The 68960-nt window shown below is 40.3% G+C and overlaps 1 protein-coding gene across 3 annotated transcripts; it reads right to left on the bottom strand.

Moving 5' to 3' along the window:
• Positions 1-9784: 9784 nt before the first annotated feature.
• Positions 9785-47799, bottom strand: DNAJC27 (DnaJ heat shock protein family (Hsp40) member C27). Of its 3 annotated transcripts, XM_059891416.1 has the most exons (8): positions 47499-47797; positions 38628-38710; positions 34814-34883; positions 25473-25637; positions 24740-24862; positions 16140-16300; positions 13530-13682; positions 9785-10127 (listed from the first exon to the last, which is right to left on the bottom strand). In XM_059891416.1, exons 1-7 carry the CDS (start codon positions 47583-47585, stop codon positions 13550-13552), a joined length of 822 nt encoding a protein of 273 aa, XP_059747399.1. In that variant the 5' UTR covers positions 47586-47797; the 3' UTR covers positions 9785-10127; positions 13530-13549.
• Between the last annotated feature and the right edge of the window lie 21161 nt (positions 47800-68960).

Below are 68960 nucleotides of genomic sequence, written 5' to 3'. Positions count from 1 at the left end.
ACAAGAGAAGCCTGCAGACTTGCAAAAACACAACAGATGGGAGGAACTTGGGGAGCAGAGGGAACTTGAAGAGACTCACTAATAAGGCAACAGAAGCTTGGAGAAGAAAGACGGGTGCCCAGGGTCCCTGAGCTTTGAATGACAGACCCAGATTCTGAACCCAGGACCTCCTTCTCTCTACAAGACATGCGTTCTTTCCTACCACTTTGGTCAATTTAAGCAGGAGAGATTTAGTGAAGGGATGTCAGGGGACAATATACGCTATGCTCTTTCAGAGCAGTCTGTCCTATATCAGTGGCTCTCAAACATTACACACCAGAATCCTCTTGTGGGCTTATCTAGATAAGCTGGGCTTATCTGGGCCCCCAAGAATCCAGTACATAGGTCTGGGATGGGGCTCAAGAATTACCGGCATTTCTAACAAATTCTTGGGTGATGCTCAGGCTGCTGGGCCCAGCTCCCACTTTGGGAATCATTGTCCTACACAGTTTCTCAGTTCCTGAAGCATGCACCATGCTCTGCAAACAGCAGGTGTTCAATCCGTCCTTGCTTCAATGAATCATACACTTTGGATTTAAAAGATTATCAAAGACTTAATACCCACTGATGATGTTGACCAGAAGCTGCTAGTGAGTTAAGCCAATCTTCCTACCTAGTAATTTACATTATGATATACACTAGTTTAATTTCAACCAACCCCACTAAAATGCATTTTACAGAACTCCAAGCCTTGCTGTATTAAAATTCCCCAACAATGTGGTGGGTATACACTCTAGTGCAGGAATAAATATCTTTGGGGCATTGGATTAATTTTATCTGGTCTGTAGGGAAAATCACATGAAGTGAGTCACTTTTAGGGCTCTATTAGGGAAAATGGAGTGAAGTTTTCAAAATCTTTAACAGCAATATTGTTAAAGACTATAATCAGTCAACAGAATTAATGAGTGCCTCCTACAAGTCACTGTGACAAGTGCTGTAAGAAATGAGGCTGAATCTTAAGCCCTGCCCCAAAGGGTTAACCATCTGGTTGAAGGGATGAGATAAAGAGGATCTTCTTTTTGTCCCCCCAAATTTTAAACCTTTTGTTTTGGGGGTATAGCTGATTAACAATGTGTGGTAGTTTAAGGGGAAAAGTGAAGGGACTCAGCCAAACATATACATGTATCCATTCTCCCACAAACCCCCTTCCCATCCAGGCTGGCACACAACATCGAGCAGAGTTCCATGTGCTACACAATAGGTCCTTGTCAGTTATCCATTTTGAATATAGCAGTGTGTACATGACCTTCCCAAACTCCCTAACTATATACCATCCCCCAGCAACAATAAGTTTGTTTTCTAAGTCTGAGCCTCTTTCTGTCTTGTAAGTCCATTTGTATCATTTAAAAGGAGAGGTTCTCGAGGGGTGTGAGGAGAGCTTAGACACTGGAGGATGCACAAAACCCTGCCTTCTCCACTTTCTGCGGGTAAACCCAGAGCTAAGCTGGAGTTTGCTGCTATCACAGTTCATGAAAGTTTACTGGTGCATCTATTCCCAACTTGGAATCAACCACAAAGAGTGTTTATGCCATGAAAACTGGGCAAAACCTACAAACTGGGGCTCTCACCCGCCTCCTAGAGTCAGTTTACCAGCACACCATAAACTCCCCAGCCTGATAAAGAAGTTCAAGGTGGTTTCCAAGGTGTAGTCTGGGAGCATTGCAATTTACCAGGGAAACTCGGCATAAAGTGGCGATGACTGAAAGAGGGGCTGTTGAGCCTCATTGCTGGGCTGAGGGAAAGTGGTCCATGTTACTGACGGCCCAGGTGAGCAGGGCGTAGAGGTGCTTAGAGGACCAGGCAGCAGAAGAGCCTGGGCTCCGCATGGACACCTAGGAGGATGAGTGCTGGGACCTTCAATCTGGAAGCCCTGGTGGGAACATGATGACATCAGCAGATGGCAGGCCAGACGGGACCATCTAGAGCCAGTGAGGCCACTGGGATGAAAGATGCCAAGAAGGTCAAAAGATGAGAGGTAAGGCAGCCCTGTCCCAACTCTAGATCTCCCCTGGGAAGAGGCGGGTAGTGGAAGTATGAGGAGGCGGTGGGGACCTTGCATTTACTGGGTTTTAATCTCAAGTTGATCATGTTTAAAACCAGAAATGAGTAACTTACCTTAGAAGGCAAATTTTAAGTTTATCTGTCCTTGATGAAAATGGTGAGCTTGGGAGCCAGGATAACTCCCATTTCACAAGAATAAAGATTATCTTTGAACATCCGAGTCTTATTGCTTTATTACTAAAAATTTCAGACCTGTGACATTTGCCTTTGTAAAATGAGATGCCATATCATATTTTCAAGTAGCAATAATTTTAGGGTTTCTTTATCAAAAGAAATGAGAGGGTTCAACAATGCCTATTGTTAACTTTAGGAAAAACTTAATTCACTAACTTTTTTCTAAATTAGTTTTTCTTTTCCTTCCTCTTCTTTTTTTGGGGGCTAGGAGTGTTGCACTAGAATTATGTACAAGAGATATGGAGGCCTAGTATTTATTGCTTTTGTAAAATCTCAAAACATAATGATTTTTAGAAAGGACCACACGTGTGTGTAGTGAGTCGCTTCAGTCGTGTCCAACTCTGTGACCCCATGGACTGTAGCCTGCCAGGCTCCTCTGTCCATGGGATTCTCCAGGCAAGAAGACTGGAGTGGGTCGCCATTTCCTTCTCTGGGGGTTCTTCTCGACCTATAAATTGAACCCATGTTTCTTGTGTCTTGTTGGCAGACAGGTTCTTTACCACTAGTGCTACCTGGGAAGACCAGAAAGGGCCACAGGTGTAATGTAACCAACAACATCATCTAATAATGGAGGAATTGAACCTCAGAAGGGGGCCCCTCACACAACACTATTAACATATAAGCCTCTGTCTCAGGCCTTCTGACTTCAATTCCACTGCTTCTGTGTTACCTGAGAAAGTGTCTTTGAGGATATGTAACTACAGTAAGTGAATCTGAAATTCCAGCCAGAGAGCACTGATGCCATTAGCTTTTAAAAAACTTCTAAATTACTAAAAGCATTTTTTCTGTTTTAGTCTGAAGTTTCTACTAATGTAAAGAAGATTTAATTATAGCCCAGAGCGTCCATACTGTAGAGTCCCCACACAAGCTTCAGAGTGAATCTCTTTTTTAATCGGGTGCTATATTTAGTCTCTGGTTTCATATAACATCTTAGATGATTAAAGTAGTTGACATTCATTGGGAGAACTCAAATAACATAGATAAGCATAAGGCAGAAAGTCAAACCATTGGGATTAGCAGATGCAAACTATTATATATGGAATGGGTAAACGAAAGGTGGGCTTCCCAGGTGGTGCTAGTGGTAAAGAACCCTCGTGTCAGTGCAGCAGACAGAAAAGACTCGGGTTCAATCCCTGGGTCAGGAAGATCCCCTGGAGGAGGGCATAGCAACCCACCCCAGTATTCTTGCCTGGAGAATCCCCATGGACAGAGGAGCCTGGTGGGCTGCAGTCCACAGGGTGGCAAACAGTCGAACACAACTGAAGCGACTGGGCACAAACAACGAGGTCCTACCATACAGCACAGGGAACTATGTTCAACATCCTGCGATAAGCCATAATGGAAAAGAACATGAAAAAGCATGCGTATTTAAGTATGTATAACCGAGTCACTGTGCTATATAGCAGAAATTAACAACCCTGTAACTCAACTGTACTCCAGTAAAATATATTTTAAAAAGAAAGTCACGCCTACCTGACCCCATCCCCTAAAACCCACGCCCCAGTCGGTCACTCTATACAGTATGGTGAATATGAAGCAGCTTTTCCTCCTGCAATGCTAGTGATTCTAGTGCGAAATGCTAAGCTTTGGGGTGGAACGAGAGAGGGAAACAGCCCTTTAATAGCTTCTCAGTTCTAAAGATGACAAAAGAATAAGTTAGGGATGTGAAAATCACCCAGAAACAAAATCATAAGGCTGACAGGTGCTATAAAGGAATGTCTCTGCCTACCAGTTATTTCTTAAGGTTCTCAGGGTGGATATCCCCTAAGACACAATTTTCAGGTTGTTCTGGAGGCATCAGAGGGTTCTACCACAGTTTGTTCAAAATTTCACTTAAATAGCCCTGTTAATAAATACCAGATGTATCACATTCCATATTTTTATTTGCTGTTAACTTAAGTTGTCAAGTTAACTCCCTCTTGGCTTGGGCACACTCAGACAGAGGTTTTTTTCATTCCTAAGGACAAAAATTTGAACTTGGGCCATTAATAAGGAAAATTGTACCTTTGTGGTCTTTTTAAAAATGCAGGGCTATTCACATGAAATTATATTCAATATCTTATAATAACCTATAATGGAAAAAAATCTGAAATAAATAACTGAATCACTTTGCTGTATACCTGAAGCAAACACAATGTTTGTAACTATACTTCAATTTTTCAGTCAGTTCAGTCACTGTCATGTCCTACTCTTTGCAACCCCATGGACTGCAGCATGCCAGGCTTCACCAACTTCTAGAGCTTACTCAAACTCATGTCCATCGTGTTGGTGATGCCATCCGACCATCTCATCCTCCGTCACCCCCTTCTCTTCCTGCCTTCAATTTTTTCCAGCATCAGGGTCTTTTCCAATGAGTCAGTTCTGCCCAACAGGTGGCCAAAATACTGGAGTTTCAGCTTCAGCATCAGTCCTTCCAATAAATATTCAGGACTAATTTCCTGTAGGATAGACTAGTTGGATCTCCTTGCTGTCCAAGTGACTCTCAAGAGTCTTCTCCAACACCACAGTTCAAAAGCATCAATTCTTTGGTGCTCAGCTTTCTTTATGGTCCAACTTTCATACCCATACATGACTACTGAAAAACTATAGCTTTGACTATACAGACCTTTGCTGGTAAAGTAATGTCTCTGCTTTTTAATAAGCTGTCTAGGTTGGTTATAGCTTTTCTTCCAAGGAGCAAGTGTCTTAATTTCATGGCTGCAATCACCATCTGCAGTGATTTTGGAGCCCAAGAAAATAAAGTCTGTCACTGTTTCCACTGTTTCCCCATCTATTTGCCATCAAGTGATAGGACCAGATGCCATGATCTCAGTTTTTTGAATATTGAGTTTTAAGCCTTCCATTGACTATTCAGTTCAATTTTTTAAAAGGGTTAATTAAAAAACCCTGCTAGTTCATAAAAACATACAAACATGCATAAAATTGCAGCATTATTTGTAGTGACAAAAAGCTGGAAACAAAGTCATGTGGCTGAATTATTTACAACATACCAACATAATTATTATTATTCAGCCACTAAAAAGACTGAATTAAATCTAAACCAACTGACTTAAGATTTTTATGAGGTACTATTGAATGAGAAGAGAAAGACAAATAAAAGTATATATAATATGACCTCACTTTTGATGAGATCCAGAACCAAAAAAAAAAAAAAGCAACCCCACCAAAAAGGCAGGCCTATTTATATCTATGTAAGTAACATGGTAAAGCAGTTACAACATTACTTACGAATATGAAGCAGAGTACTTTAAAATTTGGAGCGTGAGGCTGATAGTGTACACTGAGAGCCTGGGTTCTAAAGTTGGATAAGCTTGGGTTTGAACAGCTTTCTGTTTGACTTAGAGCAAGTCACTTACCCTCTCTGAGCCTCAGTTTTCTTATCTGTAAAATGTGGCCAGCATTACTAAAGCCATGCATGTTCTGAAAAGTCCTTTGATTGTTTCCGTCACTGGGAACTTCTCACTGGCTCTCTTTCTAGGATTATCTAATAATTTTTAATATCTAAGATCTTTCTAATAATCCTTCTTTGTACCCCAGCTTTCAGCTCCTGCTCATCCAAGTTTTCTTCCTTTCCCTTTAGGTAGCCCCAACCCCTGAAGTTTTGTTCATTTCTCATGAAGAGCAGCTTGGCTCTGTGCCTCACCACACAAAGCCATACTGATTTTCCTTATATCTAAAATTTCACTAGGACGCTTCACTAAAGAGTCCTTGTCCAGCATGCCAGCAGTCCTTTCTTGAAACTGATCACTTTCGTGGGCCAGGTGCTCTCCCCACCAGCACTGTGAGCAGGAGGGAACAGCGTGGGGATTTAGCATCCTCTCATATAAATGCTGACATCTCCCCTGTGGTGGTTAAGTTGCTAAGTTGTGTCCAACTCTTGTGACTCTATGGACTGTAGCCCACCAGGCTCCTCTGCCCACAGGATTCTCCAGGCAAGAATACTGGAGAGGGTTGCCATTTCCTTCTCCAGGGGATCTTCTCAACCCAAGGATCAAACCCGCATCTGTTCTGTCTGCCTGCATGGCAGGTGGGTTCTTTACCACCAGCGCCACCTGGGAAGACTGACATCTCCCCTAGGAGGCAGTAACTGCCTGGTAGGTCGCTTTTATATGTAGTGATGTTAAAAGAGTAAACTTAAATACATTTATCCTAATACGATGCCTCTCTCTTTAGCATTTATTGCATGAACCTTTTTGTTTTCTCTCTTATTCTGAAACCAGCAGAATGTTCACATCCTGGTATCTGAGGCATGCAGCACCTCCATTTTTCTCAGTCATAGACTTTTACTTTCTCTTCCCTAGTATAAGTGCTTATGGGCTACATCTGCTGATTCTATAATTACCACTAACACGTAACTGTTTAGGATGCACAGAGAAATAATTTTCCTAAAGTCCAAGCATCCTTTAGAACAGGCTGCTAATTAGAATTTTAACTGGGTGAGATTAGAGGTAAACACCACTAAACTAAAACAACAACTGAGAGTCTAGGTATTTTCCCCTCAGAACGAACACAACCTTATCAACTGCTATGGGAGAAGATATTGATATTTTAATTATTTAATATAAAACATATATAAAGAAACCCCTAAAGTTAAGTACTGTGTCCTCCAGGTCAACGGGAAAAACCACTTTGGATAATGATAGTGGTCAAGTTCTCAAGAAAAAAACTAATACAGCATTTTAACAACCTACATGGTCTTCCATATGTAGCAGCAGAGTATTAATTGCAAAATTGCATATCTTGAAGAGCAGTCCAAAAATGCAAATTCGCCTCTTCAGAAATAAACCTATAAGGAAAAATGAAGCTTTCTTCAAAATTCCACAAATGCAAAAGAACAGCAAGAAGAATGTAAGCTCCACAGGGCAGGGATTTTTGTTGATTCTGTGCTCTGTTATATCCTCAGTGCCTAGAACAGAGCCTGGCATACAGTAGGTGCTCAATAAATGCATGGTGAATGACTGTTTTAACAATAAAGTTTGATTAGAAATTTACCATATTAGAAGTACCCTTGACAGGCAATGGATCAAAAGGAAACAAAAAAGCTAGATAAAATTGTGCATCTCAAATTGATCCTGAAACAAAATGAGTAAACCTAATTCTTCTCAGTTTACACTTGGTTATTATTGTTTTAAAACAGAAACACCAAGTATCTGGATATATTTAGTTGCCGGGAGCCGGCATATTGCATATTGAGTGCATATTGCATATTGAGTGCAACACTTTCCACAGCATCATCTTTCAGGATCTGGAATAGTTCAACTGGAATTCTATCACTGCCAGGAGCCAGCGTGAGGAACTCCGCCCGTGGCAAAGGTCATGAGGAAGGAGGCTCGGCATACGCAAAGGCGGGATCGAGCCTCAGGAGTCCCCCTGGAAATTCTCGAGCATCTACCCCCAAAACCAGAGTCTGCCTACTTTCTGCTTTGTGCTTTCACCTACACCTCTGACTTTACGGGGGTCTGTCCCCCACTACCTCTCTCTGAAAAAAGAGTTAGCTTACAGCTCCAGTTAATAATTCCTGGGTGTGACAGTGTTTCAACCTACAAACTCCTTTGGAAATCCTTTAGCCTGCCTGAATAGGTTTTTCCGGCCTCATGTGATTGTTCAGAGCCTCCCAACTGTGAGAGGAAGGAGATGTTCTAAACTGTCTAAACACAGATTCCTTTGAGTAGTTAAAAGATTGATTAGAAATTGTATTGGTGAAGGGTTTTTCACTTGTTGGGCCAATGTTTGCTGCCAAGTCTCCATACCCCTTACCTACTGTGTCCTTGGCAGTGTATTGATTAATATAATTGATGTAAGTAGTAGCTTTAATGTTTGTAACCTTGGACCCTTGAGTTAATTCTTTTTTGTTGTAGCCCACCACACCTTTGCCCTATAGGAATGCAACTTTATCCAATGCTTTTTTGGAGGCTGGCGCCTGACTTTAGAATAATCACCTTTAGAGAAAAATAAGTTTCTTAAAATGTTAACAGGCCTCCTGGCCAGATGATGATGTAAATCATCTAAACTTTTGCATATGATATGTTTGAAAGCCTGGCTTCGATTAGGATCAGGAACTGCTGTCCTTGCATGACTCTACCCCTTCCCCCATTATCCTCTATGCATAACTTAAGGTATAAAAACTACTTTGGAAAATAAAGTGCGGGCCTTGTTCACTGAAACTTGGTCTCCCCATGTCGTTCTTTCTCTCACCTTCTGGCTGAATTATTTCAGCCTCTTATCTCCACTGAATTTCCTCACTGAGCTATCCTTATTTCAGCCGCCTTTCTCCACTGAGTTTCCTCACTGAGCTATCCTCATTCTATTACTCTTTATATCCTTAATTAATGTTTAATTAAGCAGTTGTTTCCTGATCCTCGCCAACGTCGTCCCCACTTCAAATTCCCTGGATCAACCAGGGCTGGACCCCAGCACTTAGTATCTAAAATGTCACACTTTACTTATCAAGTACTGTACCAGTCTACAGACCATAGCTTTCTCATTCCTGCTTATGACCCTTAATGTCTATTATTTTCTAATATCCTTTTGGTTGCAAGTAACAGAAAGCAAACTCCAACAAACTTAAGCAGAAAACCAGGGAGTGGAGATTGATTGGGAGGATTCTGGGGTAGCTGATGGGCTTGTAGAGCAGCCAGTTCAGGGGACCCTGGGGACTGCAAGGAACATCTTTGCCATACCAATACAGTCTCTGAATGTCTGTTTCATTCGCTCTGATTTTTTCCATGAGGTTGAAATCACGGTTGTCAGCATCAGCAGGAGGACTCCTCCTATCTGTCTCTCCTGAGAGAAAGTCTGTCTTCCTAGATTCCAACTAGAAAGATCTCAGGTGGTGGTGGTGCTGGTTTAGTCACTAAGTCGTGTCCAACTCTTTCGACCCCATGGACTTGCCAGGCTCCTTTGTCCATGGGATTCCATGGAGTGGGCTGCCATTTCCTTCTCCAGAGCTTGGGTGACATTCCCATCTCTCGGGCCAAGCTCTGTGACCAAGGAGCAAGGGGGAGGTCATAGGAGGATTTGGCAGCTCTGCTTCAGAACATGTCAGCAGTATGGAGAGGGTAGAGCGGTTCCCCAGGAGTGAGCGCATTCTCAGGTGATAGGGAACGTCACTCACAATGAAAATTAGAGCTCTGGTTTGAAGCCTTCTGTGGGCTGGGCCTACAAGGCTTTTACTTTCAAATTCGCATTCACCATAGTCTGTTACTTAAGGATTCCTGTTGTCCAGGGACTAATTAGCTGAATTAGACCTGCATTATTAAAATGAGATAACAATAGTTTCATTTGAATTAAAAAGGCAAACATAATATTAGTATCTTTCTTTAAGAGAGCAGAGACTTTCATCACAACTTAATTAAGGTTAGAACAGCCTGAGGGACCACTGAATACCATTTCCTTCATTTTACCCACTGGCAACTAAAGCAAGATGTCTTATCTATGATCTCAGTCGGTAACGGCCAGCTTCTGCTTCAAAGACCAGTGTCTCAACAAATGAGTGCAGCCCACAGACCAGTATTTGGCATTTGGCTTTACTTTATAAAAATACACAACTTAAATACATATGACACTCTCTATACAAGACATAGACAGCTGTTAGCTTTAACATTTTCCATTATTTCAACAGAAAGCAAATACATAAATTACCTCGTAAGAGCAAAGGGTTTCTTTGCATTCCTGGGCCAAGGGCAGACCATCCTGCGGGCAATTGCTGCAGGAAGCTAACCCGAACTGTCCAGCTTTCCAGTGCTTCATTTCACAACACAGCCTTTATTGCACAGCTTCATATTGCACTGCTTGTCAGACACGATCTAACTCATCCACACCACAAGTTTAAGCTTTCGTCTCCTCTAGAAATGCTTAATGGAAACACCAACATATAAACATTAGTAACTGTCTCTTACAATTGTGCTAGGTACCTATCATGAGAAATATGAACCCCTCTTCCCTTTGCAAAACTTGCAATGGAAGGAGGTTAGCTCCATTTTGCGGCTTAATTTCTCTGCAAAAGTTTCACAAAAATGTAGTCAGACTCAGAGTGAGCTAGACAGAGTGTAGTAGAGAAGGGAGTGACATTCTAGGGCCCACTGAAATTGCTTAGGGGACAGATACTGACACCCTGTCAAAGGCAATGTGCACAACCCCCCCCCTTTCTAACATGAGACCGAAATACCTCCTTCCCCTTGAGATTCTGTCATTGCTCTTTGAGAAATAGGGACCTTATTACTGATTCACAGCAATCAAGGGCTGCCTATTTTTTCTTTCTTTCAGAAATTTAGCTGCCTTATCTATGGCTCACTTAGTGAACAGTAAATTAGGTACTAGTTTACCAGTATAAAGAAATAATTACCATTTGAGAATTCAATGCAAAAAAACCCAAAACAAAACAAAACATACTAAAGTGAGTTTCCTGAGGTAAATGTGAGCCTTAAAGCACAGAGTGCAATCTACAGAATCAGAGCAATTTATCTTGGGAAGCAGCACAACATCTCCAAGTCCAGACTTTACCAAGCACACATTCATGCAAAGAAATAAACGACATTGCTGAAGTAAGAGACACGTTGACAGTTGAGAATATTGATTCAAAAGGAGCCATGAAAGAGGAAGGGAGGAACAAAAGGATGGTATATTTTTAAGTTCTTAGGTAGGTTGGCGATTAATTTCAAAAACCTCCAGGGATTTCTAACAAGTTTTTAAAGTGTTCATTCTTGGTGACTCAGATGCCCAAGAAATGGCTTTTCTTGAATAACAGCTGTTCAAACTTCTTGTTCTTTTTTGAAAAAACAAGATTCTGTATAAAATTTTTTTTAGCCATTGAAATTATTCTGCTAGTTGTTACTCTCACTGATGTATTGTGCAATCCTAACTGGCTGAAGAATTTTAATAAGGTTGAACTAAAAAATATACATTTGTACCAAGAATTTAAATTAATGCACAGAGGTCTGTAAAATTTTATATGAAGTTACTTTTCATTGCAGATCAGGCTTCATTTCATTACTTCTTGACATTCTACTCAGGATTATGGAAATCAGAAAAATTCTAGGACCCTGAACCTTTATCTTTCTTTTCTTTCTTTTCCATAAATGAAGTAGTACATGGCCATCCTTAACATTAGTAATCAAGGTGCTGGGAACTGAGCAAGACCTAAGAATCAAGACCAGGCTAAATGTCAACAAGTCACTCATTACATAAGGATGTGAATGGAAGAACTAGAGAACTCTATCTGCTATAACTGCTCATCTGCACAATGTAGCTGAATGAGGTGACCCATCTAGTGTTTAATGACAGTGATGAAAACTGGCACCAGTTTTTACACAGGGCCACATACACAAGTGAGCTGTCATGTCAATGTGGGCTGACACCACCATGCACAGTTCCTCACTCATGTGACTCTTAAGTTCTGCCACAAGAACAGATCTATGTTTGTTACTTTGGCCATGATGAAGGCCAACAGCAAAATTAAAACCCTGAAGAACTTTGGCCTGAGTTTTACAGGCCCAGAAGCTAGTTAAAATTAAAAGGCAAGAGGAAAATCCCACAAAAAATCATATCTCATATCTCAATTTTACTAAGAAAAAAAAGCATTTTTAATATCAAAATGAAAACTCTTACTAGAAAACAATGCTCTGGTTTCCTGACAACCAGCTCAGTGCTGCCCAAGAGTAGCCACACAAAGCGAAGCTGCTCTGGAGAAGGGAAGGGTTCAGTAAGCTGCAGTGGGTTTGAATTAAATGAAAGTGGTTTTTCTTCTCAGGTAGGGTAAGGCGAATGCTACTTGGCAATCAATATGGGATAGCTGCTTAAAATTCACTGATGGCAAAGCTTCATATACTTTAAAGCCCCAATTAGTGCAGCTTGGTCACAGCTAACAATCTGAGTAACGTGAGAGTGATGGTGTAACACGCCACGTGGTGACTCTATTCTGTGAGCTCTGGAAGGAAGGCCGGTCCTGACACTTGATCTTCATCCATCTCTTGGATACTGAGAGACAGACGATAGCAAGAGAATGGATTTCTCTATGTGAAATTAATTTTCATAATCTGCAGCTTAAAAGTATTACTGATCAGAAATTTGGAACCTAAACAAAAGTAACAAATTCTTCCCACACAGGCCTTAAGATCTCTCCATCCACCACCCCAAGGATCTATACTTGTCTCTGGTCTACCAGGCCCCAGCAAAGGCTGCACAGGACAGAGGAGGCAATAGCCGGAAGGTGGGGATTCGAGAAGAGAGACGTGGTGGCAGATGCGGTGCCTTGAGAGACAAGGCAGGAACAGAAGAGGGAAGGGGAGCTCACACTGACGAGGAAGCGAAGGGAGGCCCCCTGTTGAGACGCAACCCTGCATTTCCCACCTGTCTTGGCAAATGATGCTGCAACAAGGAAAGGCATAAGCCTCCTATGGGGGCTCTCCTAGGGCATCAGACACGCCCGAACCAGGCGGGTCAGGCCCTCTGGGAATGTGTACACAATCCAGTTTGACCTGCAGGCATTTGTGTCTTGGGATCTGACTCCAGACTCCTAGGTGAAGATGCCCCTACAGCTACCAGCACTCCCACGGCCAGGGAAAGGCCTCAGACCCAGGGGCAGGTCTAGCAGCAGCCAGTCTACCAGAACCTGCGGCTACCGCCACCTCTACTCTCAGGACTGGCTGGTCTCTCCCCCGGTGATGGAGAAGGGGCACAGACCGAACGTCAAAAAAGGGCCACTCAGCTCAGGATAGCATCACCTTGTTTCACTTCCGAAGGGCTGCCAAGAGTTCATTCATTAATTAAGCAGACTGATGCTTAAAATATCACCTTAGAAACTCATTGTAAAGGGGCAACTTGCTTGTAAAGTCACCACACTTTCAGGGGTTCTACTATGTCTGCTTCCATTTTTGTTTTTTTTTCCTCTGATGATGAATGTTTTTTTAATAAAGAAAAAGCAAAAGGATCCTCCTATCCTTCTTCCAGAAACTTTGTGGACTTTCCTGAGCAAAGTGCCCAAGTGATGCTATACCGACAGCTTACCAACTCATGAGAAAAAAAAAAAAATCTATCATCATTCAGAAATAGAAAATGAACGACAGTGTATAAGTGGCACTCGGTTCTCTTCATTTTGTCTCTCTGCAAAATGTCTGTGACATGGAAACAGGCAGCCAAATTACTGATTCACAAATGACAGCACGTGAGTGAAAAGGGCTGTAAGAATTTTGTGGAGGAAAAACCCATGTTGGCTATTTTACTTCCAGAGAAAGTCTGTTTGGACTCGAGGCCTACACCTGTCTTTTTTTCCTATTTTCTACTTGATGTTTTTCAGGAGGGCTGTTCGGGCATTCACAACGGCTTTGAAGGCATCTTCACTACCAGGTGCTACACATTTGTCAGGGTGAAGCAGCACAGCAAGCTTCCGATATGCTTTATTGACTTCATCCCTGCAAAGAAAAAGCAGAGCTCTATGTCAGTAGGGAGGTCAGCCCCACCCTCTGTCCACTGCATTTCAGCTGCCTGGATAACAGAACACCTCTTGCAGTAAGCATATCTGAAATTATCGTGACCCTTTCTCAAAGGTTAGACTAAAGGACTGGGAAACAAACAATGGACAAATAATATGTAACATTCAAGTAGAAAAACAGACAATACAAAGTGAGTATACAAACATAATCAACTGAAAATTAGTGGTTAGCGCCTCACAGGCATTTGGCACTCAGCAAATAATTGCTGATGGAAGCGATGAGGACAAGAGGCCATCAGGGCAAGGCCCCCCTGGAGGAGGACTCTGCAAGAAGATGGGTTTCAGGAATTGATCCGGTGATGGGAAACACAGAGCCGCAGGGAAAGAAATGGCAGAGGCCAGAGAGGGAACAGAGACACGGCATGTAGTTCCAGAAGCAAACAGCGGACAAAGTCAGCCAGGGAGCAGGGTCCATAAGGGAAAGGACAAAACAACAAAAAAGCTGAATTTGATATACAATAGTAAAAGTAATATTAGTTGCTCAGTTGTGCCCGACTCTTTGCAACCCTATGGCCTGTAGCCCACCAGGCTCCTCTGTCCATGGAATTCTCCAGGCAAGAATACTGGAGTGGGTGGCCATTCCCTTCTTCAGAGGATCTTCCCCACCCAGGGATCGAACCCAAGTCTCTTGCATCTCTTGCATGGGCAGGCAGATTCTTTACCACTGTGCCACCTGGGAAGCCCCAAAAGCCACCAATTAACTTTACGCTACAAGGTCATCTGAATTTCGTCAGGTGTTTAAAGCATCCTCAGTAACGCTTGTCAAATCAAGGGTGACCAATAACTGTCTCCCTCTTCCCATCCCTAGTGGCTCAGAGGTTAAAGTGTCTGCCTGGAATGCGGGAGACCTGGGTTCGATCCCTGGGTCAGGAAGATCCTCTGGAGAAGGAAATGGCAACCCACTCTGGTACTCTTGCCTGGAGAATCCCATGGAGCAAGGAACCTAGTAGGCTACAGTCCATGGGGTTGCAAAGAGTCGGACATGACTGAGCAACTTCACTTTCTTCCCATCCCCTCTTCTCTTCTTAACCTGAAGACATGCTGCTGCTGCTGCTGCTAAGTCGCTTCAGTCGTGTCCGACTCCGTGCAACCCCAGAGACGGCAGCCCACCAGGCTCCCCCATCTCTGGGATTCTCCAGGCAAGAACACTGGAGTGGGTTGCCATTTCTTTCTCCAATGCATGAAAGTGAAAAGTGAAAGTGAAGTCGCTCAGTCATGTCCGACTCCTAACGATCCCATGGACTGCAGCCTACCAGGCTCCTCCATCCATTGGACTTTCCAGGCAAGAGTACTGGAGTGGGGTGCCATTGCCTTCTCCGGAAGACATGCTAGGAGACCAAAATGTAGAAGAGATACTTAATGTTGTTGATGCTGATAAGGCAAAGTTTTGAGATGTACTTTTTTCTTTTCTGGGAATCAAGGTGAAAAAGTAGAAAGGGAGAAGCATAGGGAGGAAAGCTATGGTGCAAAATAAAAAGATCTGAGAACTCCAATAATATGCATAGTAAAAGTATTATTATAGAGTTAAAAGTGAGATAACAATTGAGAGTTCTTAGGAGAGTAGATTCCAAAAGTTCTAATCACAAGGAAAAAACATTTTTTTTATTTATCTCTATGAGATGATGAATGTTCACTAAACTCATTTCAGTAATTGTTTCACAACGTATGTAAGTTAAATCATGTTATTCACCTTAACCTTATACAGTGTTGTATGTCAATTATATTTCAATAAGACTGGGGGAAAAGTTACATAGTCATACTAGGTAATGATTTATTTCTTTCATGAAGAGTAGTGATTGTATTTCTTTTTCTCCAAAATAATTATTTTGGCTAAAATAAAATAATTTAATACAAATACACACAGATGAGGAACCACAATGATTTTTGAGAGACACAGAGTCAGAGACCGGAAGACACACTGGGTTCGGGGTCAATCCTACCTCTAACTCCTGGAGTCCCTGACTGCGTTTAGTTTCCCTGAGTCCAGTTTTCCCACTTATGAAATGAAGTGTTTCAACAAGTTGATTGCTAACATTCTTTCTTTTTCAAAAATTCTATGCTTTAAGAATTCTCTTTTGTGATTATATGTGTATATATTGAGGTGACATTTGTTTCTAGACTCTTGGTCAACAAAAGCAGAGCATACCATTTCAAAAGGTACTCACACAACAGACACACGACAGTTCCCACACCAGGCAACTGTGCCCTCTATTTCCCTTCTTTGGTACTCACTGAATTCGGTGAAGGAGTAGTGTTAAGTAGTCTGTTTCCACACATCTTCATATGTCTAGCCCATTACAAGAAGATGTCACACTGTACTCTGATGACTGAATCTTCATAACAGAAGGCAGCACTAGTACCTGAGAGCACCGCTTACCTTGAGGCCCCAGGCTTGACTCCCAGCATGTCCCAACTGTCCTTACTACTTCGAATTCTGCGAATGGTGTCCGCTTGTTCTTTGGTGAAACTAGCACTGCTATTTGTGTTAGGACGTTTTCCGCCGTTTTCACATAAATCAACTATGGATAGATAAAAGGTCTGCAAAAACAAAACACATCCCAGAGGAGAAATGATTAGGGGAAAATAGGAATTCTTTCTAGGCATCAACTTAAAGAACTTTACTATAATCCAATAACTTAAAATTCACAATAAAGCAAACATACATTTTCTCTTTTGTACTAATCATATACGTAGAACATATATGTATATTATATATATTTTAAGCACACAAAAAGTATAAGAATTTAAATGGCTTATGATCCTACTCTCAGATAGTCATACTTGAAATTAAAAACTAGTATACAAATATTATTAGAAAAATTCAAATAGTAGAAAAAGTGTAAAATGAAAACTGTCTCCTTGCCCCTCGAGTTCCTCTCCTTGGGGTAAACCATTGTTAATACATTTTTTCAGTATCCTTCCAGAATAATTTTCTCTCAGTACCAATACACGTATCCAAGCCCAAAGTATTTACATAAGAGAGAGCAGATTAAACACACTGCTGAGCACCTTGTAACTTTTTTCACATAATAATAAATCTTAGAATCTTTCTCTAGCTGCATATAGATGCTTTCTTCCTCCCTTCTAATGACTGTTCAGTACTCCACTGTGTGACTGACTGCACTCATAATTTAGTCAATCAACTCCCTATTCTTGGACAGGTCAATTGTTTCCAGTTTTGTGTCACACACTGTGTCACACAGTGCTTTAGGGAATATTTTTTTACGGGCACATATCTCTGCACACTTGTGGGGATACTGTTTCAGAATAAATTTCTGAAAGCAAAACTGCTGAATAAAAGTGTATGTGCATTTTACTTTCTGATTTTGACAACTGTCATACAAAAAGGCTATACCAGTTTATACTCCCATCACAGTGAATGGAAATGCCTACTTCCCCATACTCTTTTCAGGATTGGGCATTATCATACATCTTCATTTTTGCCAATCTGATGTTATCTCACAGTTTTTATTTCCATTTCTTTAATTATAAGGGAGGTTGCGTATCTTTTCATATGCTTATAGGTCTTTTCTTATTCTGTAAACTGTTATTATTTTTTCCTATTTTATCTTTTTCAAAGTGAAAATTATTTTGTGATCCTGCTCATATTTCACGCCTTGTGCACCATTGTTGTCACTGAATAACTTCACTAAAAATACTAATTTAATACATTACGGCTACTTTTAAATTGCTGACTGTATAAAGCTTCTCCATCTTTGGCTGCAAAGAATATAATCAATATGATTTCAGTATCAACCATCTGGTGATGTCCATGTGTAGAGTCTTCTCTTGTGTTGTTGGAAGAGAGTGTTTGCTATAACCAGTGTGTCCTCTTGGCAAAACTCTGTTAGCCTTTGACCTGCTTCGTTTTGTATTCCAAGGCCAAATTTGCCTGTTACTCCAGGTATCTCTTGACTTCCTACTTTTGCATTCCAGTCCCCTATAACGAAAAGGACATCTGTTTTGGGTGTTAGTTCTAAAAGGTCTTGTAGGTCTTCATAGAACCATTCAACTTCAGCTTCTTTAGCATAACTGGTCAGGGCATAGACTTGGATTACTGTGATATTGAATGGTTTGCCTTGGAAATGAACACATCATTCTGTCATTTTTGAGACTGCATTTAAGTACTGCATTTCAGATTCCTGTGGACTATGATGGCTACTCCCTTTCTTCTAAGGGATTCTTGCCCACAGTAGTAGATATAATGGCAATATGAGTTAAATTCACCCATTCCAGTCCATTTTAGTTCGCTGATTCCTAAAATGTCAACATTCACTCTTGCCATCTCCTGTCTGACCAGTTCCAATTTGCCTTGATTTATGACCTAACATTGCAAGTTCCTTTGCAATACTGTTCTTTACAGCATTGGACTTTACTTCCATCACCAGTCACATCCACAACTGGGTGTTGTTTTTGCTTTGGCTCCATCTCTTCATTCTTTCTGGAGTTATTTCTCCACTGATCTCCAGTAGCATACCGGGCACCTACTAACCTGAGGAATTCATCTTTCATTGTCCTATCTTTTTGCCCTTTCATATGGTTCATGGGGTTGTCAAGGCAAGAATACTGAAGTGGTTTGCCATTCCCTTCTCCAGTGGACCACATTCTGTCAGAACTCTCCACCATGACCCGTCCATCTTGGGTGGCCCTACACGGTATGGCTCATAATTTCATTGAGTTAGACAAGACTGTGGTCCATGTGACCAGATTGGTTAGTTTTCTGTGATTGTGGTTTTCATTCTGTCTGCCCAGATAGGATATGAGACTTATGAAGCTTCCTGATGGGAGAGACTGACTGAGGGGGAAACTGAGTCTTGTTCTGATGGGTGGGGCCATGCTCAGTGAATCTTTAATCCAACCTGTGCTCTATAGAGGGGGCTTCCCTGGTGGCTCAGACGGTAAAGCGTCTGCCTGCAATGTGGGAGACCCGGGTTCAATTCCTGGGTTGGGAAGGTCCCCTGGAGAAGGAAATGGCAATCCACTCCAGCACTCTTGCCTGGAAAATCCCATGGACGGAGGAGCCTGATAGGCTACAGTCCATGGGGTCGCAAAGAGTTGGACACTGAGCGACTGAGCGACTTCACTTTCACTTTCATGCTCTATAGAGTCAGCAAAAACAAGACCGGGAGCTGACTGTGGCTTAGATCATGAACTCATTATTGTCAAATTTAGAACTAAATTGAAGAAAGTAGGGAAAACCACTAGACCATTCAGGTATGACCTAAATCAAATCCCTTACGATGATACAGTAGAAGTGAGAAATAGATTCAAGGGATTAGATTGGATAGACAGAGTGCCTGGAGAACTATGGATAGAGGTTTGTGACACTGTACAGGAGGCAGTGATCAAGACCATCCCCAAGAAAAATAAATGGAAAAAGGCAAAATGGTTGTCCCAGGAGGCCTTATAAATAACTGAGAAAAGAAAAGATGCAAAAGGCAAAGGAGAAAAGGAAAGATATATCCATTTGAATGGAGAGTTCCAAAGAATAGCGAGGAGAGATAAGAAAGCCTGCCTCAGTGATCAGTGCAAAGAAATAGAGGAAAACAATAGAATGGAAAAGACTAGCAATATCGTCAAGAAAATTAGAGATACCGAGGGAACATTTCATGCAAAGATGGGCACAATAAAGGACAGAAATGGTATGGACCTAACAGGAGCAGAAGATATTAAGAAAAGGTGGCAAGAATACACAGAAGAATTATACAAAAAAGATCTTCATGACCCAGATAACCATGATGGTGTGATCATCCACCTAGAGCCAGATATCCTGGAATGCAAAGTCAGATGGGCCTTTGGAAGCATCACTACAAACAAAGCTAGTAGAGGTGATGGAATTCCAGTTGAGCTATTTTAAATCCTAAAAGAAAGTGTTGCACTCAATATGCCAGCACATTTGGAAAACTCGGCAGTGGCCACAGGCCTGGAAAAGGTCAGTTTTCTTTCCAATCCCAAAGAAAGGCAATGCCAAAGAATGTTCAAACTACTGCACAACTGCACTCATCTCACACACTAGTAAAGTAATGCTCAAAATTCTCCAAGCCAGGCTTCAACAGTATGTGAACCGTGAACTTGTAGATGTTCAAGCTGGATTTAGAAAAGGCAGAAGAACCAGAGATCAAATTGCCAACATCCGCTGGATCATGGAAAAAGCAAGAGAGTTCCAGAAAAACATCTACTTCTGCTTTATTGACTATCCCAAAGCCTTCTGCGGAAAATTCTTAAAGAGATGGGACTACCAGATCACCTGACCTGCCTTCTGAGCAATCTATATGCAGATCAGGAAGCAACAATTAGAACTGGGCATGGAACAACGATTAGTTCCTTATTGGGAAAGGAGTACATCAAGGTTGTATATTGTCACCCTGTTTATTTAACTTATATTCAGAGTACATCATGAGAAATGCCAGGCTGGATGAAGCACAAGCTGGAATCAAGACTGCCAGGAGAAATATCAATAACCTCAAATATGGAGATGACACCTCCTTTATGGCAGAAAGTGAAGAAGAACTAAAGAGCCTCTTGTTGAAAGTGAAAGAGGAGAGTGAAAAAGTTGGCTTAAAACTCAGTATTCAGAAAACTAAGATCATGGCATCTGGTCCTAACACTTCATGGCAAATAGATGGGGAAACAATGGAAACTGTGACAGACTTTCTTTTGGGGGGCTCCAAAATCACAGCAGATGCTAACTGCAGCTATGGAATCAAAAGATGCTTGCTCCTTGGAAGAAAAGTTATGACCAACCTAGACAGCATATTAAAAAGCAGAGACATTACTTTACCAACAAAGGTACGTCTAGTCAAAGCTATGGGTTTTCCAGTGCTCATGTATGGATGTGAGAGTTGTACTATAAAGAAAGCTGAGAGCTGAAGAATTCATGTTTTTGAATGTGGTGTTGGAGAAGACTCTTGATAGTCCCTTGGACAGCAAGGAGATCCAACCAGTCTATCCCAAAGGAAACATCAGTCCTGAATATTCATTGGAAGGACTGATGCTGAAGCTGAAGCTCCAATACTTTGGCCACCTGATGCAAAGAACTGACTCATTTGAAAAGACCCTGATGCTGGGAAAGATTGAAGGCGAGAAGAGAAGGGGATGACAGAGAATGAGGTGGCTGGATGGCATCACCAACTCAATGGACATGAGTTTGAGTAGGCTCTGGGAATTGGTGATGGACAGGGAAACCTGGTGTGCTGCAGTCCATGGGGTCACAAAGAGTCAGACATGACTGAGTGACTGAACTGACTTTTAAATTGACTTACTCCTCATCCCTCCATTTTTTAAAATCTCCCTTCCCCTTTTCTTGAATTTTTGGCTGCACCCCGAGGAATGTGGGACCTTATTTTCCTGACCAGGGATCAAACCTGTGACCCTTCCACTGGAAGGTGAAGTCTCAACCACTGGACCTCCAGGGAAGTCGTTTCTCCTTTTTTCTTCAGCTATTTCTATAGTTCCTATTATCATCTAAAATTTTTTCTCTTTGACTCCTCTTTCTTATCTCCAGTATCAGCTAATTGACTTGGCAACCTAAACAAGAAACCCTGACATGTGAAAAGGGGTGTCAAAGGAAAAGCTGCTAGATACCAAGACAAGAGAAGTGCTGACTTAGTTTTAGTCTATCTTAATATTACTCTGTGCTAACAGTGTTAAGATAAAACCAAGGTCCTTCCTGACACAAAGTGTCTATTAAGTAATAGGAAACAAAGAAAGTATTTATTTAACTGAACCAGCAGGAAAGTACTACTTCTAAGTACTTATAGAATTGCTTTATTATACTCTTTATTAGCCTTCAAAAAAAAAAAAAAAAAAGACTAATTATTCACTAATTCTACCCTGAAGTGAAGTAAAGTGAAGTTGCTCAGTCGTGTCCAACTCTTTGCAACCCCATGGACTGTAGCCCACCAGGCTCCTCCATTCATGAGATTCTCCAGGCAAGAATACTGGAGTGGGTTGCCATTTCCTTCTCCAGGGGATCTTCCCGACCCAGGGATCAAACCTGGGTCTCCTGCATTGTAGGCAGACGCTTTACCATCTGCCTACAGGGAAGCCCAATTCTGCCCAAGATTTATCTAAAAAATAAAAGCAGACTAATAGGGAACATAGTTTCCAGATGTTTGCCTGTGCTTATGTATCAGTAAAGTTTTCTACTAGTCTATAAGTTAACCTAAAATATAAACCCTCACAACTTTCTGAGGGATTTATTCATAACAAGTAATGTAATGAAGGCCAGCTGTGGTGTGATATACAGAATACTGGAATTGAAGTCAAAAGTCTCTTCAAACTCCTTGTCTGAGTGCCAGCCATGTTGGAATCATGGGAACATCCTGCCAAACAACTATAAAAGTAAATATATACGGCAACTCTTTTCAGGTAGTGGACAACAAGTGCAAGACTGCTCCTTTGTCTTCTGAGTCCATTTCCTACCATGTCACAGAGTGCTGGAGTCTAAGAAGAAACAAAGTCCCACTGAGCTAAGGAGGCAGAGGTCAGAGCTTGAGGATGCTGAAGTGGCTGGAATCTGCAGAGCAGGCCCTTGGATAGGAGGGAGCTGGGCCCCAAGAAGTCCATGTGGGGGTTCCCTACTAGTTTGCAGCTGACGGCTAGGCTCTATATGCACACAATGAAATCACCTGAGGCTTACCAGATAACTGTTGAGAGATTGAGAACAGAACTGACTAGGGGTGTGAGGAGAAGAGCCATCCTGGGGATACTAGAGTTTGGCTCTAGTGAGAGAGACTCCCTGGAGACAGACTCATGAGAGGGGGAAAGACTCAATAGTGAGACAGATTCATCAGAGTTAAGAGACCTCCTTAACACCTCATTAATAATACCCCTGGCATCCAGCTGAGATGCCACAAAAAGGATATGCCTTAGGAGTTAGACTCAGCCTAACAAAACCTAAAACCAAGAATCGACAAGATCTGCAACAGGGACAGAATTTGGAGGCTGAGTCCTGCTAAATTAGATTAGAAGAATTTTGAACACACTTTGGGCTTCCTTCTGAGCCTTACTATTAAAGCAAAAGAGTGAAGCCTACACAAATTCAGTGTAATTTGTCAATAACTGAACTGCCTGCTGAATCAAAAATCAAATTCCTCTGAGGAAAATAAACAAACTGAGTCTCTACAGTGTATTATCTACAATGTCTGGTGTTAAATAAAAAGTCACTACTCATACAAAGAAACAATAATGTGATCCATAGTCAGGAAAAAAAGTAGTCCATAGAAATTGAACCCAAGATGGTTCAGATATTGAACAAAAACTGTAAAGCAGCTATTATAAATTTCAAAGAGATAAAGAAAAATATGTTCAAAATGAGTAAAGAGAGAATCTCAGCAGAAAACTGGGAACTATACAAAAGAATCAAATGCAAATTCTAGAACTGGAAAGCCGTGAATTGAAAACTTCACTTGGTAGATTTAACAGATTGAAATCAGATCAATAGAGATTATGCAATCTAAAAGACAGAGGAAAAATGGAAAAAAAATAGTCTCAAGGACTACAGGAAAACTCAAATATCTTTAAAGTGCTGAAAGACATTTAAGAGTTAAGTGCTGAAAGACATTGAGACAGTTACTTATACCTCTTGGACAAATCACTACTATTCTTGGATGTCTCATATCTGAAATGAGAATGATACCTGCCACACACTATTAAGAGTCTCAAATGAGATGAACAGGTAAACTTCTCCAGAATTGTAAAGTACTATTCAAATGGTTAAGTATCATTACTGTACACATATTGGTACATACTCACATAGGTCTATGTACTCAAAGGACTAGAAAAGTGGCAAAACAGCATCAACCATGTTTGGTCTTGAAATAGAAGCTACTGATGCCAAATTCAGTCTGTCAGCCAAAGATGAAACCTGTCTTCTAGTAGGAGGGATGACATCTTGTGAGAAGGAGATTCAGTACAAATGATTAAATGAAATCCCACTCGGTAATTAAGAACAACTCTTTATAGTATAGCTACATTATTTGAAATGCTAAAAATTCCTAAAATATCAGATATATTCATAAGGAAAAATGCATTATTCATGCCACCACTTACTTCCAAATGAAACTAGAATTAAGAGTTGACTCTAATTTGTTGTTTAGGCTCCCCTTAAAATGATTCAAGATTATTAAGTTCTAAAAGTGAGTGAAAGTCACTCAGTCGTGTCTGACTCTTTGCGACCCCATGGACTATACAGTCCATGGAATTCTCTAGAACAGAATACTGGAGTGGGTAGCCTTTCCCTTCTCCAGGGGATCTTCCCAACCCAGGGATTGAACCCAGGTCTCCACATTATAGGCAGGTTCTTCACCAGCTGCGTCACAAGGGAAGCCCAAGTTCTAAAAAGTGCCCATCTATTCAGGTTGCATCCTTCTACTGCCTACTTGATTGGTGAGACAGAACTTTTACATATGACTCGCTGATCCTGCAATGATAGTCTCCTGGTCTCTAACTGCACCCACAGGGCTACAAAATAAGATTATATTAGCTATGGCAAGGCAATTTTGCCAAAGTAATACTTTCATTTGATTATGCATATAAATATAACCAAACATGGTTTTAAAGAAAATCTTTCTCCCATTTAAGTATATAATAAGTGTTATTAAACTTGATGATCAGAGCAATCACCTAGAGAGGTTTTTTAAAATCAAGATTCCTCAGCTCCAACAAAACATTAAGTTTCCAGTGGACCTGGAGCCCAGCAATTTGTATTTTGAAGAATTTCCCCAGTAATTCTGATAAGTAGATAATTCTGATCTAAAAGAGACAGGAGGCAAATCTCCCTCTTTCTCTCTCGTCTCTCTCACACACACACACTCATTCTCACCCTCTCTCTCCCATTCCCTCTTTCTTACCTGCTTCTGAAAAGAAACAGCTTATTCTAATAAGAAACTTCTATTACTTTCTGCTCCTCATCATTAAGCTAAAATTTGGTATGGTCAGACACAAAAACTCTAAAACAATAAAATGCCAGGTTACCTGGAACATCTCATTGATTCCTTCTCCAGTTTGAGCCGAAGTTTCAAAGTATAGGAACCCTTTGCTTTCAGCCCAAAGACGTCCTTCACTTTCATCAACACAGCGGTGCTTAGTACAGTCGATCTGAAATTGAGAGTTGGAGGCAGCGGAGAAGAGAATATTCCAACCTTGTCCCTCTAGAATAGGCCCAATGAGGTCTCTGTCAACCCTCTGCTGAGGCAAAAACTATTCTTAAGCTGAACCCCAGCACCAGTATATAAAATTACCAGGACCAAAAAATTACTAGCACTGAATATAGACTGATTTTCTGTGGCAAAACCACAAGTGCCTGCTACCAGCACTTTCTCCTGAGAAAGCTGCTGCTGCTCACCTCTGTGGAAGTTGGCTTCATCACGTTTGCCACACACGGTCTGCTTTTCCACTTTTCCACAGGCCATTTTCCTGACTTCTGCCCCCTCCTCCAATCAGGTCAGAGTCTGATTACTAGGCTCCACCTCTCCTGCTCCCTCACCAATATCCATTCCCAAACATGGCACCAGAAAAAAATGGATAACATGCCAGGTTTTGTTTTTCAATTGTTTTTGTTTTAGGAACATATGTTTTGAAAAGCTGCCGATTCTTAACATTACAGATTACATAATTTTTTTCTTCTTATTTATTCCCCAAAACTCAGAGCTGCACTCTTCCCATAATGAACCTAGAAAGTTGAGCATTTCATCTCCAAAACAGTTACCTTATTGGCACACACTGCAAATACAATATTTTCCATGTTTCCATGAGGTCCAAGATCTTGCTTCATTTCTGCCAGCCATGTATCAAGGGCATCGAAGGAATCTTTCTGCCCAACGTCATAGACCAGTATCACACCCTGTGTGTCCTTGTAAAACTCATTACGAACCTTCACATAAAAAAAACAGATGCACAACATGTAGATATTGTGATTTTATAAAAGTACATCTCGCAGTCATTAACTTAGCAAAGTGTGTTCTTGTGTGTATTCACAGTGTTTACTAATTGTACTACTGGTCTTTGGAGGGCTTTTAATAAAATCAGAATAACATGATTTTCTTTAAAAGGTCTATTCGAATAGAAGAACTTGTAATGGATCTAACAGCCTTCTACCCTGTCCCTCCTTACCTCCAGTTCTACTCCCCAGAGGCAATCAATCTTTAATTGTTATCAGTAGGCCTTAAGAAGAACACAAATTGAATGAAGTTCTTCTTAGGAAGAACTAGGAAGGTGAGTGAACAATTAAAAAGAACTTAAGGCAAAAATGACACCAGTCTCAGCAACAAGGTATAGCCATTTACATATCACATCCAAAAGCTGGCTTTTCCCAGGAGGCTGGCCAGAACCTCCCTAGGACTCCTGGGTCTCACCAGCAACTCTGGAACTCTGAACTCTGAGTGTCTGTGTAATATGCAGTGGAAAACAGCACAGGCCCTGGAATCAGATCCGGGTTCACACTTACTTACTAGTTGTGTGATCTTGGGCAAGTCCCTTAACCTCTCTGCGTCTCAGTTTCCTCATCTGTAAAATGGGGATAATACTACTTACTTCATAGGGTTATTATGAGGAGTAAATGAGATCAAGAAGGCAGAGCCCCTAAATGGTGCCTGGGAAACAACGTGTATCAGCACCTTCTCCCTTCCTTCCTTGCATTCATTCTCTGAGGTTCTTATCAGCCATGGCAACTCGCCTCTGGGGCGTATTTTCTGGGAAGAGGGAGCAGGAAGTGCAGGGTGTGAAGTGGGAGAGGCACTAACCTGACAGGTTAGGTGGATGAAGAGTCACACTGACAGACTACGGATTTCAGGCCAAAATCCCAGTAAGAATCTTGACAGAGGCCATGTATTATGTGTTCTTTTCAGAAAAATCTGGTAAGTACTGAGACCTATGCTGGATATGTGGTAAGAACAAAGACCTCTCTCACACATCTGGCATGAAGTATCTACGGGTTTCTGAGCATAGAGAGACACCTGTGCCAAGAATGTAAGTGCCTCTTAACTTACAGAAACACAGGAAGCTATCCCCTAAAATCCAACCCAACATAATCAGAGTGAATTTAACATGATGAAGACCAGGAAGGCGTCCTTTCCCCTCAGTACTCAGGGTCCTCAGCCCTCGAGCAGCAGCTACAGGGGGGCTTTCCCTTCTGTCCGGACTCCTGTTGCCTGACTCCCACATCACATTCTCCAGGTTCCTTAACTCATCCTTCTTCCACCGACTCCTCTTCCCTCCATTGCTCCCACTCCAGTCTGCTGCCACAGTTCCCCAAACCCTGTCCTGGGCCCTCGTCCTTTCTTTGTTATCCTTCTTCCCAACTCAGCAAAGTCAACCACTTGCACAGTTTCAACTGTGAGAACCTCCAAGACGAGTCCTTTCATCTGTGCTTTCTGCATTTCCAAGTAGCTCTAGACTCCCAGCTCAATGCCCTGTTGGAACCTCAGATTCAATCCGTATAACAGGAAACCCTCCACCTCATTCCTTCCTCCACTTTTCCTTCTCTTGAACATCTAGTGATGAAAGCAGCACACCCTTCTCTGAGTCACTTGGGTTGACAGCCTGGTGTTAGCCTCTGCTGCTCTCCTGTCCCTCTGCTCAGACAATTCTGCAGAAGCCGCCTCCACCATGCTTCCTGCACTATCACTTCCTTTCCATTTTCGTTGCCAATATTATCTCTTGATTGCATGACTGTTCAAGTCTTCTAAGCAATCTCCCTAGCAACACTATACACTGTGCATATGTATCTTTTTTAAAGCCCTGGCTCAAAAATTCTTTCCTGTTTCTCTAGTGCACACTCTCCAAAGTTCAAACCCTTATAATTGACATTAACAGTTTCTGAACAGTCCTCCACCCACTTTTCAGCCTTGTCCCCCAACCCATCTCCTGTACTTCAAACTGGATAATCTCATTCTCCAAACCTGCCCTGCTGCTGCTGCTGCTGCTAAGTCGCTTCAGTCGTGTCCGACTCTGTGCGACCCCATAGATGGCAGCCCACAAGGCTCCCCCATCCCTGGGATTCTCCAGGCAAGAACACTGGAGTGGGTTGCCATTTCCTTCTCCAATGGATGAAAGTGAAAAGTGAAAGTGAAGACGCTCAGTCGTATCCCAATCTTAGCAACGCCACGGACTGCAGCCTACCAGGCTCCTCCATCCATGGGATTTTCCAGGCAAGAGTACTGGAGTGGGTTGCCATTGCCTTCTCCTATGCCCTCCTAATTCCACCTGGAAATGGACACCTCTTCATCTTCCACTTTCCAAGGTCAAGCTATAATACTGTATCTTTCATGTAGCTTTTTCTTCTCCCTTCCTCACCATCTGGTCCCCTCCACCTGCAAAACAGAATGCAATCTCTATATCCCCTGGAATACCACAGCATTTTGTACTTCTAAGAGCACTCATGTCACTTCCTGTCTAGTTTCATAGTTGGTGGCATAGCTAGCTGTCTTCCCCACTAGACTATAAGTGGTGTGAAGGCACATATCACCTTTGTGTCAGTCCCTGGGCCTAGCAGGTATAAATGTTTGACACATATTTGTTTAATCAAATGGCTGAATGTGCTATAGTAAAGAACAGAAGTAGAGGCCAAAGAGGAAAAGAAAATTGCAAGGTGCAGATCATGCTGTCCAAAGTGAGATTTGTGTATAAAAAGAGAATTTAAAAAGCTCAATGGATTTCTCTTTCAAAGGACTCAAGTTCAATTCTGGGTTCAGCAACTATCTACCTATGTTACCTTGAGTGAGTGACTTTATTACCTCAAACCTGAGTATCCTTAGGCCCAAGTGGATGCCTCAGTGGTGCCTTAGAATCCTATTATTCTTATCTCCCCAAAGAGCAGTCTACTGTTAGTCCTGGCAGACTTAATCCACAGTTTAATTAAATAGGATGCTAAGAGAACTGGGACCATTGAACTTTAAAGCAGAGATGGCACACTTTTCAAGCTTGTAGGTTAGAAAAAGCTGTTAGTTTAATATCACTCAGGCCTCAAAAAGTTATTATAGACCCACTAACTCATTCCAATAAACCCCAGGATTCAGTTGTGTGTGCGAGGGGAAGCAAGACTCATGGCAAGACACAGGCCACCTTTCTCTTGGGCGGGAGTCCCCCCTCCGACACTTCCCTCTGAGATCACTTTACCTGACACGCTGAGGGACCATCTTTTCTCAGTAGGCCCTTTGGGTTAACCTGGTGGGTTGGACTGCTGACAGTGGAAGCTCCAACACAGAACAGGTGCTAAGGATCTGAGGAAGCCTGGGACCCCGAGGATGAACGTGGGTGCTTCACTAGGCATGTGCTGAGCAACAGGGTATGCTGGTCAGTTGAGGGCTTAGAAAGATGATGGTTTTGGCTTTGTCAAAAAGGAGGGTTTGAGCTATAGACAGCAAAAATTTGACAAAAAAGGAGAGATCAAGGCTATTTTGGAGAAAAGGTACTTCAGAAGTGATGATTTTAAGGCACTTCTGTTAATTATACTTCTATTTCTGTGAGCTGCTGAAAAAAAGCTATTGAAATTGTGAGCTGCGTTAGTAAGATGCTAGTGTCTAATGACAGAAAGTAACAGAAGACTCAGTCTTCTTCACTAGTCAGACAATATCTGGAAGGCTGTGCTCAGTTCTCAGCTCCCTGTCGGCTCACTAGAGGTTATCCAACAGAAGGCATTAGCGAGAATAAAAAATGTTTCACCTTGAAAGAAGCAAATTAACAAATATTAGGAGGTCTCTTGCAGAAGCACAGACTCAGTCTATGTTGCTTCAAAAACAAGACCAGAATCAGTGGCAAAAGTCAAAGGAAGGCAGCCTTCACAACAGAGAAGTCGTTAATATGGAGTTTTTAACTCTAAAGGATTAACTTGTGAAGGGGTGAGACCCCATCATTAAAGAAAAGCACTCTTCAAACTCTTACAGTCTGCACCACTCAAAACTGTCCCGTGAATTATACTGTCCCTGGATTCCCACCAACCTACATAACTCTTACTTCTCCATCAACACTCAGTTTAAATGCTGCTTCCTTCAACAGGATTTCCTGACTTTCCAGATAAGCTAGGTGTGGGTATTAAGTGCTCCCAAGCATTCTGTCCTTTGTTTAACATGTGTCTTCTCTGACATGTTTATGTGTTGTGAAAATAGGGGTTGTGTATTCCCAGTCTGCAGCATCAAAACTGGCATGCTGCTATCTGGTAAATGAATAATGGCCATCAATCAGGAATGCTACGGAAAGATATCCTACGATGACAGAAATCTGGACCACACTGATTCTCAGGCATCTCCTAACCCTCCACTTACATAACTTTGGTGTAACCTAAGATTAATGTTAGCATTTCTGGTAGTCAGAATCTATGTCAAACTTCTGGCCACTGAGAGCCTCCATGCCTTTTTCACTGACAATGTTCTATACTTGTGAAATTGAAATAACCATTATAAGGCTTCACAATCAAAAGGAATTCATTCATTTTACCTAAATATCTGGGTGTCACAAGATGGAAGATTAAATAGCCATTAAGTTACGTTTCCTCTGGGCAGATGAAGTAGATGTACTTTTCCCTATTATTTCCACTAAGCACAAGTAAAATTCCTGGATACTATATATAAATACATATAACATACATAAGAAGACTCTGGAAAGTGGAGAGAAGAAGGCAGACAAGCAAGGGACCTTGGGACCTGAGGAATGACACAGCGGTGAGTTTCCCAGGTTTTCTTTTCCTCATGTATCCAAAATTTAGAGCTGGAGAAGTACAACTTGGAAATACCAATGAGTACAGACCAATTAAAGCCTAACAAAAGGCTGCTCTCTTTAGTGAAAGACCAGGAAAGACAAAGAACTTTACATGATAACCACTCTCCTCCAAACTGACACCTCAGGAAAACACTATCTACCCACACCTACTCAAGCAAAGGCACAGTGGAAATTTTAGAAAAATTAATTACTGAAAAAATAGAATGACTAAAATAAAAAGCTCAGGAGTTGTGTTCAACAGCAGAATGGAGGAGATGGTGGAAAGAATCAGTGAAACAGAAGGCAAGATAATAAAAATTACCTAATCTGAACAACAAAGAGGAAATAAACTTTAAAAAAAAGAAAGAAAAGAAAAAAGAAACAAAAAAGGAAAAGAGCAGAGCCTTAGGAACCTGTGACACTATAACAAGATCAGAGTCCAGGAAGGAGAGGATAAATATGGTAAGGCTGAAAAAGAACTAAAGAAATAATGGCTGAAAACTTCCCAAATTTGTCAAGAGATGTAAGCCTACACATATAAGAAGCTGAGAAAACCCCAAACAGGAAAAACTCAAAGAAATCCATGCCAATAGACATCATAATTAAACCTCTAATAACTAAAGACAGAGGAAAAAAATCATGAGAGCAATAGGAAAGAAAAAAAGAAAATGACACCTCTCTGAACCTATTGGTAATTAACCAATAGGTATTGGTTAATTGGGAAGGTAATTAACCTTCCCAATAAATCTTTCGGTCAGAAACCCCATTCTTCCCTGAAAGCGTTGAAATTATTGGGGCTAAGAGGCTCAGGGAGTATAAAAGCTGGCATGAAAACAACAAATGATAAGGAAATATAAGTAAAGAAAAGGAAAATAATCATATGAGGAGAAATGATTCTCACATAACATGAAAGAACCTTTACACAGTTCAAGAGAAATTAGAGAAAACAGCAAAGTAGGAAGTTTTCTGTCATATGTACTATTTTTCCCACGAAATACAATGCTTAAAACACTGCTGCTTTCTTAATGCAGAGTTGAAACAATTTTACAGTAGAAATTTCTAAGCTTAAGATGAAATGGACCTGATCTTATATTAAAAAAGTAGTGACGATGTTAAAAAAGCAAAGGGGGGGGAAAAGACATTTCAAATGACAGCAGATTTCTCATCAGAAACCATGAGGCCAGAGGAAAGAAGCACACTATTTTTCAAATGCTGAAACAAAAGAAAGAAGAAAAATTGTTAACTGAGCAGGACCCCATGGAGCGTTTTCAGGACAGACTCCTCCCCCATATCCTCTGCTATAGCTCCTCTTTTAAGTACCTAGATAATAGTATCTGATGCACACTTCCTGAGCTGTTTCACAGATGCTAAAACCGCCACCAGTGGAAGAAATGAACTACTTAATGACCAAGAGCAAGAAGCACCCCCAGACCTACTGGTGCCTAAGGATAGAGAATGCCAACCCCTGCCCTGTTACTTCACCATCAAACAATCAGAGAATTGTGCAACAGCTGATGTCATACCCTGCGACCCTCCCTTCCTCACCTTTAAAAATGCTTTGATGAAAAACCCTTTAGGAATTTTGGGGTTTGTTCTATGTTTTAGCAGTTCCCAACTACTTGCTTGGCACTCTGCAATAAACACTGTACTTTCCTTCACCATAACCCATTGTCAGTAGAATTGAATTTACTGTGCAAGGGCAAGCGGACCCAAGTTTGGTCTGGTAACAATATCAACCCAGAATCCCATACCTGCAATAAAAAAGAAAAGTCTTCAAGACCAAAGGGAAACCAAAACATTCTCAATCAAGGAAAACTAAGAGAATCTGTTGCCACCAGACTTACACTAAAAGAATGGCTAAAGGAGTCCTCTAAATAGAAAGGATGAAAGATGCAGCCTTGGAATGTTAGGGGAGGCACACTAACCGAAAGCACCCACACTGGCCAGGTACCATAATAACCATCTGTGTGAGTTATTTCACAACAGGAGGTCCTAGTTAAGGAACATGCAACTAACAAGCCACCACCTACTGGAAGAATTTGGGAAAGGTCAAAAGGAGACAACACGTGTCCTACCACCTCCCAGAATCCTTCTCGCTGGCATCCATTCTGGCTGAACAACGCATGCACCACCAGGAAGGACCCTGAATCAGAATGACTGACTGAAAAAAACCTGGAAACTCATCCTAGCACCATAAAAACCAAGACTGCAAGCCATGCGGCAGAGCAGTCCTCCTGAGTTCCCTTACCCCACTGCTCTCCACCCAGGCACCCCTTCCCAGTAAAGTCTCTTGCTTTGTCAGCACATGTGTCTCCTCAGTCAATTCTTTTCCGAGTGTTAGACAAGAGCCCCCTTTTGGGCCCTGGAAGGGCCCCCCCTTCCTGAAATAGGAACACAACGAAAGATGAAAGAGTAGGTCAAGTAAAACTATGAGTAAACACAATATGCTTTCCTTGTCTCTCATTCTCTAAATTATGTTTGACAGTTAACCAAAAATTAAACACTACTGTGGTTCTCTTGTATGTAGACAAAATATTGAAGATGATTATAAACGGGAGAGGATAAAGGGACATAAAAGGAGGAATAGTTTCTACAGCCCACTAAAGTTGTTAAACTAATAACAGTAGACTGTGATAACATGTAGTGTAGTAAGTAGAGTGTCCACCAATAAAGCTATGCAGAAAGATTTACTCAAAAACACTATAGACAAATCAAAATGGAATTCAGAAAGCATTCAAGTAACCCACGGGAAGACAGGAAAAAGAAAATAGAAATAAAAAATAGAAAACAAAAAGTAAAATAGCAGACTTAAGCCCTAACATATCAATAGTTACAGAAAAATAAGTGGGCTAAGGACAAAAATTGGCATCATACTTAAAAAAGAAAAATGACTGAACTATGTATTGTCCTCTAAGAAAGTCACTTCAAATATAAAGATAAAGGCAGGCTGAAAGTGCAAAGATAGAAAAAGATGTATCGTGCAAATATTAATCAAAAGAAAGAAGAAATGCCTATATTAACATCAGATAAAATAGACATTAGGAAGAAAATTATCAGAGACACAGGCGGACAGTATACAATAACAACATTATATAATGAATACAAAGCAATCCTAAATGTATATGCACCAAACAAGACAGCTGCAAATACGTGAAGCAAAAACTGAAAAGAGAAATAGACAAATCCACAGTTACAGTTGGAAACTTCAAAACCCCTCTTTTAGCAACTAACAGAACAACTAAACAGAAAAAAAGCAAGGATATAAAAGAATTCATCAACACAACTGACCAAAAGGATCTAATGAATATTTAAAAAACATTTTATCCATCAATAGCAGAATACACATTCTTTTTAAGTGCCCACATAACATTTACCAAGACAGGCCACATCCTGAGCCAGGAAAAAAACCTCAATAAATTTTAAAGAATTGAAATCATACAGTATGTTCTCTGATCACAGTATGTTCTCTGAAATCAAACTAGAAATCAGTAACAGAAAGATAACAGGAAAATTTCTAAACACTTGGAAACTAAACAACATACTTCTAAATAATCCATAGGTCAAACAGAAAATCTCAAAGGAAATTTTGAAAAGAAGTGTATAAATGAAAATGAAAATACAACATACCAAAATTTGTGGGATACAGCTATGCAGTGCTGAGAGGAGAATTTATACTACTAAATTCATACATTAGAAAAGGTGAACATCTCAAATCAATAACCTAAGCTCTCTTCTCTGTAAGAAGAATAGAATAAATCCATAGCAAGCAGAAGGAAGGAAATAATAAAGACAAAAGCAGAAATGAAACGGCCAAACTAGAAAGAGTAAAGAGACTCCTTATGGAAAAAGAAAAACAGACGGAAGGAAAACCAAAGGAGAACGGCCATGAGATTCACTTTGAGACTACTGAGGACTGATAGGGAGATGAAAGGAAACAAAGTGAAGCTGCTTTAACTTCTTCTGGGGGGAGAGAACACACGACTGAGGAGTGCCCTGGAAAACCCCCCTAGAACCCTGCCTCAAAGGGTTGGTTCACTTCTGAATTCCTAAGCCTCAGGATGAATGTAATTATCTTTTCACGTTCTAGGCTAAGGCACAAAGTGAAAAGCAACAGTCTTTTGAAGGTTAAAATGTCTTATCTAAGTGTTCGAAAGATTAGCAACAAAATTTCCTACCACTATTTAAGGAGACAGTACAAAAGACCAACAGATGTCCATTAAGTTAAGGCACATACACTGGCTAAATTTACCTATTTTTACACATGACTTGAATATTTGTTGTTTTGATAATTCAGGAGCATTCCTTCAACCCATTGACAATACTGGGTATAGATTTTTCTCAAAAAGGCTTTCTTACCTCGTAGAAGAAGGGATCTCCAGCCATATCAAAGATGTTAACTTTGATTTCTCTGTCTCTGACTTGTACCCTGAAATGTTCAAATGAAAACAATCCCAAAGAGGGTCATGGCTTCTGTACTCATGTTAATATCATTTATGTTGCTTATGAATTTCAAAAGGTTATGTGAATGAAATTTAAGAGGCTTTTTTAGAACAAGCACTCCCATTTAGCTTCACCTTACCACGACAGTTCAGTCTATTCCCCGTACAAAACAAACGGTAGCTATTACTGTGCTGCTAAAACAAATTTATTTGGACAGTAGGAGCAAGATGAAGAAAACCAAAATGCTTGACTTCACTTAGTATGACATCTTAATTACTACTGGTTGTGCTTGTTACCATGCAGTACAATAAATGGTACAAATAAATAGTACAAAGTTGTATTACTGTTTTAATGATGTTTGTTCAATTTTCTTATGATCTTCATTTGAGCAAGGATAACAGTCAATCTTTTTCAGAAATTTGGAAGTAGAGAAAAGAAAAGGGAAATAACAACCATTCACATTAGAATTAACTACTGCTAACATCAGAGCATTCTTGCTCCTAGTCCTTTTATTTTCTAGAGAAAAATCACTACTGGAAAATGAATCAATGAAACATTATAAATAACTCAAACACTAAAGAAAAGTACAAAGATGAAAGCTTAAAAGTAACCCCAAAGCCTACCACCCAGAAAAAAAACCTTCATTAACACAGATGAGCATCACTGTAGACTTCTTTTTTATATATAGATAAGAATGATAAACATCAATATTTTTATAAAATTGGGATTATATTCATTTAAAATAAAAGAAAATTTTACTTTTCACTGAATTTAACAAAAGAAAGAAAAAGAAACTGAAGTAAACTGGGGGGAATTACTGAGTTTTAAATATAAATGTTCTTCATTACAGAAATAGCATTTCCTAAAAAATTCCTCTAAGGTTAAGAATAGAGATTATTAACAATAAATCAACAGATTAGAGTTCTGTTTTTTAAGTAACATGCTTCAGACAGCATTGGTAGGACTCCCTCTGTGGACTACAAGGAAATAGCACCTGCTCTCATTGTTTCTCTATTACCTCCTGCTTTGTTCATGATTATAATTCCCTGTCCAAGTTTATAACATGCACTTTCTATTCTGAAACCATAATTCCTGCAGTTGTTTTATATCACTTGTATATTTAAATCAGACTAACCACTACTCATCTCATCGTGATTTCTTCAGTCCTGAATTCTCTGCCATATTTCATCAGTCCTAAGATGCACATTTCCTTTCATTTTAACAACTGTGAATTCAGGATCTGTCTCATAAAAGGATGTGAGAACAGCAAAACAAAACAAAATATTTAAGAGTTTGAGAGCATCTGGAGAAGATCTTATATAACAACTCCTATTAGAAAGTTCTGTCACATAGCAGCTGAGAAGGGATGGAACTGAAGTTTATAAAATCAGGAAGTAACATAAATTGTTTACAAATTGGAACTCAAACAGGGCAGTTTACTTCAGAAGTCTGACAGAGGATATTACCTTAAGAAAAATGGTAATTCATTACCTCAAGCCAGTGCTTTCCTAAACTGTGTCCTGAAGACCACTTGAATCATAATTATGGAAAGAGGGGGAGAGTGTTTATATTGTAGAGTCCTGTGCCCCACCTCAGCCCCAGTAAATCAGAATCTTACTGGATGAAGCTTGGGAATCTTCATTTTTACAGACTCTGCAAATAGTTCTTAAGCATACTGTGATTTGAAGGATGGAGTGGGCTTCAATTGTTTTGACTGCTCAAAGAGTACCTCCCCTCCTCCTGCCAACTGTGGTTTAAATGGGTTCTTGCATCTTCTTTTTTGATGCCACTCTGCTGGCCACAGCTAACAGAACTGGGGAAAGGCGCCTGTCACCACCTGGACAATCAAAACCTTCCCTGGGATTTTAAAATTTGAGATTAGTTTTGGAAAGCCTGAGAGATACTGGCAGCTGTGGAGAGGGAGCCAAACGGTAGAGAGAAACATGTTGTAAAATCCCTCCCTAGTTCCAGGGATCTCTGAGACCCAGCTATATCCTCATGATTGGATTATGTGAATTGATCAATAGCCTTTTTATTCTCTCCTTTTTTTTTTTTGACTTGAGTTAGGTTTCTGTCAACCATATCTTCTTCCTCACCAAAGGACAAAAAAAAAAAAAATTTCAACCAGAAACAGAACATAATCAACACTCCATATCTGCAACACTCTGTATCTGCAAGTTCTGTATCCATAGATTCAACTGAACTTGGACCAAAAATATTCAGGGGAAAAAAAAACACAAAACCTTAAAATTTCAAAAAGCAAAATTTGAATTTGCTGCAAAGTGGCAACTATTTACATAGCATTAACATTGTATTTACATTCTATTATGTATTATAGTTATATAGAGAAAATTTGAAGTATTGAGAGAATGTGTATAGTAAGTACTACACTATCATATATAAGGGATTTGAACATCGGCAGGTTTTGATATCCACAAGGGGTCTTGGAACCAATATTCCTCAGATATTGAGATGACTATAGTCTATTGAATAAACCACAGCTCTATGGCATAACATGATAACTCTCACTTCTTAGATAAATAAATTAGCTACTAATATGGACTCAAAACAAAACTGCCTTAAACAGGATATACTACCTTATCAGTGAAATCCTGTGCCCTGAAGTATAGATACCCCTCACCACTTTAGTCTACCTTCTTGAATGCCGCCCTCATATTCTAATGTTGCAAACTTCCTCTTCAGGTGCATCTATCTTACCTAACAATAATTATTGATTGAGTATGGACTGTGTACTAGCATGGTACCAGGCACTTGGAGATTATTTATTCTAATAGTCTCTCGACATGGAGCTCATAATCTAGCAGGAGACATTAAACACATACAAATAATAAGACAAGATAATTTATGCTAACACCTATGAATAGCAGAGAATTTTAATACAACTGTCATTTTCAATTAAAATGAGTCCTGATCGGTAAAGGGGATGTTCAGAATGTTTCATGGGAACATGTATATTTCACAGCTTGAGAAGATTGACAGGTGGAGAGACGAGGGGAGAGCACATTTCAGGCGGACAGAATGAAGGATGGCACTGAGAGAGAAAAGTATGACTGCACGAATTCAGTGTGCGTGGAGAGTAAAGTGTGTCAAAGAATGTAATGACAGAGAAGGGAGGGGCGGGCTGGGGTCAGAATACTGACCACTTGAACTTCCCTCTCTGGAGACGAGCTATCTACCTCCATTCTACTCTTCCATGGTGTGCTTTCCTCCAAATGTGACTGTCTCCCCAAGCTCAACCCGTCTTCAATCCACCTCCAAATAAATTCCCACTGATACTTAATTTCACTCTTCCCAGATCATTTTTGCTAGATTTCAAAAGGCTATAAAAATATCACTAAAAGGAAGCTCTCTGATAGAAAAATTTTCACATAATATTTAAAATTCTTGGAGTGAATATTTCAAAATTCTCTAAAAACGCACCTGCTAACAGGACCTGCTTACATAGACACATGTTTCCTGAAGAGCCACGTCTGCCAGTCAGGCTTTGTGCTGACTTGCCCATCACCAATCCCTACATCCCACTTAGAAGGCCTGGTGAACAGAACGTGCTCCATGATGAACGAATGACATGATCACTGCTGTCTGTAAAGGTCTCATTCCTCTCTGAACCAATTTATCTTCAGAATCTCTATTTCAAGACAGATCAGTTTAGAGGGGTTCTGAATTTCTATGAGATTTGCAAGCCCAAGGAAACAATATATGTACTCACTTTGTGACTCCATAGTCAATTCCAATTGTTGCAAGGTATTTAGACACAAATCTCTTCTCACAGTATCGCTTTATAATACAGCTCTAAAAAGGTAAAAATAAAAGCTTTGAGTAAAGACACTCTGGGAACCCATAAAAAATAAGCACATTTCTTCATTATGGTTTCTTCATCTACCCCTATGAGACAAATCTTTTTCAAAAGCCGAAATTATAAAATAACTGAAACAAGTACTAAAGGTGAAGTTTTTAAAGAAAAATTATTTCAAAATTCTTTCCTTAATACCAAATATGGGTATGTTTTCAATTTAGTGCTCAATCCTTATTCTCTCTTCTTTTGAAGACCTCTTCTACTCAAGAATAACACCAACATACTTTTAATAATAACACCAAAATACCTATCTCGACCTCCCTCCCCAGACCAGATCCACATCTCCAAATATCTACTAGACTAATTTCTACTTAGATGTCCAACCATTCTACAAATTCCACGTGTCCAAATATGAACTAATCTTATACATAAAAACAGCAAACTGCTCATCCTGCTGACATCTGTTTCCGTTAATAATACCATTTTCCCAATTACAGAGGATTAAATTATTAAAGTCATATCTGACTCTGAGTCTTTCTAAATCTTCTTTTCACTGTTTCTTCAATCTTTCTCTTCGTTCTAATTCCCATTGATACGACTTTAGTTTAGGTCTTCATTATCTACTCCTGAACAACTATAGGAAATTCTTTATTGGTCTTTATGCCTCCTTTCCCTCCCAATTTCAACCAACACTGCATACCGCTAACATTATTTCACTTCTCTAACTAAAAATCTTCAGCAGCTTCTCACTGCCAAGAGTTCAACATCCGAACTCCTCTGTCCATTATTCAAGACCCTCCATAATCTGACCCTAATCTGTCTTCTGTCTGAACTCTTTTAATATAAATCCTCCATTTCTGCCAAACTCCAGGCCTGACTTCCTGACTCTTGTCATTACTTTCCTTCCAATTTGGAATGAGCTTTCTCCCTTCTTTCCAAATCTTACTTATCCCTAAGCACTCTGGTTATAAGAGATCTTGCCTACATCTAAACTTCTCCAACATAAACTACATACATATATAGATGTATATATAAATATATATACAATGTTTTTATCATTCACTGCCTTGTTATCTTTTGCCTGCACATAATTTTATCTCTTCAGCTAGACAGTAAACTACTTGAAGGCAAGCACCGGTATTTTACTTTTATCTTGTATCTTCACATCTGAGGGATTAGCTCAGTACCAATGAAAAAGCAATTTAAAATGATTTGTACATTAACAGCAATCCTTAGCACTCATGAAACATAATTTACTTGATGCACGGGTGATGAAGCTTATTCTGCTCACTTTCCTGATGAACCTCAATCTAAATTAAATAGGACAGCTGCTTTAAAAAGTACTTAATAAGCTCACTGGGAACTGAAGGAAAAACTTTTTTAGAATAACTACTGCTAAGAAGCTACACTTTAAAAAACACTTTATAGCTTGAAAGCACTTTTCAAATGTTTTCTCTCACACTATCCTAGAAAAATAAATACAGCCTTTCTCTAAATTATTCATAAGATTAAGGGACCTGCAAGTCCTTTAACTCCAGTAGACAATTTAAACACTAGTCCTAAGTATTTAAAGAGATACACATTTAATTAATAGTATGAATAACCACTCCCTATAAAGAAACAGGGTTTCTGGGCCTTAGGATCTTACAAGCTAAGTTAAATAACATAAATATAGAGAGAGTTTTTTGCATTCTCTATTCCTCTTAAGTAGATTCTTAGGCACTTTTCTTTTTAAAAGCAGTTTCAATTAAAATCTTAAGGTTTGAATCTTTTTTTCCTCCCTAATTTCAGTTCAGTTGCTCAGTTGTGTCCAACTCTTTGTGATACCATGGACTGCAGCACGCCAGGCCTCACTGTCCATCACCAGCTCCCACAGCTTGCTTAAACTCATGTCCATCACTTCGGTGATGCCATCTAACCAACTCATCCTCTGTTGTCCCCTTCTCCCGCCTTCAATCTTTCCCAGCATCAGGGTCTTTTCCAATGAGTCAGTTCTTTGCATCAGGTGGCTAAAGGATTAGAGCTTCAGCTTCATCATCAGTCCTCCCAATGGATATTCAGGACTGATTTCCTTCAGGATTGACTGGTTTGATCTCCTTGCAGTCCAAGGGACTCTCAAGAGCCTTTAACACCACAGTTCAAAAGCATCAATTCTTTGGTGCTCAGCTTTCTTTATGGTCCAACTCTCACACCCATACATGACTACTGGAAAAACCATAGCTTTGACTAGACAGACCTTTGTCAGCAAAGTAATGTCTCTGCTTTTTAATATGCTGTCTAGGCTGGTCATAGCTTTTCTTCCCAAGAGCAAGTGTCTTTTAATTTCACAGCTGCAGTCACCATCTGCAGTGATTTTGAAGCCCAAGAAAAGAAAGTCTGTCACTGTTTCCATTGTTTTCCCATCTATTTAGCATGAAGTGATGGGACCATGATCTTAGTTTTTGAATGTTGAGTTTTAAACCAGCTCTTTCACTCTCCTCTTTCACTTTCATCAAGAGGCTCTTTTGTTTCTCTTCACTTTCTGCCATTAGGGTGGTGTCATCTGCATATCTGAGGTTATTGATATTTCTCCCTGCAATCTTGATTCCAGCTTGTGCTTCATCCAGCCTGACATTTTGCATGATATACTCTGCCTATAAGTTAAATAAACAGTGTGACAATATACAGCCTTGACGTACTCCATTCCCAATTTGGAACCAGTCTGTTGTTCCATGTCCAGTTCTGTTGCTTCTTGACCTGCATACAGATTTCTCAGGAGGCAGGTGATAGAATTATCCTAAAATTCATATGAAAGAACAGCTATCTGAGAAGAACTAATTGAAATATAAAATACAGGGCAGTAGAAAGAGGTGAGAATTTGCATTGACAGGTATTAAAATATAGTTTAAAACCAATTGAGAGGGTCTTATATTGGCATAAGAATAGACAAGTAGATTAGTAGAAAAGAATAGAGAGCTCAGAAATAGATCCCATTATACATGAAAATTTTAAAAGTGACAAAAGTGATATTTAAAGTCAATGCGAAAAATAATTTATTTAGTATAATGTTACTGGTACACTGACTATCCATCAGGGAAAAAAAATTAAGTTAGGCCCTTAACTTACCTATATGCAAAAAAAATTACAGGTGAATTTGTGATTTAAGTATTTCAGAATAAAACAATAAAAATTTCAGAAGAAAATGCACAATATATGTAGAACATCTGAAAACCTTTTCAACCAAGACAGAAAACCCAGAAACCATAAAAAAAAAAAGAAAACAACAGAAAAGCATAGTTAAAACATCTTGAAAAAGAACAAAGCAGGAGGTATACCCTCTGATTTCAAACTATAGTACAAAATGGCAGTAATCAGAACAGTAGGATATTGACACAAAAACAGACACATAGATCAATGGAGCAGAATAGACAGCCCAGACACAAATCTACAGTTAGATGGTCAGTCAATGACGAAGAAGCAATAATATACAATGGGAAAACACACCACTTTTAATAAATGGTGTTGGGAAAACTAGACAGCTATATGTAAAACAATCAACTGAACTACTTTCTCACACCATACATAAAAATACACCACTAATCATAAGGGAAATGTAAATTAAAACTACAATGAGATACCACCTTATACTGGTAAGAATGGTAACCAGTATATCTTACCAGTTATCTTAACTGGTAAGATACCACCTTATACTGGTATCAAAAAGACAATAACAAGTGTTAGGATGTGGAGAAAAGGGATCCTTGTGCAACACTGGTGGGATTGTAAACTGGTGCAGTCACAATGGAACACATTGTATGAAGGCTGGGCAAAAAAAATAAAAATAGGACAACCATATGATCCAGCAATTTCACTTCTGGGTACTTACCTGAAGCAAACAAAAACGCCAATTCAAAAAGATACATGCACCCTGATGTTCACTGCAGCATTATTTACAATAGCTAAGATATGGAAGCAACCTAAGTGTTCACCCATAGATGAATGGATAAAGAAGATATATATATATATATATATATATATATATATATATATGCACATAATGGACTATTAACTGTTATTTTTAAAATAAATTTTAAAATTTTATTTTTTTCATTTTAAAAGTGAAACCTTATCATTTGTGAAAACATGAATGAAATTTAGAGGGTATTATGCTAAGTAAAATAAGTCAAAGAAAGACAAATGCCATATGATCTCACTTATATGTGGAACCTAACAAACAAAACAAAAACAGACTCATAGATACAGAGAACAAATGGGTGGTTGCCAGAAGGGGTAGGGGATGGGGAAGTGAAATAGGTAAACAGGAATAAGAGGTACAAACCTCTTATTAAAAGAAGTAAGCCACTAGAATGTATTATACAGCATGAAGAATATAGTCAATAATATTATTGCAGTAACTTCATATGAGGACAGCTGGTTGCTAGACTTGTGATGATCATTTATGTCAAATCACTGTGTAACATACCTGGAGCTAACATAATATTGTACATCAACTATATTTCAATTTTAAAAAAGATGGGCATAATTGAGTATATACAAATAATAATAAAAGCAATTGTATGGCAAAACACCAAGTATTAAAAGAACATAACTGGGGCAAATATTCGTAACTCATACAGCTGGCAAAAAGTTAATAACTCTAACATCCTCAAACCAGAAAAACTGGTAAGAAAGATACATTGCCTAACAGAAAAATGGGTTTAGAATATAAACAAATTATGATGATTAACTTCTTGATGTTGAACCAAGTTTGCATTCCGGGAATAAACCCTACTTGCTAATAGTGAAATTTTTGATATGCTGCTGAATTCTATTCATGGATATTTAGGAATTATGCATTTGTATGCATATATGAAAATAGTATATATACTTTTCTTTTTTGAGACTATATCAAGTTTTGCTATTTAAGTCACCATGACTTTATATAAATAAATTGGAGTGCTGTTCATCTTTTTCTTTGCCTTGGAATAACTTAAATAACTGAAATTATATGTTATTTAAAGCTTAAATAAATCTTTTCATGAAGCCATCTGATCCTGATACCTTTTAGGATAATAAATCTTTTAATTGCTTTTTCCAATTTCTTTTTGTATGAATGGTCACTTGGGTATTCTACTTTTTGAGTCAATTTTGGTAATTTATACCTTGCTAAGAAATCCTCCATTTTCTCTGTATTTTGAAATATGATCCCAAGAACTGAATATATATAGTATTCTCTAATCTTTCTTTTAATTTCTTCCAGAATATGATTTTCAGCACTAATCTTGTAATATTTTGCTTTCTCTATTTTTCTTAAAATAAATTTTAGGCATTTTTCTTTTTCATTAATCTTTCCAGGGAATTCTTTCTCTCATATTTAAGGCCCTTTTTCTTCTGTCTTAAGTTTCTTTATTTTTGAAAATTCAGTTATACCATACCATTATATTCATACTTTTAAGGTGTACAGTTCAGTGGTTCCAAGCATATTCACAAAGTTGTACAACTACTAAGTTCTTTTAGTTTTTAATGTCTCCTTTTTATTTTTTTTTAAATTTTATTTTATTTTTAAACTCCACAATATTGTACTAGCTTTGCCAAACATCGAGATGAATCTGCCACAGGCACACCCGCGCTCCCCATCCTGAACCCCCCTCCCTCCCAATGTCTCCTTTTTAGAAATGAGTTAGATAATTCATTTTTCTTTCAGGATTGCTTTCAATCTGCCCTGAAGATTTTGGCATGGATTCTCTCCTTTCATTGGTTTCTAGTTATTTTGTCATTTGCTTTGATTTGTCCTTTGAGCCAAGGATTATTTACTAGGGCATGTCTTTTTAACCTAAAATTATTTATCTGTATATTTTCCTACATTTTCTAAATTCTTTAAAATGAGTATGTTTTACTTTTATAACTAAGGCAAACATTTTTTAATTACACTTAAATATTTCATCTATGAAAAAATTATTTTTGAGAAAGGCATTCAGAAGGAATCCACTCCTACCCCCAAATAGTAAATAGTTGTAACAAAAGTATTTATTAAATGGCCCCTAATTTCCCAGTTTAACTAGTAAACTGAATTTCCTTATACATTTTGGTTTATTTCTGGACTCCAGTCTGTTTCACTAGTGTCTCTGTATTTACTTTCCAGTATCAATAGGAAAACTTTAGTAACTTTAAAATATGTTTTAATATCTGGTAGTGTTAGTTTCCTCTCATTTCTTCTCCTCAATTTTCTTGGTTAGTCTCACATTTAATTTTTCCTAAGGACTTTTAGTACCTTTTATTATGTTCTGAAGAAAAAAACTACTGATGTTTTAACTATAATTGAATGACATTTGTAGATTATTTTAAAGAACTGATATCTCCAAAATATTGAGTGATCCTAATTAAGAGGACACATACCTTTCCACTTGTCTAAGTAATTGCATGTCTCTGTAGAAATGTTTCTTTATATAGGTCTTGCTGCTGCTGCTGCTGCTGCTGCGTCACTTCAGTCGTGTCTGACTCTGTACGACCCCAGAGACGGCAGCCCACCAGGCTCCTCTGTCCCTGGGATTCTCCAGGCAAGAACACTGGAATGGGTTGCCATTTCCTTCTCCAATGCATGAAAGTGAAAAGTGAAAATGAAGTCGCTCAGTTGTCTCCGACTCTTAGCAACCCCATGGACTGCAGCCTACCAGGCTCCTCCGTCCATGGATTTTCCAGACAAGGGTACTGGAGTGGGGTGCCATTGCTTTCTCTGTTATATAGGTCCTAAGACCTACCTATATCTTCTGCAGTTTAAGCCTGGGCACTTTATTTTGGTCGTTATTGTAAACTAAAACAGTTTTTCAAATATATAGTCCAAAATTATAATTCTAATACAGTAAAGCTGTAAGTTTTTATGTATTAATTTTGTCTTGTTGTTTCTAATAGGTTTTCAGTTAATTCTCTTTGGGTTTTCAGATAAACAATCATATCATTAACATATAATGGCAATTTTGCTTTCTCCTTTTCAGCATTTCGTACATTATTTCTTTCTCCCTAACTGCATTGGTTAATAAATCTAGAACTGTATTACATGAACGTGGTTGATACTGGACATTTTAAGCTATTTCTAAAGTTGAATCAAAAAAAAAAAATAAAGTTGAATCATTAAGCATAGCAAAATTTTAAAAGTGAGCATGCTCACTTAGCCAGTTTAGTGTTTAGTATTTAGTATATGACCTTCTAGAGGTCTTTCTTTTCTTTTCAATGCCTGGCACATAGTTTACATTCAGTAATCATCGACCTTCAGCTACGTTACTACATACATATACACAGATATATAAACAATACAAAATAATACTAAATGGAAAGAAAAGACACTAATAAACATTTACTGAGCATCAATTACGTGCAGGTCTTTGGCATAAACACTCCCATTAACAGCTCTCTGGGCATGTAGATCCTACTAGGAGTTGATTTTGACAGCAAATAATGATTGGAAAGGGGGGCTTCCCGGTTGCTCAGTGGTAAAGAATCTGCCGGCAATGCAGGAGATGCGGGTTTGATCCCTGGGTTAGGAAGATCCCCTGGAAAGGGAAATGGCAACTCAATCTAGTATGCTTGCCTTGGAAATCCCACAGACAGAGGAGCCGGGCGGGCTACAGTCCACAGGGTCGCAAGAGTCTTGGCGACTAAACAACAATGATGGAAAGAACACTGCAATGGGAGTGTGAAGACCCAGGTTCTAATTCTGTCTCAGTCACTGATTTGATGACCTTGGAAGGTTCTTAACTAACAGCTTCCACTCACCCTGAAGAGACAATTTGGATGAAGAAGAGGCGGTCTTAGAATTCACATGGGGATAAAGACCTCCATTCACCTCCTGCCCTCCCTACCCCCAATACTATGGGAGAGTTTAGAGTTGATAGCCAGCTGAAGCACCATTGGAGAAGGCAATGGCACCCCACTTCAGTACTCTTGCCTGGAAAATCCCATGGACGGAGGAGCCTGGTAGGCTGTAGTCCATGGGGTCGCTAGGAGTCGGACAGGACTGAGCGACTTCACTTTCACTTTTCACTTTCATGCATTGGAGAAGGAAATGGCAACCCACTCCAGTGTTCTTGCCTGGAGAATCCCAGGGACAGAGGAGCCTGGTGGGCTGCTGTCTCTGGGGTCGCACAGAGTCGGATATGACTGAAGCGACTTGGCAGCAGCAGCAGCAGCAGCAGAAGCACCATAGGAAAAGACAGTGGATCTAAGACTTCTTTGCGATAATGCATGTGGTGACACTATCAGAGATAAACACAAACAAAACAAAATAATGCAAGTTCCTTGACATCCACTGCACCTCCCTGTGAATCACTTCAGCATCAGTTACGCTCTCTTACAAATGAAATGTAGATTCTGGGCTCCACATCTACAGGGTAAATTTTACAAATCCCCATCCTCACACACAGCCCAGTAAGTTATCAGCTCCCAAGCTCTGCTGGGGTAACTGAACTTTTATTCTCCACCTCAAAGTCCTGTACGGGTCACCCAGAACGCTTGGGTATGTTATCCAAGCATACGATCTGACATGAGGACCTAGGCCTCCTCTCTCTTTGGGATATAGTCAACGGTTAGTGGCCACTCGAGACACCTTTTTAGGTGTCGGAGGGGGGCAACCCAAAGGTCAAAAAGGTCAGGAGAGTTTTTCCTCGTGGAGCCGTATCCCTCAGGAGACCCAGGCCTGCTCAGGGGCGGGGAGGAGGCCGGGCGACCAGGCTGTTGAGTGGCCGCCCTCCCAGCCAATCGGCACGTCGCTCCGCCGCGCTGCGGTCCCGCCCCTCCCAGCGCGATACTCACTTTTCCCACTTCGGCGTTGCCCATGGAGATGACTTTGATGCGCAGAGACTTGCCAGGCTCCTTCCGCTTCGGCATGCTGGCCTCCATGGCCCTCGCTCTCTCGGGGCCAGCAGCCTCGGTCTCTGCTTGTTCACCACGCTGGCCCGTCCCTCAGGCTTCCTCGTCCAATGGCGGGACCGCTGCTCTCGTCACCACCCTGGCTCCTCGGCTCGCCATCCCCGCCGCTGCCTGGCAGCGGGCGCTGACGGTTGGGAGGGTAGGGAACTGGAGGAGGCAGAAGAGAGTCTCGCGATGCTAGCAAGGGGCCGCGTGACGTCATCACCAGGCCCCAGAGATGAGGCTGCTCCCTAGGGTCGCGCGATCTGGCTCGGCAGTGTCCGTAGGCAGGAAGGCGGCCTCGCGGGAGGTGGCTGAGTTTTACATTTCATGGAGGATGCGAACTTATGGCCAGGGTGGGGTTTCAGGACCTAGAAATTTGTTAGGTTCGCAGCCGAGTGGTAGACATTTATTGACTGTTCAAGGCAGATTCTCAGGCTGGAAGTAGCTGAAATTACGGATTAGTTCAAGGTCCATCGGTGCGGATATGCCAAGTAGACCACGGTCCGTTTTGGTGTACTTTTTGTGGATTCTTCAGTACCCATGGGCACATCCACTGACCCCCTCTTCCAATATTATGTTTCCCTTGGGGTCCCTATTATGTACTTCTCGCCTGCAGGTGGAACGTTCAGATTAGACCTTTTTTACACTTTCACTTCTGTCAAGGTGTGTGTGATTGTAGCTGTGAGCTCAGTTTAGCTCGTTACCCTGCTACTCATCCACATTTAACCCCATCTTGTTCTCACCTTTAGCTGAAAATATAACAAAATAATAATTCTGAGATAACCACTGTTCTCATTCCAAGCGATGAGACGGAACGCATCTTCTAAAATAGAAAACAGTTTGAGCAACTGTCGCTTTGGGGGTCAATATATTTAGCTACAGAAGATGAATAGAACTTGACAAACGTTTGTTTAGTGCCCTGAAAAAGAATGGCTGCCAATTTCCCACTAAATTATGAGGGGGAAGGTAGCATTGCTTCTGTTCTCACATAGCTATAAACGTTTTAAATACATTTCAGGAAGATAGTGACTAAAGGCTCAAAGTTTTGTAACAGTTATTTTAAGTTAGATTTTTCAAGCATTTTAATGTTAAAATTTAATTTTTAAACATTAAATGCTTATTAAGAAAAAAAGCTTATTTTGGATTGTTTCCATAGTAAACAAGTAATGTAACTTAGTTCGGTGAAGCTTCTAAAATTCTTTACAATTATGAGATATAAGTCCTGGTTAGAATTTTGATAGTTTAAAGCTTAAAAGAATTGGATTCATACTGATTTTCCAGATCTCCATGAAAATTTTCCATTTTCATGCTGATCTCTCAGTATGATTTGATAAATCAATAAGCATCTGTTTCTTTTATTTCCTCTTTTTTAATTTATTTTTTAATTAGAGGAAAATTGCTTTACAATGTTGTGTTGGTTTCTGCCATACTGACCCTGCAATGGCACCCTACTCCAGTACTTTTGCCTAGAAAATCCCGTGGACGGAGGAGCCTGGTAGGCTGCAGTCCATGGGGTCGCTAAGAGTCGGACACGACTAAGCAACTTCACTTTCACTTTTCACTTTCATGCATTGGAGAAGGAAATGGCAACCCACTCCAGTGTTCTTGCCTGGAGAATCCCAGGGACAGGGGAACCTGGTGGGCTGCCGTCTATGGGGTCGCACAGAGTCGGACACGACTGAAGTGACTTAGCAGCAGCAGCAGCAGACCCTGTAATAGAACTGATATTGTGGAAGTATAATTGCAAAATGTCAAATCTTCAACTATTAAAGACATTAGGTATAATACTGTTGAGCATGAGAGCAGTGAAATGTGCTAAAGATTAAAATTTATTATCATTTTTTATATTGATATTTTCAAGTTTTGAATATGTACAGCCATATTGTTTACTAATTGTGTTAAATTTGTTTAAAACAGAAAAAGCAAGAAAGTTAGCTTTCTTTTCCAGTCTAAGATAAAAGGAACAAAAAGAAGTATGTTAACTGTGTATGGAGCTGGAAGATATAGTATGTGGATTAGAAATGTGAGCTCTGGAGTCAGCCCTCTTAATCCATAATGTTGGCATGACATGGGTGTGTAGTGGCAGTCAGGGCTGCCCGTGAAGTGTATGGTAATCCCCAATAAGCAACAGTGGTATGCTTTCATTTACTCATATTTTTTATGTTTTATCTGTTACAAAAGATTCTACATATTTTTTTTATTAATTAACTTGTATTTTTGGTCGCACTGGGTCTCCATTGCTGCGTGGAGGCTCTCTCTAGTTGTGGAGAGCAGGGCTAGTCTCTAGATGTGCGGGCCTGTCATTGCAGTGGCCCCCCTTGTTGCAGAGCACAGGCTCCAGGAGCTCCAGCGTCAGTAATTGCGGCACACAGGCTCAGCAGTTACAGCGCAAGGACCCAGATCATGGGCTCAGTAGTTGTGGCACACAGGCTTAGCTGCCCCTCGGCATGTAGAATCTTCTGGACCAAGTATCTAGCCAGTGTCCCCTGTATTGGCAGGCAGATTCTTATCCACTGTACCACCAGGGAAGTCCGGATTCTACATATGTATTCTTTAAAATAAACTATGAAGTATGTCAGACATACTTAAAGATATGAATGATAATATGTAATGTCCACCGCTTACCTTAGGAAATAAAACATCTGCGATATTGTATGTACTCTTCCCCAAATGTACATCCCTCTTCCCACTCTACAAAACATTACAACTATTTGAATTGGCGCTTCTAACTTCCAGGCATTTAAATATTGTTTTACTATATATGTATATACACCTTGAAATATAGTATTGTATTGCATCTTTTAGAAATCTTTATTTTGAAAGAATTTCAAAAATAGTAGTGGGGAAAAAAATCTTGTAAACCCTTTATCCAGATTCCTTGTTAATATTTTGCTCATTTCCTCTATCAGTTGTGCTCACTAACTATGTATGCACAAATACACACACAATTTGTCTAAATCATTTGAGAGTAGTTTGCAGATGTCTTTCTTTATTCATAAACACTTTGATGTGCATTTCCTAAATAACAAGGACTTTCTCTTACATAGCAACAGCATATTTATCAACTGGAGGAAACATAACATTAATACAAAACTATCATCTAATCCTGTGGTTCCCAAACTGTGCACTGGGTGCCCCACAGCACCGCGGTGAATTCATGAGGGTATCTGTGTGATATTAATACATTCTGAACTTTCAAGGCAAGCAAAACTACTCACTTGAGGTTATGCACAGCTTTAACATTAGATGGTGCCATATTTCTTGGAAATGTCATGTACTTGGGAAGCTGGGTTTTTTCAGTGTTTGTGATAAAAAGTACAGTGCAAAAATCAATGAGAACAGGAAATGAGGGTGGTCTTACCCAAACTGATTCCAGGATTCGAGAAGTTGTGCAGTGCACAATAGCTGCATAAATCCCATTAGTAAATAATTGTGGTTATTTAAGAATGAAATAAAAATGCCATTTTTCTTTTAGTTTATGTGTAATATTTTTTTCAAATGGCAACTAAATTGTTAGAGCATAAATATTTAATAAGTTGTTTGGAACTAGATTTTTTTTTTGGCCAAGGAACACTGTGAAAAAATTACTGAGACACTGAGGGCACCTTGAACCAAGAACATGGGAAATTTTGATCAAACTCAACAGTCCTTATTCAGATTTTACCATTTACTCTAATAGTATTCTCTGTAACTATGTTCTTTACCCCTGGTCTGGAGCCTAATCCAGCATCATTTAGTTGTCATATATCTTCAGTCTTTTTTTAATCTGAATTTATTTTTAGAATATCCCTCAATTTGTGTTTGGTGTATTCTTGTGATTAGATTCAGTTGTTTTTAAGATAGGGAGATTATTCTCCCTGGGCCAGACCTCAGGTTGTTAAAGTGAAAGTCGCTCAGTTGTGTCTGACTCTTTGCGATCCCATGGACTATACAGTCCATGGCATTCTCCAGGCCAGAATACTGGAGTGAGTAACCTTTCCCTTCTCCAGGGGATCTTCCCAATCCAGGGATTGAACCCAGGTCTCTCGCATTGCAGGCGGATTCTTTACGAGCTGAGCCACAAGAGAAGCCCTTGTTAAGGGAAGGTTGCTAACGAAAGTTCTTAAATGGGACAAGATTTTTCTGGTGAGAGATATTCAGAGAGTGAAAAAGATTCAGTGTGAGGGAGGTTCTCTCCATTGCTGGCTTTGAAGATGGAAGGGGCCACACAGCAAAGACCTTAGTGGGCTCTCAGAGCTGAGAGGGAATCCCTATAGCTAGCGAGAAAACGGGCACCTCAATCCTACCACCTCAAGTAAATGAATTCTGCCAAAAACCTGCATAATGGGAAGGAACTCTTGAGTTGCAGGTGAGGACACAGCTATCTGTCACCCTGTTGCAGCCTTGTGAGATTTCTGATCCAGAGAACAAGTTACTCCTTGCTGGGATTTCTGACCTACAGAACTGTGAGATATGAAATGTTTGAATCTGTTGTTATATAGCAACAGAAAACAAATACACATACTGAATAACTTTGTATTAGATTCAATTTATTGAGAAGCTCTCTTTCTAGTTTGGCAGTGAAAGTCCCTATAGACCAAGTCTCCCACTGATAACTATAAACTCTGAAAGAAATGCAGAACAATGACCTGGGGATTCAGAAGGGTAATGTAATAATCAGGCAGATGATGGAGGGGAGTAAAAAAACATAGAGAAGCATCTGGCATGGGATAAGTTTCTCCTGAGCAATACAAGGACCTTGGAAGATACTCTGACTAGCCCTTTCTGTCTTAGGTGTGAGTTCCAAGATTTTGGTTCTGAGCATGCACTGTGCTCTATCAGAGGACATGAGACACCTACACCCTCATCCGACTATCATCCATAGGACTGTGTGACTGAAACATTTCCTATCCCATAGGGTATTTTCTGTAAAATGAAAATATGCATAAAATTTACCATTCTGATCATTTTAAAGTGTACAGTTCAGTGGCATTAAGTGCATTCACATTGTATGCAACCATTACTACAATCCACCTCCAGATCTTTTTCATCTTTCCAAACTGAAACTCTGTCCCCATTAAACATCAGTTTCCCCTCCTCTTTCCCCCTACTCCTGGCAACCACCATTCTCCTTCTGTCTCTATGCACTTGACTACTCTTGGCACCTCATTTGAGTGGAATCGCACAGTATTTGTCCTTTTCTGACTGGTTTATTTCACTTAGCATAATGTCTTCAAGGTTCCTATATAATATTCTTATAATGGGACTGCCATTTCTCCCCTTGAGAGGTGTTGCAGGGAATGTCTATGTCTTCTTTCCCTTGAATCTGGGTGGCTTTATCACTGGGGTATAAGTGATGTTAATGACACTTTCAAAGCTAGATAATAGAAAGCAGTGTGATTTTCTTCTAGTTCTCTTGGAATGCTCACTTTTGGAATTCTAAGTGTGAAGAAGCCCCCATAGAGAGATGAGGCACCCGACCCCCATCCACAACCACAGTTGAGCTCCCATATGACAGCTCACACCAATTTGCCAGCCATGGGATCAAGCCATCTTGAAAGTGCCAAACCAATGAAGCAAGGATGCCAACAGGAAGTGGAATGTATCGAAGAGTTTGTGGCAAGTGGTACTCAGTGATATAGACAGGGAGAAAATTGCCTTTGCTTCACCAATGGATTTGAACTCAGAGCAAAGTGCAGATTTCTTGGAAGACATTCTAGGGTGCCAGGTGAATTACTAGAGTGAAAGAGCTCAAATGCCATCTTCTTCCCATTCTTTGAATGCCAAGTTCATTTGAACCTCATGGACATTTTTTTGTTTGTTTTTAATTTTTGGACATACTGGGTGGCATCTGGGGTCTTAGTTCCCTGACCAGAGATCAAACCCACACACCCTACAGGGGAAGCATGGAGTCTTAACCACTGGACCACCAGGGAAGTCCCTGAATCTCATGGGCTTTGTATTTAGTTTCCCTCTGCCTAAAACGCCCTTCCCAGATTTCTGGATGCTCCAGACATAATGATCTGGTTACCAGGGAGAAGAGATTTTGGCACAAACCACAGTTTCTATTTGCATATCTAGTTGCAGTTAATGGCATCCAATAGCCTGATTAAAAGTTTAAGAAAGAAAGAAGGGAAGAGAAGCTGGAAGAAGGAAATGACAGGAAATAGAATGAAAGAAAGAAGGAAATCTCTACATTTCTGCTTTTTACCAGATAGGATTCTGCTTTTTACCCAGCTCTCTTTAATAGTTCAGGTCTTTACCTCAACATACCCTTCAGCAGAGATGTTGACAGAATTTGTGAATAATCATAAAAAGTAGGAACTATGCTGAGTCTGTAACAATAGAAAGAAGGCTTAGAGTGATTTATCTGCTGATGACTAGTCATGCCTATTAGCAGCTTAGTGCAACTCTAACATTTTACAGGAAAAGTCTACCATAGTATTTACATTCAGGGGCTTCCCTGGTGGTCCAGTGGGTTAAGATACTGCCTTGGAATTACAGAGAGCGTGGGTTCTATCCCTCGTTGGGGAATTAAGACCCTACATGCCATGCAGCACTTTACTTATGTTCACATTGCTTTGGGGTTGAATTCTTTTGTCATAGGGCATGTAGGTGCTACCAAATAGTTTTCCAAAGTGGCTTATCAATTTACATTGCCATCAACAGGGAATGAGCATTCCACTTGTTCCAAATTCCCAGTGGTCTTCAACTTCGTCAGTCTTTTCATGCCAGCCTTCCTTATAGGCTTGTAGTAGCATCTAATTGGAGAAGGCAATGGCACCCCACTCCAGTACTCTTGCCTGGAAAATCCCATGGACCAAGGAGCCTGTTAGGCTGCAGTCCATGGGGTCGCTAAAGACTGGGCACGACAGAGCGACTTCACTTTCACTTTCACTTTTCACTTTCATACATTGGAGAAAGAAATGGCAACCCACTCCAGTGTTCTTGCCTGGAGAATCCCAGGAACGGGGGAGCCTGGTGGGCTGCCGTCTATGAGGTCGCACAGAGTCGGACAGTACTGAAGCGAATTAGCAGCAGCAGCAGCAGCAGCAGCATCTAATGGTCATTTGTCTATCCCTGATGACTAATGAGATTGGGTGACTTCATATATTCATAAGCCATTTTCTCTTACATGAAGTACTTGTTCAGTTATCTCATCCAATGTTTTACTGAGTTTATTTATTCTTATTGACTTGTAAGAATTCTTTTTATGTTCTATATATATATATATATATATATTATTTATCAGCTATATATTCCTGGCATAGGAATATTTATAGCAGTTCAATTCATTTCAGTTCAGTTCAGTCGCTCAGTCATGTCTAACTCTTTGTGACCCCATGAATTGCAACACAGCAGGCCTCCTGTCTGTCCATCACCAACTCCCGGAGTTCACTCAAACTCACGTCCATTGAGTCGGTGATGCCATCCAGCCATCTCATCCTCTGTCGTCCCCTTCTCCTCCTGCCCCCAATCCCTCCCAGCATCAGAATCTTTTCCAATGAGTCAACTCTTCGCATGAGGTGGCCAAAGTACTGAAGTTTCAGCTTTAACATCAGTCCTTCCAAAGAACACCTGGGACTGATCTCCTTTAGAATGGACTGGTTGGATCTCCTTGCAGTCCAAGGGACTCTCAAGAGTCTTCTCCAAAACCACTGTTCAAAAACATCAATTCTTCAGCACTCAGCTTTCTTCACAGTCCAACTCTCACATCCATACATAACCACTGGAAAAACCATAGCCTTGGCTAGACAGAACTTTGTTGGCAAAGTAATGTCTCTGCTTTTCAATATGCTATCTAGGTTAGTCATAACTTTCCTTCCAAGGAGTAAGCATCTTTTAATTTCATGGCTGCAGTCACCATCTGCAGTGATTTTGGAGCCCCCAAAAATAAAGTCTGACACTGTTTCCACTGTTTCCCTATCTATTTGCCATGAAGTGATGGGACCAGATGCCATGATCTTCGTTTTCTGAATGTTGAGCTTTAAGCCAACTTTTTCACTCTCCTCTTTCACTTTCATCAAGAGGCTTTTTAGTTCCTCTTCACTTTCTGCCAGAAGGGTGGTGTCATCTGCATATCTGAGGCTATTGGTATTTCTCCTGGCAATCTTGATTCCAGCTTGTGCTTCTTCCAGACCAGCGTTTCTCATGATGTATTCTGCATATAAGTTAAATAAGCAGGGTGATAATATACAGCCTTGACGTACTCCTTTTGCTATTTGGAACCAGTCTGTTGTTCCATGTCCAGTTCTAACTGTTGCTTCCTGAGCTGCATATAGGTTTCTCAAGAGGCAGGTCAGGTGGTCTGGTATTCCCATCTCTTTCAGAATTTTCCACAGTTTATTGTGATCCACACAGTCAAAGGCTTTGGCATAGTCAATAAAGCAGAAATTGATGTTTTTCTGGAATTCTCTTGCTTTTTCCATGATCCAGTGGATGTTGGCAATTTGATCTCTGGTTCCTCTGCCTTTTCTAAAACCAGCTTGAACATCAGGAAGTTCATGGTTCACGTATTGCTGAAGCCTAGCTTGGAGAATTCTGAGCATTACTTTACCAGCGTGTGAGATGAGTGCAACTGTGCAGTAGCTGGAGCATTCTTTGGCATTGCCTTTCTTTGGGATTGGAACGAAAACTGACCTTTTCCAGTCCTGTGGCCACTGCTGAGTTTTCCAAATCTGCTGGCATATTGAGTGCAGCACTTTCACAGCATCATCTTTCAAGACTTGAAATAGCTCAACTGAAATTCCATCACCTCCACTAGCTTTGTTCGTAGTGATGCTTTCTAAGGCCCACTTGACTTCATATTCCAGGATATCTGGCTCTAGGTGAGTGATCACACCATCATGATTATCTTGGTCATGAAGAACTTTTTTGTACAGTTCTGTGTATTCTTGCCATCTCTTCTTAATATCTTCTGCTTCTGTTAGGTTCCTACCATTTCTGTCCTTTATTGAGCCCATCTTTGCATGAAATGTTCCCTTGGTATCTCTAGTTTTCTTGAAGAGATCTCTAGTCTTTCCCATTCTGTTGTTTTCCTCTATTTCTTTGCATTGATCGCTGAGGAAGGCTTTCTTATCTCTCCTTGCTATTCTTTGGAACTCTGCATTCAGATGCTTATATCTTTCCTTTTCTCCTTTGCTTTTTGCTTCTCTTCTTTCCACAGCTATTTGTAAGGCCTCTCCAGACAGCCATTTTGCTTTTTTGCATTTCTTTTCCATGGGGATGGTCTTGATCCCTGTCTCCTGTACAATGTCACGAACCTCCGTCCATAGTTCATCAGGCACTCTATCTATCAGATCTAGTCCCTTAAATCTATTTCTTACTTCCACTGTATAATCATAAGGGATTTGATTTAGGTCATACCTGAATGGTCTAGTGGTTTTCCCTACTTTCTTCAATTTAAGTCTGAATTTGGCAATAAGGAGTTCATGATCTGAGCCACAGTCAGCTCCCAGTCTTGTCTTTGCTGACTGTATAGAGCTTCTCCATCTTTGGCTGCAAAGAATATAGTCAATCTGATTTCAGTGTTGACCATCTGGTGATGTCCATGTGTATAGTCTTCTCTTGTGTTGTTGGAAGAGGGTGTTTGCTATGACCAGTGCGTTCTCTTGGCAAAACTCTATTAGCCTTTGCCCTGCTTCATTCCGTATTCCAAGGCCAAATTTGCCTGTTACTCCAGGTATTTCTTGACTTCCTACTTTTGCATTCCAGTCTCCTATAATGAAAAGGACATCTTTTGGGGGTTTTAGTTCTAAAAGGTCTTGTAGGTCTTCATAGAACCGTTCAGCTTCTTCAGTGTTACTGGTTGGGGCATAGACTTGGATTACTGTGATATTGAATGGTTTGCCTTGGAAATGAATAGAGATCATTCTGTCATTTTTGAGATTGCATCCAAGTACTGCATTTCAGACTCTTTTGTTGACCATGATGGCTACTCCATTTCTTCTAAGGGATTCCTGCCCGCAGTAGTAGATATAATGGTCATCTGAGTTAAATTCACCCATTCCAGTCCATTTCAGTTCGCTGATTCCTAGAATGTCGACGTTCACTCTTGGTCCTGTTTGACCACTTCCAATTTGCCTTGATTCATGGACCTGACATTCCAGGTTCCTATGCAATATTGCTCTTTACAGCATTGGACCTTGCTTCTATCACCAGTCACATCCACAACTGGGTACTGTTTTTGCTTTGGCTCCATCCCTTCATTCTTTCTGGAGTTATTTCTCCACTGATCTCCAGTAGCATATTGGGCACCTACTGACCTGGGGGGTTCTTCTTTCAGTATCCTATCATTTTGCCTTTTCATACTGTTCATGGGGTTCTCAAGGCAAGAACACTGAAGTGGTTTGGCATTCCCTTCTCCAGTGGACCACATTCTGTCAGTACCACATTATAGCAGTACTATTAGTCAAAAACTGGAAACAACTCATTTGTCCAGCAGTGGCAGAATGGATAAATAAACTGTGGCAGATTCTTACAATGGAATACTATATTTTCCCTATATAATACTATACTACTGCTATGACTTGCATAAATATAATGTTGAATTAAAAACAAGATATACAGGAGTATGTACTGGATGATTCCAATTATGCCTTGTAGCTCAGTCAGTAAAGACTCTACCTGCAATGAGGAGACCTGGGTTCAATTCCCGGGTTGAGAAGATCCCCTGACGAAGGAAATGGCAACCCACTCCAGTATTCTTGCCTGGAGCTTCCCATGGACAGAGGAGCCTGGCAGTCTACGGGGTCGCAAGAGTCGGACACAACTGAGTGACTAAACACACGCACAAAAACAGATAAAACTAGTCTATGGTGTTAGGAGTCAGGATTCTGGTTATTTTGGGGCTTTAGTGAATGAAATGGGTGTAAAGAGGGTCTGGGCATTAGTCATGTTGTGTATCTTGATCTGGGTGATGGCTACAAAGGTGGGTTCATGTTGTGAAAATTCACTAAGCTGCATGCTAATGTTTTGTGCACTTTTCCATAGGATATTAGGCTTCAATACAAAAAGTTTACAAAAACAATTCCTACCTAATTTTCACATGGGTTTAAGAGTTAAACAAGCAGACTTGGTCTGATATTTTTCTCTGCTCAGAGTTTCTTGTGCTGTTCCTATGATGGATCTTGGTGTCCATGGAGACCAGACAGAGACTGTGTGGTGGGAAGCAGCATATACAACAAAGAAACAAGTGTCTTCTCACTATATTTTCAGATCCCACTCCACCACAGCCATTCCCTGCTAGGACCACTGTCCACCTGTGACAACTGTGACTACTGCTTGTCATGACTTCCCGGGAATCCATTCCATAACTAGCTCCAGCTTACCCTCCCCATGACTAGTTTCCCTTTTACTCAACCCAGAAGGAAAGTAGGGCTGGCAAGGACTTGCAATAGAAAAGGCCTTCTCTGGACAAGGCACATAACACCTCACTAACTTTAAGCTTTACCTCAGCTCTAAGGTGGGATCTTACTGAGGGCACAGCCTAAAAAGGCCTCTGAGTAGCACAGTGAATGTTTCAGGGTCTGTGCATTAAAGCAAAGGCACTTTTACTTAGAGCAGAGTTCTTCAGGTTCTAGCTCAGAGCTTATTAATTCTAATTTTAAGCATCATTGTATCACTTCATTATCTGATTTTCTATGTCTACAAAAAGACAGATTAAAAGTGGGTGGATGGGCTGCAATGGAGACTCAGACATAGAAAACAGACTTATGGACACGGGGGTAGGGGGAGGAAGGAGAGGGTGGGACAAATGGAGAGAGAAACGTGGAAACAGACACTACCATATGTAAAATAGACAGCCAATGGGTTGTATGACTCAAGGAACTCAAACCAGGGCTCTGTAACAACCTAGAGGGGAGGGATGGGGAGGGAGGTTTCAGAGGGAGGGAACATATGTATATCTATGGCAGAAACCAATACAGTATTGTAAAGCAATTATCCTTCAATTTGAAATAAATAATTTATTATTTTTATTTATTTTAATTGGAGGCTAATTACTTTACAATATTGTAGTGGCTTTTCCATACATTGACATGAATCAGCCATGGGTTTTCATGTGTCAATTTAAAATAATTATTTTTAAAAGTGGGTGGATGGAGCTTCCCTGACAGTCCAATGGTTAAGCCTCCATGCTTCCCCTACAAGGGGCTCAGTTTCCATCCCTGTTTGAAGAACTAAGATTCCGCATGCTGCATTATGAGGCCAAAAAAAAAACAAAAATGAGGGTGGGTTGAAATTTGCCTCTAGGGGAAAATATATGTCTGACTTTGTTAAATTTTGAGACTTATTCGGATACATCAATATAGAAATGTGTGTATGCAAGTGCGTGTGTGGAAATCTACATGTATACCAATGTGTTGGCTCTGGGGAATGTGTGTGTGTAGATTTTCATCTTGTGCATCTGTCAGTTTGGTGTGTGTGTTTTGGGTGTATGATATGTAAGGACATTTGTGAATAAGTTTGTCATTTCATGTGTTTATATGCATACATGTGATCAGATGTAAAATATGTTAATGAGAATTTACACTTAGCTGGAATCTGTATAAAAGGACATTTGTGGAGTTGCTTAAAAGTGTGTATCTTGAATCTAAACTATAAATTTGTATAATAGTTTTATGCAGGCATGGCCTTAGGCAAAGTTTTCAAATCATATGGTTAGCTCATATGGAACTGCCATTTTTGTGGGTTAAAAATGGTTAAATATCCAGTGATTTCTGTATGATTCTACCTAATGTGTATATGCAAGTACATGTCTATGTATACATGCATAAATTCAACCCAGCATACCCTTTGTACCACATTATCACTGTCAGAGCCAAGAAGGAAATGACATCATGGGTGTGAAATCTGGGAAGAAATTTAACACGGATCTTAAAGGATCTTTGTAGGGCTTCCCTGGTGGCTCAGAGGTTAAAGCATCTGCCTGCATGCAGGAGACCTGGGTTCGATCCCTGGGTCAGGAAGATCCCCTGGAGAAGGACATGGCAACCCACTCCAGTATTCTTGCCTGGAGAATCCCATGGATGGAGGACCCTGGAGGGCTACAGTCCACAGTGTCGCAAAGAGTCAGACATGACTGAGCGACTTCACTTTCACTTTAAAGTAAAGATAAGACATAGAAGGAATGATGCCTAAAGCGACAGAAAGTTGCAATAGGGGAATAATGAGAAATCAGACTGAAAGTTCTTTACTCTGGGACGCCTCCTCCAACTCCTGTTTTTTACCTACCCATCCCAAGTTTGCCTCTGTCGTGGGCTTCTACCCTACTTTTGAACTTCCTCTATGATAACATTTGTCACACTGAATCGTAATTGTTGTTTCAAGTGACTATCTTCCCCACTAGACAGCAAGTTTCCTGAGGGCAAGAACTGAATCTCTGAAGTTCACTTATTTCCTAGTACTAAAACTTGGTACAAAATAGAAATTCAATTAGTATTAATATTTGTTGAAGAACTGGATGACTGAAAACAAGATGGATATTCTGATAAAGCACATGTAATTTTTGGAGAGGGGATTAGCGTGCACAGAATATCGTTCTAGAAATATTAATTTAGGAATAATACAAAAATAGACAGAAGTAGGGGTGGTGAGCCATCAGAAGCCCAGTAGTTACTCAGATGTGTAATAACAAAAAAACCCAAACTATAGTGGACATGAGAATGGATAGTAAGGGAGAGAGGAAAGAAATACAAAAAAAGAAGACTCTCGGCGATTGTTAGGTGTAAAGGAAAAAGAGAAAACGCAGGAAGGGGTGATCTCAAGTTGTAGAGTCTGAGTCACTGATAGAAATAAGAAAGTCCGAGGATAAACACTGAACGCTGTGAGCTCCGTTTTGAACATGCTGCAGGTTGGGATTTGTTGGACATAATTTGAGGGTGACAAAAGAACATCCTAATGAAGACCACCAGGCAGTTAGATATGTGTCGAGAGCCCAGGTGGGAGGCCTAGGATGTAGCTATTCAGTCAGTCTCTTGACAAATATTAATATTTGCTCAATAGTTACCACATGCCAGACAACGGTCCTTGCCCTGGGCAGAGAGTAGTGGGTAAAACTAAGTTTCTGCCAACTTTTATAATTTCGTTATGCTGGAATATATTTTAAGCTATTCTTTTACTGTATTTAAATACAGGCAGCATATTTATATTATAGTCTGTATCTGAAAGTTCTATGTCTGAAGTCTTTGCTGGTCTGTTTCTACTGCCGGTTGTTTCTGCTGCACCTCACTGATGTCTTATTCCCTTCTGTGCTTGGTTATCTTTGACTTTGGGCTGAAAAATTATTTGTAGATATCTTCTGAGAAGTAAAATGAAATCTCTTGAGTATTTAAAAATTAAAGATGTCTATTATCATACCAAAGGAACATTTCATGCAAAGATGGGCTCGATAAAGGACAGAAATGATATGGGCCTAACAGAAGCAGAAGATATTGAGAAGAGGTGGCAAGAATACACAGAAGAACTGTACAAAAAAGTTCTTCACGACCAAGATAATTACGATGGTGTGATCACTCACCTAGAGCCAGATATCCTGGAATATGAAGTCAAGTGGGCCTTAGAAAGCATCACTACGAACAAAGCTAGTGGAGGTGATGGAATTCCAGTTGAGCTATTTCAAATCTTGAAAGATGATGCTGTGAAAGTGCTGCACTCAATATGCCAGCAGATTTGGAAAACTCAGCAGTGGCCACAGGACTGGAAAAGGTCAGTTTTCATTCCAATGCCAAAGAATGCTCCAACTACTGCATAGTTGCACTCATCTCACACGCTAGTAAAGTAATGCTCAAAATTCTCCAAGCCAGGCTTCAGCAATACGTGAACCATGAACTTCCTGATGTTCAAGCTGGTTTTAGAAAAGGCAGAGGAACCAGAGATCAAATTGCCAACATCTGCTGGATCATGGAAAAAGCAAGAGTTCCAGAAAAACATCAATTTCTGCTTTCTTGACTATGCCAAAGCCTTTGACTGTGTGGCTCACAATAAACTGTGGAAAATTCTGAAAGAGATGGGAATACCAGACCACCTGATCTGCCTCTTGCAAAACCTATATTCAGATCAGGAAGCAACAATTAGAACTGGACATGGAACAACAGACTGGTTCCAAATAGGAAAAGGAGTATGTCGAGGCTGTATATTATCACCCTGCTTATTTAACTTATATGCAGAGTACATCATGAGAAACGCTGGACTGGAGGAAGCACAAGCTGGAATCAAGATTGCCGGGAGAAATACCAATAACCTCAGATATGCAGATGACACCACCCTTATGGCAGAAAGTGAAGAGGAACTAAAAAGCCTCTTGATGAAAGTCAAAGAGGAGAGTGAAAAAGTTGGCTTAAAGCTCAACATTCAGAAAACAAAGATCATGGCATCTGGTCCCATCACTTCATGGCAAATAGATAGGGAAACAGTGGAAACAGCGTCAGACTTTATTTTTTGGGGCTCCAAAATCACTGCAGATGGTGATTGCAGCCATGAAATTAAAAGATGCTTACTCCTTGGAAGGAAAGTTATGACCAACCTAGACAGCATATTCAAAAGCAGAGACATTACTTTGGCAACAAAGGTCCGTCTAGTCAAGGCTATGGTTTTTCCAGTGGTCATGTATGGATGTGAGAGTTGGACTGTGAAGAAAGCTGAGCACCGAAGAATTGATGCTTTTGAACTGTGATGTTGGAGAAGACTATTGAGAGTCCCTTGGACTGTGAGGAGATCCAACCAGTCCATCCTAAAGTAGATCAGTCCTGGGTGTTCTTTGGAAGGACTGATGTTAAAGCTGAAACTCCAATACTTTGGCCACCTCAAGTGAAGAGTTGACTCATTGGAAAAGACCCTGATGCTGGGAGGGATTGGGGGCAGGAGGAGAAGGGGACAACAGAGGATGAGATGGCTGGATGACATCACCAACTCGATGGGCATGAGTTTGAGTGAACTCCAGGAGTTGGTGATGGACAGGGAGGCCTGGCATGCTGCGGTTCATGGGGTCGCAAAGAGTCGGACACAGCTGAGCGACTGAACTGAACTGAACTGATTCTCCTTAATCTCTTGAATCAATGCCACTACAAATGCAGTCCCAAAAGGAAGCTGGCAAGGTGATTCTACATAGTATGTGGAAGAACAGGTGATCAATAATTAAGACGCTCCAGACAGAATAAGTTGGGGAAATGTGCCCTATAACATGGCAAGACTTATTTTAGACCCTCAAAGATGAAGGCTGCACTTACCATCCATGTATTCAGTTCGTTTGTAACCTGCTTCATCTCACCTGTCCTGCCTCACTGGCCACTGCTCCTCAGTGTGAAATGTTTGCTCCAGTCTGTTTGACCTTCTCCTTATCTTCTGAATTTGGGCTATTGCCTCCCCTCTCCTTGCTCTTTCTGTTTTTCTTGCTTTTAATTCACAAATTTTACCTTTCTACCAACCCCTGCTTTGCCCTCCTCAAATACTACCTCTAAAAATCTTTTTTGCTGTTGTTCTTATCCAGTTCATACAAATTTCTTTCTTTCCAACTCTCATGCTTTTTGTTGTTTGTGTCATTTATTTCTCTATTTTATCACACCGAGCAATGAAAAAAAGAGGAGAGAAGGGAAGCTAGATTTGATATTCAGAGTTGACCAGATGTCACCCTGCAATACCTCATCAAGAGGTAGCCAGTCTCCTTGAGGATGCAGCCAAGATCTGACAGAAAGCCTGCCAAGCATCATTAAACACTCACCAGCTGGTTTGTGTGGGAAATGTCATATACTTTGATAAAACCTCACAGGATCAGCTGGCAACCCTGACACTGTTGCTGGTTCATGACAGCTATTTTCACCTCTCTTCATCTGGTTAACAAGTTTGATCATGAAAACAAAATCTAAAAGATCAGTAACAACCTATTTGTCCATCAGGAGGTTTTGGATTCTGTTATGGTATACACTGTTGGTAAAGAATCTGCCTGCCAATGCAGGAGATGCAAGTTCAGTCAGTAGCTACACCCGGTACAAAATACAAAAGGTACAAAAAGTATTCAGTGAAGAGTCTCCCACTCTTATCTCTCAGCCCCCATCCCTTTCCTTGGAGACCCACAATTACCAGTCTCTCTGCATGTTCAAAATCCATGAGTATGCACACTTCTTTCTTTCAAACTCTCATGCTCTTTGTTGTTTTTGTACCTTTCGTATTTTGTACCGGGTGTAGCTACTCACTGAACTTGCATCTCCTGCATTGGCAGGCAGATTCTTTACCAACAGTGTGTACCATAACAGAATCCAAAACCTCCTGATGGACAAACAGGTTGTGACTGATCTTTTAGATTTTGTTTTCATGATCAAACCTGTTAACCAGATGAAGAGAGGGTTGAGAAGATCCCCTAGAGTAGGAAATGACAACCCACTCCAGTATTCTTGCCTGGAAAATTCCATGGACAGAGGAGACTGGTGGGCTACTGTCCATGGGGTTGCAGAGTCAGACATGACTGAGCATGCACACACGCAGTGACAGGCAACTAGTAAAAAGAACAAGCCAGCTCTGTATTGATGATAGCAAACGCTCTCCAAGAGATAGATAAGGAGAAAGCAAGGCACAGACCAATGTCACCACCCACAATGAGTGGGTTTCTTATTTGTTTGTTTAAGAAGTGTGCATACTCGTGGATTTTGAACATGTAGAGAGACTGGTAATTGTGGGTCCCCAAGGAAAGGGATGCGGGCTGAGAGATAAGAGTGGGAGACTTTTCACTGAATACTTTTTGTACCTTTTGTATTTTGTACCGGTGTAGCTACTGACGATTCAAAAAACAAGTATTAAAGAGAAAACAATAAGGAGCACAGATATTCGAAGCAAACAGCAAATTAGAAAGCACCAAAGAACAGCATTGGATATGTGTGTGTGTGTGTGTGCTACATCTTCTGAGGCATGCTAGCAAGGGACAGCACACTCCTCATTAACGTGAAGATGAATGTGTTTCAGGGCAGACCTTCTAACTCGATCAAAAAGATTTTCAACAAAAATGTGAAGCAGAGGAGCAGAGAGCCAGGCTATACAGCTGCAAAAGTAAACACCTCTGAAAAGATACCAGCATCAGAATTACAAATGGAAGACGGTGGGTTGCTTAGCACTGGCTATTTGTTTCCAGAAACAGAACCAAATTAATAATCACACTAAATTGAGGAAGTAAAAAGAAATCCCTCTGGGTAGTTGCAAAGCAGGCTCTAGTTTTAACTCGCTGTCTGCTGGAAGGGGAGAGGAGGTCTGTGACAGCTCAAGGCTTCTGCTGAGCTTCACGGTGCAGACCAGATCCTGGGAGCCTGCAGCTGCCATGGTATGTGCTGTCAAGCAGGCTTTGGAAATGCTGCTTCAGGTGAAAGGCAGCCAGAAATCCAAGCACTTTATGGAAAGGGCACGGCCAAGGATCTGAGAAAAGTACTTGAGTCATGCTCAGCGCGTGGTCAACACACCGGAGTACAGGAGTGAAACATCTTGGAGGCAGAGAAATTCCACCAACCAAGTGATCATTTCCAGGGTCCCCTCTGAGAAGGTGTCCATAGACATTAAAAAAAAACACTGTTAGTTTGGTGTGAAGCTTCTTTACTCTGTAAAGAAAGTACAGCAGAATAGATAGATAATTTGAGGGATTAAAATGTCAAATTCACCTTGAAGCAACTGGAATTCTCATACACTGTTGGTGGGAGTCTGGGAAAATCTGACAGTTTTTGATAAATCTAAACACGTATATATCCTGGGATTCAGCAATTCTACTCCCAGGTAGTTGTCCAAGGAAATAGAGAATATGTGTTCACAAAATGTTTGTATAACAATGTTCCTAGCAGCATCATTAAGAATAGTAAAAAAAAAAAAAAAAAAAAAGTACAGATGTAGAAAACAAACTTAGGTTACCCAGGAGGGAAGAGAGTGGGACAAACTGGGAGACTGGGATTGATGGGAAATTTTTTTTTTAATTAAAAAAAGTAAAAAATAAATATGTATAACAACAACAAAAAATAGTCAAAACTTAGAAACAGCCCAGGTTCCATCAGTAACAAAATGGATGAACTCTTGAGGAAAATATAGGCAGAACATGCATTGATATAAATCACAGCAAGATTTTTTTTGACCCACCTCTTAGAGTAATGAAAATAACAGAAATAAACAAATGGGACCTAATTAAACTTAAAACTTTTGCACAGTGAACCTTAAACAAAATGAAAAGACAACCCTCAGAGTGGGAGAAAATACTTGAAGCAACAGACATGAGATTAATCTCTAAAATATACAAGCAGCACATGCAGCTCAATATCAAAAAAACAAACAACCAAATAAAAAAATGGGCAGAAGAACTAAATAGACATTTCTCCAAAGATATACAGATGGCCAAGAGGCACATGAAAAGATGCTCAACATCACTAATTATTAGAGAAATGCAAATTAAAGCTACAATAAGGTGTATCATCTCACACCAGTCAGAATGACCATCATCAAAAAATTTATGAACAATAAATGATGGAGATGGTGTGGAGAAAAGGGAACCCTCTTACACTGATGGTGGGAATGTAAATTGATATAGCCATTATGGAGAACAGTATGGAGCCTCCTTAAAAACTAAAAATAGAACTGCCAGATAACCCAGAAATCCCATTCCTGGGCATATACCTGAATAAAACCATAATTCAAAAAGACACATGCACCCCAATATTCATTGCAGCACTATTTACAATAGCCATGACATGGAAGCAACCTAAATGTCCATCAACAGAGGAATGGATAAAGAAGATATGGCACATATATTCAATGGAGTTTTTTGTGTGTGTTTGTGTGTGTGCTCAGTTGCTCAGTCATGTCTGACTCTTTGAAATATTACTCAACCATAAAAAGGAATGAAATTGTGCCACATGCAGAGACATGGATGGACCTAGAAACCATCATACAGAGTGAAATAACTTAGAAAGAGAAAAACAAATATCATATAATATTGCCACATATGTGGAATCTAGAAAAATGAAGTTGATAAACTTATTTGCAAAGCAGAAATAAAGACACAGACATAGAGAACAAATGTATAGATACCATACGGGGAATGGGAGTGGTGGTAGGATGAACTGGGAGATTGGGATTGACGTATATACACTATTATGTATAAAATAGATAACTAATGAGAACCTGCTGGGCAGCACAGGGAATTCTACTCAGTGCTCTGTGGTGGCCTGACTGGAAAGGCAATCCAAAAAAGAGGGGATGTATGTATACGTAGAGCTGATTCACTTTGCTGTACAGCAGAAACTAACACAACATTGTAAAGCAACTATATTCCAATAAAAATTTATTTAAAAAATAAGATTTACAATTCAGTGTGTTTTTTTTAATATTCAGAGTTATGCACACAGCACCTTTATCTAATTTGAAAATATTTCCATTACACTCAAAAGATACTCATCATCACTTCCCATTCTCCCCTCTCATGCAGAGTCTAGAAACAACTGATCTACCCTCTGTCTCTATTTGCTTTGCCCTTTCTTCACATTTCAAATGAAATCATACAATGTACAGCCTTTTGTGCCTGGCTTTATTTTTTGTTTCACTTAGCGTGTATTCATACTTCTTTACATGGCTCTATGGAGAAATATCAATAACCTCAGATATGCAGATGACACCACCCTTTACCACAGAAAGTGAAGAGGAACTAAAAAGCCTCTTGATGAAAGTGAAAGAGGAAAGTGAAAAAGTTGGCTTAAAGCTCAACATTCAGAAAACGAAGATCATGGCATCTGGTCCCATCACTTCATGGGAAATAGATGGGGAAACAGTGGAAACAGTGTCAGACTTTATTTCTGGGGGCTCCAAAATCACCGTAGATGGTGACTGCGCCTTGAAATTAAAAGACGCTTACTCCTTGGAAGGAAAGTTATGACCAACCTAGAGAGCATATTAAAAAGCAGAGACATTACTTTGCCAACAAAGGTCCATCTAGTCAAGGCTATGGTTTTTCCTGTGGTCATGTATGGATGTGAGAGTTGGACTGTGAAGAAAGCTGAGCACCGAAGAATTGATGCTTTTGAAGTGTGGTGTTGGAGAAGACTCTTGAGAGTCCCTTGGACTGCAAGGAGATCCAACCAGTCCATTCTGAAGGAGATCAGCCCTGGGATTTCTTTGGAAGGAATGATGCTAAAGCTGAAACTCCAGTACTTCGGCCACCTGATGTGAAGAGTTGACTCATTGGAAAAGACTCTGATGCTGGGAGGGATTGGGGGCAGGAGGAGAAGGGGATGACAGAGGATGAGATGGCTGGATGGCATCACTGACTCGATGCACATGAGTTTGGGTGGACTCCGGGAGTTGGTGATGAACAGGGAGGCCTGGCGTGCTGGGATTCATGGGGTCGCAGAGTCGTACACGACTGAGTGACTG

The sequence above is a fragment of the Bos taurus genome, chromosome 11, assembly GCF_002263795.3.
Source record: "Bos taurus isolate L1 Dominette 01449 registration number 42190680 breed Hereford chromosome 11, ARS-UCD2.0, whole genome shotgun sequence".
NCBI lineage: Eukaryota > Metazoa > Chordata > Mammalia > Artiodactyla > Bovidae > Bos > Bos taurus.
Note: the sequence above shows the minus strand (reverse complement) of the source record. Positions and strands in the feature narration are given on the sequence as shown.

Bases quoted from the DNA above. Each gene is read 5' to 3' on its own strand.
- DNAJC27 (XM_059891416.1), bottom strand. From the start codon at position 47,585: ATGGAGGCCAGCATGCCGAAGCGGAAGGAGCCTGGCAAGTCTCTGCGC. The intron at 16,301-24,739 runs GTAACCTGGCAT...TTGTTTTTGCAG, and splicing joins GAATCAATGAGATGTTCCAG to ACCTTTTATCTATCCATAGT. The intron at 13,683-16,139 runs GTAAGCGGTGCT...TTTTCTTTGCAG, and splicing joins GTCAAGCCTGGGGCCTCAAG to GGATGAAGTCAATAAAGCAT.